The sequence below is a fragment of the Orcinus orca genome, chromosome 11 (assembly GCF_937001465.1).
Source record: "Orcinus orca chromosome 11, mOrcOrc1.1, whole genome shotgun sequence".
In the NCBI taxonomy this organism is placed as follows: Eukaryota; Metazoa; Chordata; class Mammalia; order Artiodactyla; family Delphinidae; genus Orcinus; species Orcinus orca.
In genome coordinates this window covers 92270781-92340827 of record NC_064569.1, presented here as the reverse complement: position 1 = coordinate 92340827, position 70047 = coordinate 92270781, and the positions used below count along the sequence as shown (strand labels likewise).

The window sequence follows — 70047 nt, the reverse complement described above, 5'->3', positions numbered from 1 at the left end:
CGGCTAATGGTCCCTGATGGGCCTGGTGCTAATGGGCACCGGAAGTGTCACACATAGATTTAGTGGGAAGGTAGGTGCTGGCTGTAGTGGGGTCAAGATTTTCTCTGCTCCCCCCTTTCCTGCTCCCACTCTTCTGGCCAGGAGGGAGAGGGCTGAAGGTAGGGTCTCAGGGAGGGAATGTATGCCCAGTTTCGCCACCGACTCTCCAGCTGGGCCTCAGCTTCCCCTTCTGCTCAGGGGGTAATGATCCCCACCCCTCAGGCCTGTTCTGAACACTGAGGGCAGTAACATATGGGAATGAAGCTTGTGGAAATCAGGTCAGATGGAGTGGTCGCTCTGTCCCCCCACGTTCCCCCCCCCAAGAAAATGCTCTCTCTTTGGGGATCCCTGGGTCTTGAGGATGCAGGCAGGTGCCCACAGATTATGCCAGGGCCCCCTTGTCTCCCCCAGAGTAGTCCTAGGTGAGGGACCTGCACAGCCTGGCCTGAGTGGGTGGGTGGGTGGCTCTGGCTCAGCCGTGAAGTGCCTGCTTCTGATTGGAGGGCTGGTTGCTATGGTGACCGATTGATTGCCTGAGCTGCAGAGACTCAAGGGGAATGAGCAATGGGCCTTTCTCCCAAGCTGGATAGCTCAGGCTTGGGCGGAGAGGCCAAGGCAGGGGAGACACCCACGACTCCTCTCAGGACTGAGGGATCCACTGGGAACAGAAGGGCGCCTCAGCTCAGCCCAGGAGCCACTATTGGGCACATACTCTGTGTGTGTGTGTGTGTGTGTGTGTGTGTGTGTGTGCACGTGTGTCCCGAGCTACCAATGTGATGGAAGGAGGGGGAGGGACAGCGTTTATGAAACACCTACTATGTAAAAATGAAGTTGCTGGACAAATATCATATGATATCCCTTATATGTGGAATCTAAAAAAAATGATACAAATGAACTTATTTACAAAATAGAAACAGACTTCGAAAACAAACTTATGGGTACCAAAGGGGAAACGTGGTGGGGGAGGGATAAGTCAGGAGTTTGGAGTTAACATATACACACTACTGTATATAAAATAGATAACCAACAAGGACCTACTATATAGCACAGGGAACTCTACTCAATATTCTGTAATAACCTATATGGGAAAAGAATCTGAAAAAGAATGGATATATGTATATGCATAACTGAATCACTTTGCTGTACACCTGAAACTAACACAACATTGTAAATCAACTACGCTCCAATATAAAATAAAAAATTCAAATTAAAAAATGAAGTTGCTGGGACTTGAACCTGGCCCAGCAGACTCTCAAGCTGTTTGTGAGGACTAAACACATTTATGGGGGCCCAGCGCGCACCTTTGGTCCATCAGAATGTAATCCCAGTAGCATCAAGGGCGAGGGAGAGACAGTCATTGCTGAGGTAGGTCGGGGCTGGAGTGCCTGAGGGCCGGAAGAGTCAGGGCACACGGACTGGGGATGAGTTGAAGTGTTTGGAGTGGGGGAAATAAAGGCGTCCCTTACGGGGGGTGGGGGCACTGACTTAAGCAAAGGCAGGCAGGTGGGATGAGCAGGGCATGTGGCAGGAATCGGTCCCGCCATCTGTGATGCTGACTTGGATACGCTGAGAGGGATGGCAGTGGTCTCTCTGGTTTGTTAGCCCCAGAAGTCTGTGCTGGTCCCACCCTGCCCCCTATCTTAGCCCCTCCCACTCCCCTCCTTCCAGCCTCCTCTCTGGGTCTGGAGATAAGCTGGTCTCCACTGTGCTTCCCCTTTGCCAGGGCCCCGGTGAGTCCTTGCCCTCTCTGGCTACACTGGCCCCACCTGCCAAGGGAGGAGATTGGCACAGGTGGGACTGTCCCCAGGACTCAAGTGTCAGTGGCTTCCTCCTCTCGTCTCCCTGCTCTCACTCCCCTCTTAGATTCCTTTCCTCTCCACCTCTTTCTCAAACTGTTTCTTTCTCTCCCCTGACCTGGGAGGACCCCTAGCTCTCTCACAGTCTCTGTTTCTGACCCCCCGGGGGTGGCATGATTTTGTCCTGACCCCTGTACCAGCCCCATCTCCCCAGTGAACCCAAACCCTGCTCCAGCCCTTATGGTTCCTGCCCCAGCTCTGCCTCATCCCAGCCCCATCCTGTGCTGCCAGCCCCTGGCCTGCCCTGCTCTGCCCTCTCCTATGCAGCCTCTGCCCCATCTTCATCCAGAACTCCTACCGCCCCCCCCCCCCCCCGCTGCCCCTCTCCTACCCCTGCCTCAGTCCTGTCTCTCTCTGCCTCGTCTTCATTCTGAGCCCCTTTTCCAGCCTTGGGTTCCCAGATAGGTTTGCTTAGGTCTTGGCCTCATTGTCATTCTGTCCACGGCAGTGTAAGTTGCTGGCTGCGGGCGCTGTCGGGGGTGAGGGAGAGAGGGGAAGAGAGAGGTCGGGGCTGCAGGCTGCGGGGAGCTCTAGGTCTGCTCCCTGAGCCCTTTCTCTGGGCAAAAAGGCTCTGACCAGGACTGGAAGAGCTGCTGTTTATTGAACACTTACTGTGTGCCAGAATCTTTAGACCACAGCATCTCTAACCTCCCAGCAGCCCTATGAGGCAAGTGTTATTCTCCATTTTACTCCAAGAGGTGAAGTGATGTCCCCATAGTAGATGGCAGGGTTCACCCTGGACCCAGGTCCTCGTGGTCAGAGCCCCTGCTCACTGTCTTTTGCTGTGGGATCTGGGGAATGTGACAGTAGTTGGCTTCCCTACATCAGGTGCCCCTGGATCCCTAAAGCCCTGTGAGGTCTCCAAGGTTGGCCTGGGCTCCCATAGGCACAAATGGGGGTGAGTGAAGAAGATGTACAGGGAGGGGGAAATGCATGGGCAAATGCTTGGAGGTTAGGGCTGTTTAGGGGAGACAGGCCTGGAGGACCCATTTCTGGTCCTGCCCACCCCCCACCAGGTGTGTATGTGATCAGAGCCACTTCATATAAGGCTTGAAGACCAGGCTGGGTGCCTGGCCTTTATATGGGAGAACTGGGGAGCCACTGAAAGTTGTTGAGCAAGGGAGGGACGAGATTCCATATGTATTAATCCCTTCCTTCCTTCATTGATGCATTTATTAAAAATTTTACTAAGAGTCTTCTCTGGGCCATGCCTTTGCTGGGATTGATGATACAGAAATACCAGTCACAATCTTGGTCCTCAAGGGGCTCACGGGCTCACGAGGGGCATGCATATTCATGTATTCATAACATGCATATTCATAATGGCAATGAAATCCCACTGGTGCCAGGATAGCTTTGTATACTGGGGGCAGTGGAGGTGGGTGAGAGATCTTGAAGGTTTTCAGGAGGAGTTGGGGCCTGAACTGAGTCTTGGGGAGGGGTCGAGTAGAAGATGCCGGGCACATTGGATTGGAGGTAAGGAGGACGATTCCAGGCCAGAGGGAAGAGCAGGGGAAACCACCTGCTGGCTGGCGCCAACCTTCTGTGTTCTAGGATGTGCTAGCGGTTTGGATATTTGGTAGGACTGAATAAGGGTGGTAGGTGAGCTCTTTGTGTGCTGCACTGGGGAGCATGGCCTGAACAGAGACAGCAGTGAGGAGCCGGGGGGAGGTGTGACACAGGCCGGTCACCCTGTCTGCAGGGTCAGAGATGGAATGGAGAGAGCTCGACGGGGTCAGGGAGACTTCGCAGGAAATGGCGGAAGTCAGAGCAGAGAGAATGGAAAAAAGAGAAAGACTGCCAAGTATCCCCTCATCCATTCATCTAGACCGTGTTTGCTGAGCACCTACTGTGTGCCAGGGACTGTGCTGGGCGCTGATGGGGAGCCAGCCGGCCTTGGTCGCTGATGGGTAGGGGGCTGGGGGCTCAGTTGATAAGGATGGAATGAGGACAAGCAGGATTAGGCAGTGGGCGGTGGACACTTTGAGTTCAAGGTGCATTCATCCCGGTGGCTGTGTTTCCGGGATAGGAGAGGGAGCAAGTAGCAGGGGCTAGGAGAAAACGAAAAGTATTTCTGAGGGGGGCGGGGAGAAAGGAGCTAACGTCCTGGTGCTTTGCTGCTCTTTTCATTTAATCCTCATTTAATGTTAGTCCCGTTTGTTCAGATGAGGAAACAGGCTCAGAGACTGCATCACTTGTCCCCTTAGTGCAAGGGTGGGCAAACTTTTTCTGGAAAGGATTTAGGTTGTAAATGTCTTTGGCTTTGAGGGCCAAGTCTCTCCGTCAAGATGTTTCAACTGGGCCGTTGTAGTGGAAAGCAGCGATTTCAGTAACCAATATTAAAAGGGTATAGCTGTGTTCTAATAAAACTATACGTATGAACATTGAAATTTGGATTTCGTATAATTTTCACATGTCAGGAAATCTTATTCTTCTTTTGATTTTTTTTTTGATTTTTTTTAAATATAAAAAAATGTAAAAACCATGCTTAGTTCCTGGCAGCTTGGTGGACAGGATTTGGCCGGTGGGCTGCAGTTTGCTTACCCCTGCTTGGCAGGTGGTAGAGCAGGGGTTCGAACTCGGTTCTGCAAGCCCGGTGGACTTCCAGACCAGATCAGCTCCAGGTGCGTGCAAAGCCTCGGCGTCGTCCCTCCTGCGGGCGCTGCTCAGTCTGTCTCCAAGGTCAGCTCCTCTTGGGATGCACATGCGCAGTGCTCTTGAGAGGAGGCCGCGAGCTCTGGATCTGCCAGCCAGCCGGGAAGGGGGTCCCTGCTCAGCCCTCATCAGCTGGGAAGACCCGAAACCTCTCCGGGCCTCAGTTTCCCCCTCTGTTAAGTGGGGCTGAGCAGAGAACCCACTCTCAGGGGCGCTGTGAGAACCTGCCTGGAGACGTGCCTCTGCCCTTATCTGCCTCAGTTTCCCTCCCCTGCTCCTGTCTCTGAGGCTGGTCTGTAATCGAGCCTCGGCCTCTCCCGGCCTCCCCGCCCCACCCCCCACCCCCCGCCAACCCCCTTAATGGTGAGAGCGACGTCCCGGGTGTCTCGCAGTTGCCTCCCGAGCCCATGGTATCTCGAAAGCTTTTAAGAATGAGGCTCCCTCCGGGGTGGCGGGGTTGGTCGGGAGAGGGGCGCCCGCCAGCCGGAGCATCCTTGGCGGGCGGCGGCGGCCGCTCACGGTCTTTTCGGAAGATCTGCGGCTGATTATTATGGAAATCAGGCCCCAGCGGCGCGCCTGGTGGCGGTGACGCGGGAGCGGGGAGGCGCGCGTGGCTCGTCTGCAGGCCGCTCGGCGCGGACTCAGCTGCCCGGGGGAGGTGGGGAGGGGCGCAGCCCCCTCCGCCCTCCCCGCACTACTCTGGCCTCTCTGAGCCCCGGCGCCCGGGCGATGCAGTTCCCGGGCAGGGCTGATGGGCTGAGCTGTCCCTGGAGGGTCTGGGGTCGCGCTTCGAAGCCTGAACGCGCAAGGGCTCTTTGAGGCGTCGAGATTCATTTCTGCGGAGACCTGGGGACTTGGGACCCGCGGTGCTGGGTATTTTCAGTCCAAACAGAGGAAAAGGCTGTGGGGCTCATGCCCCGCCCTGGGAACAGAATTGGGCATAACGACAAGACCCATTAATTGAGTGCTTACTTTGCACCCAGCAGTGTGCTAAGCGCGCTGTGGCTGGTGATCTATTTAAAATTTTCCATTCATGCGGGCATTATCATTCCCATTTTGTAGATGAGAAAATAGAGCCTCAGGCGAATTCATAGGACAAACACTTGAGAGATCTGAAACCGAGGCTGTCTAAGGTCTATGGCCAGTTCTTACACCCTTGGTCATCCTGTCCCCTTGCATTTCCAGTGGCCCCTTCCAACCCTGAACTGCCCAGGGCCTCTCTGGAGGGGGTCTCTGCAGATGGGGAGACAGACAACATGGCTGTGTCTGGGGCAGAGCTGAGGGTGCGGCGTGCTGGGCAGTGCTGAGAGGCCCTGGGTTTCTGCATGTACCCAATACTCTGAGAGAGGGTTTGAGGTGAGCCAGGAGGGCACCCTCTCCCCACTCCCCAACCCCACCCGCAACTGTCAGGGCACAACAAATCCCATCATTTGAAATCCAGTTCCTATATATATATATATATATATATATATATATATATATATATATATATATGTATATATGTATGTATATATATATATTTATGCGGTACGCGGGCCTCTCACTGTTGTGGCCTCTCCCGTTGCGGAGCAACAGGCTCTGGACGCGCAGGCTCTGCGGCCATGGCTCACGGGCGCAGCCGCTCTGCGGCATGTGGGATCTTCCTGGACCGGGGCACGAACCCGCGTCCGCTGCATCGGCAGGTGGACTCTCAACCACTGCGCCACCAGGGAAGCCCTATAGCTATCTTTAACTGAGCTCTTGTGACATGCTTTTAAGAGCTCTCCAAATGTTTGCTGCGCTCATCCTCACAATGGCTCCAATTCACAGATGAGGCAACTGAGGCCGAGAGAGATCAGTTACACAGTTTGCCCAAGGTTACACAGCTGGTGAGTAGTTGAGCAGAATCACCTGTCAAATTACAAAGCAGGGGCATTAAACCACTAGGCCAGTGGTTCTCAAAGTGTGGTCCCAGAGCAGCAGCATCCGTCACCTGGGAACTTGCTAGAAACACAAATTCTTGGGCCCACCTCAGGACTACCGAATCAGAAACTCGGGGGGTGGGGCCCAGCAGTCCGTTTCAACAAGCCCTCCAGGGGATTCTGCTGCTAAGATTGGAGAATGATTGCTCAGGGCTCCGGGTGGGTGTTCAGGAGTGGACCTTGCTTCTGCTGTAGAAGGCAGGTTGTGTCGTTCCAAACTCTTTTGAAATATGAAGGGACGGTGGGTATTCTGAGACTGAAAAATGGCCAGTAATTGCACTTCTGAGAAGCTATATGGACAAGGTTTTATTCATGAAGCTATTAAGACAGTGGATTTATAAACGTGTAAAACTGGAAACAATCTAAGTCTCCAACAATAGGGGATTAGGGAGGAAAACAATGACTCATCTGCTAGATGGACTGCTGGGCAGTCATTGAGAAATGAGTTTGTGAAGAATATATAACATGGTACAGGGAGGGTGAACAACTCATCCTGGTTTGCCCTGGACTTTCTCAGTTATGGCTCTGAGAGTGCATTCCAGGAAAGCCCTTGGTCCTGACAAGTGAGGACAATTGGTCATCCTAATTACAATGGGCATGAGTGCTGCAGTCCAAGTATTTCTATTCTCCCTTCTTGATAAGCAGGTGGTAGAAGGGTAACTCTCTGGCTCCTTGAAGTTAGGTGGCCATGTGTCTTGCTTTGGCCAATGAAAAGTGAGCAGAAGTGATAACATGTCCAAGACAGTACTCCCAGTGGCCTGTGTCAGGATGGTACCTCCGCAGCCTGGGTCCCTGAGTGACTGTGATAAACAGAGGCCCCTGTCCGACACCCCACTGAACATACAGTGTGAGCAAGGCGTAAACTCTTATGTGTGAAGCTGCTGAGATCTGGGGGTTATTTGTTACCACAGCATAAACTAGCCTGTGCAGACTGGTACACATGGGGAAATATCGATTCCATGGTGTTAAGGACACGTTACAAACTTGTCTGTGCAGTAGAAGCGTTGCAGAGATGTAACATATACATGTATAGGTGTGCTGGTAATAATCTGAAATGTTTATGATATCAGGTAGAAGAACTCTTGATCTAAGTTTTTTTTTCTTCTTCTTGATCATTGCATTTTCCAATTTTCTCCAATGAACATGTTTTATTCTTTCTTTTTTTTTTTTTTTGCGGTACGCGGGCCTCTCACTATTGTGGCCTCTCCTATTGCGGAGCACAGGCTCCGGACGCGCAGGCTCAGCGGCCATGGCTCACGGGCCTAGCCGCTCCACGGCATGTGGGATCTTCCCAGACCGGGGCACGAACCCGTGTCCCCTGTATCAGCAGGCAGACTCTCAACCACTGAGCCACCAGGGAAGCCCTATTCTTTCTTTTCTTTTTTTTTTTTTGTGGTACACGGGCCTCTCACTGTTGTGGTCTCTCCCGTTGCGGAGCACAGGCTCTGGACGCGCAGGCTCAGCGGCCATGGCTCACGGGCCTAGCCGCTCCGCGGCATGTGGGATCTTCCCGTACCGGGGCATGAACCCATGTCCCCTGCATCGGCAGGCGGACTCTCAACCACGGCGCCACCAGGGAAGCCCTGTTTTATTCTTTTTTAATAGAGGATATTTTATTCAAAAAATAATTTCTTTGGGTCAAAGCTGGGTCCTTTCTGGGCTCTTTCATTTTATTAAATGAAAATCTTTTGGAGGAAACAGGAAGAGAAGAGAGTTAAGCTTTAGTTTCAAGAGATCAAGGGGATTGTAAAGGTCATGGATTAATCCTCCACTTCTGCTGGAAACTCCCTGCAGGTTCCTGGCTCCTCCCGGCCTCAACAGCTCAACAAAAACAAGTTGATCAGATGCTACTTCCTGGCCATGTAACTCTGGGCAAGTCACAAACTCACTGAGCCTCCACATCCTCATCTGTTAAATGGGAATAATCCTGTCTCCCTCGTGGGCTACTGGGAGGATAGATGAGATGAAGGATGCTCAATAAAGTTGGTACCTTCTGCCTCTGTCTTCGTCGCAGAGCCTCCGTGGTGGGTGACCCCTTAGCACATGTCCTTTGACCTCTGTGAGGCTCGGTTTCTGCATGAAGAAGGGGAAGGATGATTTTATAGGGCAAGGAATTCCTGGATGGAGGTGGAGGTCTCTTTGTGGAAGCAGAGAGATGGGCCTTGGAGTCCAGCAGCAGAATCAAATCGCACACCCTCCCTTGAGCCTGGCAGCCCCAGGCTACGAAGCCAGAAGGACTACCTGCAAACAGCCTCCAGCCCCACCTGTCTCCTGCTGTGACCTCTTTCCCCTTCCCCATCCAGACAGAGTCTAACTGCTCGCTGGCCAGCCTGGTCCCAGCTTCTATTCAACTCCAACTGCTGCTGTTCTAGGCACAGGCCCCCTCTGTACCCAGTGAACAGTTCACCGCTCCCCAGCCGTGCCACGCTGCTGCACAGTCCTTGCCATGTCCCCCCAACTGCCTGGCAGATGTCCCTCCTCACCCCCGACAGCCCCTCTTCCACTGGTCCTCCCAGGTGCCGCAGGCCCCCTTCCCCCACCCCTACTGCAACCCCCAGCCCTTTGCCCCACAAGGAGATCATTCCTCCCTCCTCTGTCTGTCCTGCCTCCGGCCTCTGACTCTGATTCATTCTTGTTTCTCCTGGAGCCCAGTACCAGCCTGGAAGCTGGTACCGGAAGAACATGTTCTCCGGAAATGAGGCCCTGTGGAATCTGGCTTGTCTCCTGGAGGGAAGTTGGTAGATTTCAGGCAGAGGAGGCTGTGCTCACAGCTGTCTGGAAGAAGCCAAATTAGGTAGGAATGACACTGCCAGACAGGGAGAGGGAGGAAGGGCCCTGCCTTGGTGGGCATCTGTCCTCCCTGGTGAATGTGGGACCAGAGAGGGTCAGCCCCTGGTGAATGTGGGACCAGAGAGGGTCAGCCACTTGTCTAAGGTCACGCAGCAATTTGGGGCCAGGCCAGGACTTCGACCCAGATCTGTCTCACTCTGAAGCTTCGCTCTTCAGCCATTCTGGGGGGGTTTGGCGGGGTGGGGGGTGGGCAGGGGATGCTGGCCGGAGTGGCTAGGCCTCTGCTGCCCCTTGAGGACCAGGCTCTCAGGACAGTTGGAGTGGTCCTTCCATTGCCGAAGGATGGCTCCAGGCTGGCAGAGCCCGGGTGGGAGGAGGCCTGTCTTTGATTCTTTGATGCTCACAATTTGTGGACCCCTGGGGAGCGCCTGAGTCATCACTGAGCTGGCAAACATCTTTAGCTCCTTTCATCGTCTCTAATAAATCAATTTCTCCAGGTCTCTCATACCTGCCGCTCGACTCCTGGCTGCCTGCCCCCCATTTCCTGGCCCTGGGCATCCGGGCGCAGGCTCCCAGGGCCAACACTGCGCTTCCAGGCCAGAAGTGCTCCGACTTCCCAGGCACTGGCAGGGGTCCCCCTTGCCCCCTCCTGCTCCACCCCAGGCCATCCGGTGCCAAGCTTATTCTCCCTCGTTCTGTGATGGCCTAGTTCAGCAGCCATGTCACTGGATCCCCAGCCAGAGCTTCATGACAAGGGGCTCGGTGGCCTTGGAGATGCAAGGGACTCCAGCATCGTGCACGCAGCTCAGCCCCTGGCAGGGCCCAGCTCCCCTCAACCTTTCTTCCTCTTGCTTTGGGGGCTTGTTCTGGGGGCTCAAGGGAGTTCCAGAAATACATTGCCTTTCAAGCATCCTTGTTTTGGCTCCTCCTGGCTGGAAGAGCCACGCCTCCATTTATCTTACCTTTCATGGCCACCTCTGCCAAGAAGCCTACCCAGATCTACGACCCCCCAACCCCCCCTGCATCTTTCCTCCTCCAGTGGTCCAGCCTGTTTTGTATCTCCATAAAAGCATGTACCTAGTTTGCCTTGTGATGGATAATAATAGCAGCATGTAACCCTGAGTAGGTACTCGACACTGTTCTAAGTAGTTTGCATATGTTCTATCATTACCATTTTATAGATGGGAAATCCGAGGCTCAGAATGCTTAGGAAACTTTCTTAAGACACAGAGTAGAGTTGGGCCTTGAACCCAGGGCCTCCGGATGGCCTCACTACTGCCCCCTGTGGCCTATTACAGTACGTGGCTTTTGTGGCACCTTCTTACTTGCCACCCACCCCGCCACACACAACAGTCTCAATTCACCCCAGGGCAGGGGCTGCCTGGTACCCATGTCTGAGACTCCCTTGCACAGGGAGGTCCCCGCTAAAGGTTTGTGTCCTAGAACTCACCTGTCAGAACCCTTCAAGGAGGAAGATCACATCTAGAGAGGGTAAGCTACTAGTTCAGGGTCCCGCAGCCAGAAAGCCAGAGCCCAGGGTATCCCGACTCCTAGGCTGAGCAGGGCTGACTGTGCCTGGCATGAGGGGAGAGGGGAGGCCCATGCTTATCTGTGCCCATGGGTGTCTGGGCCTGCTCAAGCCCGCAGGTCCTAGTCGACCAGGTGCATCCGTCTCCAGGCTCTACTCTGGGCTGAGGCCTCACCCCTGAAAGGGGCAGCCGATCCCATCTCCGGTCTGGCTGTGTCGTGGAACCTCTCATCCACGGGTGGTGGGAGCCCCCTGCTGCCCAGAGTGAAGAGTGGCAGAAGGGTGGGAAGGTGGGCAGAGGCCACGGGAGCAGGGGAGTTCCTGGGCCAGCAAGTCAGAGCTGGATCAGATTGTGGTCCTGCCTGCCTCTCTAGCCCCGCCCCGCCCCGCCAGCCCGCCCGCCCTGGCCCGGCACCACCGTTCCCACAGTTCCCTGCACCTCCAGATATTTGCATCTCCTGATGTGGAGCCCCTGAGGGCCTTTTCAGTTGACTTCAGTCTAACCAAGAATTATCGTGCAACTTCCTCTGTGCCAGGCTCCGAGCAGTGACAGTCTGGCGTGTGAGGAATTTGCAGTCAGTGTGTGTGTGGTGGGAAGAAGCAGACGTGAGTGAGCTCTCTCCCACCTGATTGCCAACACTCAAGCACAGCTCCTTTGTGAAGCCCCTTAGATTGCCTCTCCGGCCAGCTCAGCCCAGCCCTCCACCAGCCCCTGTGCTCCACTCTACATAACCGGCAAGTGTTGGCCTGGGCTGTCAGGCCTCCTTTGCACCTGTCTTCCCCGGCTGACTGAGCTCCCTTTGAGGGCAAGGGATTTGCCTTGATCATCTTTGGACCTCTGGTTCTGTGTGTGGAACCCGGCACATAGTAGGTGCTCTATAAGCCTGGGCCAAATGAAAGCACGTTGATCAGTCCAACACCTTAAGGTCTTCAAGGAGGGACTCAACGGTGGCATTTCAGGCAGGGGGCTGGGTTAAGGTGTAGGGGCCACCTTAGTGCCTTACACATCCGAGAGTGCTGTCTAGAGTCCTAGAATTCAAGACCACCAAAATGTAAGCTCCATGTGGACAGGGATTCTGTCTTGTCCACTTAATGAACATTGTGGAAAGTACAAATGAATGAAGATGACCAAGTCCCCCCGTAACACCCCAAGTGATCGTTGGAGCCAATCTGTACTTGCATCCTTCTGCAGACAGGGAGCTTATTACCTATCTCCTGAGCAGCATTCTTTCTCTCTTTAGACAGCGCAGCCTATTGGAAAGTTCTTTTGCTTTCCCCCGGCCTTGGCAGAACCAGTGCACTCCTGCCCATGCTCTGAGGGACCCCTGACACAAATCCAGCCCCTGGAGATCTGCCCAGTGTGGCAGCCCCAGTGCCCAGAGGATGAGGGTCCAGGGTCCTTGGAGTGTCTACTCTTCCCTGTCTGGCCCTCCTGCACTCTGGCTGGGAAAGGGATGGTGAAGGGGCAGGGTGGGCTCAAGGATGGGAGATGTAGTCACAGACAGGACAGAGCCCCTCACGAGTTGAATCATGACCTTTATTCTCTATTCTGAGTGATTCCCAGAACAGTCACTCATGCCCAGAAAATCCCCCATTCCACCCTCTCAATGATGCGGGGGTGGGGGGAAGCTGAGGACCAGAGAGGGGAAGGAAGTGGACTAAGGTCACCCAGCCAGTGTATAACCAGTGGCAGGAGAGAACCTCAGAGCCCATGACGCCTGGCTGCCCCTTCAGGGGCCAAATGAGGCAGCAGAGGTGGCGCTCAGCTCCCAGGCTGACATGGAGTCTGTGGAAGACCTCAAACGTCCTAAAGCTTCTTCTTGCAGATGCCCAACCAGATCCTCGCCAGTGCAATATCATTACGAGGTTCTTGCACACCTCCAGAGATAGGGGTCTCACCACTGCAAGGCAGCTACTCTATCCTGACACCCTGGAGAGTGTGCATGTGTGTGGGAGGTGGAGGGGAGGAGAGGTTGCCTCCCTTCCCCGGGGGGAATCCATCTTGCTCTGGCTTGCCCACGCAGGCTGGGAGCGGGGCAGAGGTAACCCCATATCCTGCTTTCCTGCCAGGGAACTTCCCTCCAGGGACACCCCCAGGGCCTGTGCGATGGGGTGAGAAGTGCTACTGAGAAGAAACCTGTTCGTGGAATCCTCCTCCAGGCTGGAATCTCCCTGGAGAGCTGCCTGCCTGTGGGCTGGGAAGTCAGTTCCACTCTTGATGCTGCTACCCTAGAGGACCTCAGGATGCTGGGACCCTGCTCACCACCACGGGAGCCCTGGGCAGTGGTCCAGCAGGGAAGCTGTAGCTGAGACTCTGCTACAAGCTTCTGTGTCACTCACTGGCATGGCCGCTGCCTCCAGGTAACCACAGGTAACCCTCTTGGTAACCACAGCTCACAAAGCTCTCTACTTGGCTTCTTGATTGTACCGCCAGTTCTGCCTGAGTACATCTGTCTGGGATGCTGTCTGCCATTTTCTTGAGGAGTCCCACCCGCCCCTTCTCTAAGATGGACATCCTTGAGGATGGAGCCCACTCTGCTCTCTGCCTCCCAGCAGCCTTCAGTCCAGAGCCCCCTCCAGCTCTGGTGCAGACATGTCCAGCCAGAAGCTCCTTGGGAGACCCAGTCCAATCCTGTCCTTCTACCGAGAGGAAGCAGTCTCAGAGGAGGGAGGTGGCCAGCTCACGCCCTGCTGGGACCTACCTAGGGCCATTGCTGGCAGGTTGGAGGTTGCAGTGGGGGCGGTGCACAGAGCCAGAAGGGCCAAGACATTTCTCTCCAAACACCGTACTTTTCCAGGAACCAGAGAAGGAGGGTGACTTGGACGAGGGCACACAGCAAGTTGGAGACAGAGCTGGGACTGAGACCGTGGCATCAGGGCTTCTAGTCCAGTGCTCTCGGGTCTCCCAGAGGTCTTGTCGGTGGGTCTGAGATGTGTACGTGTGTCCCTTGGGCAGGGAAGGCCAAGCCCCAGATGAGGATGGGGGAGGGGCTGGCCGAGAAACCCCCTGAGCAGAAGGAGGGGGCATCACCATGGCGGAGGGTAGGAAGCATGCAGGTCCCTCCTGCTCCGAGGGCTGACAGCATTTCAGAGGGCACGGAGACGTCTGACAGGAGAGGAAACTGAGCCCCAGAGAGAGGGCGGGGTGCCGGGTTCTGGGCTGCTTTCCTCACCCCTTACTGCAGTGGACTTGGGGCTGGGACAGGGCCTTTCCTGGGTGTCCAGGGCCAGCGGCCTCATGGTCGGGCTTTGAGCCCTCGGTGGTTCCCACCCACCCTCTTTCTTGAGCCCTTCCTCCCCTCTGCTGTCAGCTTGAAATGAATGGGGTTGAGGGAGGATGTCTGCGGGCCAGGAAAGGGTACCCTGGGGTGGGAGGTAGGTCTCCAGGTACCACAGGTCACGGGGTTCCCAGGAAGCTGGGCACCACCTCCCAGGAAGCTCACTGCTTGTTGGCAATCTTCTTCTTCCGAGCAGAGACCAGGTCATAGAAGGGGACACGGGTGATGCTGGCTCTGGAGTGAGAGTAGGTGAAAAGATTTCAGGGAGTCTCATATCCCAGGGAGGGGTCGGCCTGCCCTGCCTCAGGGGAAAAGCCAGATGACCCCAGCAAGGACCAAGCCAGGGTGTGTCCAGCTTCGCTGCCCTAACCCAGAGTCCCACGGGCGGGGCCGGAGGGGGTGAGGCTGAGGCCTGAGAGCCTTGGGAATTCTGCCCCCAAATGTCTTTGGACCCCTCCCCAGGCTCCCAACAGACTCTCAGAAGGAGGTGACAAGAGCCCAGGTGGAACCAGCAGAACTGCTTGCCGGTCACGGCTCTGCCCCTCACTGGCTGTGTGGCCCTGGGCGAGTCCCTCCCCTCTCTGGGCCTCAGTCCTCATGTGTAAAATGGAGGTGAGCGTGGCTTTGGCCTGACGTGCCCCCTTGTTTTTGCCTGCATTGCTTGTTCCACCTAGAAAGGCCTCCTCTCCCCCTCCATCAGGTCTTTCCAGGGCCACTATGGGTCCTGATGCCAACAGGCGCTGGGCAAAGAGCTTTACGTGCAACATCTCCCGTGATCCTCCACCATCCCTACGAAGGCGGTGCCTCTCTCCCCTGTGTCCTGGACCCGGCACTGTGCCGGCCCAGAGGGGCTGCTCACAGAATATGTGGAAGGGATTTGCATGCCAGAAACAGGAGGCAGATTCTAGAGTTAGCCCTCTTTACAGACAAGGAAACAGGGCTCCAAGAGAAGTAGGCGCTTCTGGAAGGTGACAGGAGACACCTCCCCACCAGTCTGCCCACCCATTACCGAATGGCCTTGATCCACTGGTCCCGCTCCTCGGCGCTGGAGGCTGAGATCCGGTAGGACTCGTGCTTGCCCTCTACCACCTTGCCGTCGCCGTCCGTCTTGCAGGCCTTTATCTTCTGGCCTCGGCAGCTGGGGTTGTAGAGCTCCAGGCAGAACTGCGGGGAAGTGGCCAGGTGAAGGCAGGGCAGGGGTGGGAGGGAAGGGCTGCTACACTGGGCTCTCCGGGAGGCTCAGAGAGGCCTAGACGCTTGGGCAAGACCAGCGCTTGGATGAGCGACAGGACAGACCCGACCCCCGGGCCTTCCTGTGAGAGGCAAAGGGGCAGCAGCTGCAGCTCCTCACGCTGAGAACTTTCTACATGCCTGGCTCGGCCTAAATCCATGATTCTTCTTCAAATCCCCATTTGACAGATGGGGAAACTGAGGCTCAGAAATGAGTGGAGACTTACTGAACGTCCCCGAGCCAGTGTCAGGCTCTGAGAGTCAGCGAGGCCGGGCCCTCTTGATGCCATTGACCTGCCCCCAGGATCCACGGCCCCAGGAGGGAGACTGAGGCAACCCTGAGCCACCCGGGAGGTGTGATGGGCACCCCCTCTCCTCCCACCCTGTTCTGGAAATTCCCGCAGCTGCTCTGGCCTCGGGCCTCCATACCGATACCTACTGGCTTCTTGGGGTCATCCACCTTCTGCACTGAGAGGTTCTCAAGGGGTATGATTCCCCGGGGCTCCTTGTCCTGCAGGGGAACGGGAGACAAGGTCAGGATCTGCAAATGGAGCTTCAAAGCCAAGGGCAGGGAGTGACCTTGGGGGCTCCCTAGACCCAGAGAGGAGTGTGCCCATCTCCCCCGACTCTGTGCAGCCCTGGAGAGGGCAGGGGAGCAGCACGGAAAGAGCCCTGGCTGGGAGTCAGGAGGCCTGACTTTAAGCCCCGGCTCTGCCTTGCACCTTGGCCCAGCCCCTTCCCTTCTTTGTAGCTCAGTTTTCCCCATCTGTAAAATGGGTATGGAGGAGGTCCGAAAGATCTCAAGGGGCCCCAAGCTCTGTCAATGGACCACTTAGTGGGAGTCTGGAAAGGGTTTGGGGGGAGGGGCAGGGCAGGGTAAGGCTCACAGTGGTGAACTCAAAGTAGTAGAGGCAGCTGTCCGTCAGGATGAACCAGCGTCGTTTCCACGTCTTCACGCGGCCGCCTGCGAAAGCCAGTGGTGGAGTCAGTCAGCCCTCCTCTGCCCTGGGCCACCAGCACTTCCCTCCACGGAACAGCAGGGCCTCAGACGCTCTCCTCTGGGCCCCGACCTGAGCAGCAAGCCCCCAGTCCCTTTCCTGCCACACCTTCCCCCTTATCTATCCCTTCCTGACTCAAAACCTGAGTGGCTCTATCACCCCCCCACGGCCCCTGAGTTGCCTGACCCAGGCTCCTCCATGATCAGGCCCTGGGGCAGGCTGGTCATTTCCTGCACTTTCCTGCTGCCCTCACCCCTCCGTTCATGCCTTGGCCCACTCCCTGCTTGGCACTATGCTAAGCCTTTCATCTTTCATTTGCCAGGCAATGTTCTAGAGATTTCAAAAAACTTTCACTTACTAATCCGTATAACCACCTATGAGGAGGGGACTATTATTAACCCCATTTTACAGATGAGGAGACCGAGGTGCAGAGAGGCTGAGTCATCTGCTCGAGGTCTGGCTGCAGAGCTGGGATTCGAACCCCAGTGTCCCAGCCCCAGAGCCCAAGTGCTTGGCTTCCCACACATTTAACTGTCCCAGGGATGGGACATTTTACAGCTGTGGAAACTCAGGCTGAGGATGGGTGGAGGAGCTGGGATCTGTGACTTAGAGCTTCCCTGGGACTGAGGACAGTCAGCTGGGCAAGGAAGGAGGCTGCAGTCTGCAGGGGGGTAAACTGGGAGGTGGGTCTGGAGAGATGGAGGGCTTGGATGGGCACCCCAGGCCAGGATCCCTGCTCCAACACGAGATGTCTATCTTCCCTTGCCCTGGAGGACCACTGTGCCTGGCTGGGCTGCCCCTGCTGGGGCGGCGCCCAGGAGTGTTTGGGGGTGGCAGGAGCATACGGAGCCGCTGCAGCTGTGGCACCCGCCACAGCTCCCCTCTGCAGGCCCGAGGCCCTCCATGTCCCCTAGTCCCATTGAGGGGAGGCTCCCTGAGCCACATCCTGTCACACTCCCTCCCTCTGTCTTTCAAGGACACCCAACCCTCTGCCCACCAAAAGCCGCCACTGGCTGGCTGTGTGGCCCCGGGCAGATGCCCTAACCTCACTGGGTCTGGGCTAACTCAGAATCGCTTCAGGAAGGACCTGCGGTTGAACCATTTATCTATGAATCAGTCAGCTTCCCGTCCCCACTTCCTGCTTATCGTTCCCCTCCTGCACTGTCCCCTTATCCCCAGGACAGACAGATGGACGGATGGCACGGGCAGACTGCTGCTCCAGGGTCAGGAGACCTGGGGCTGACCTGGCTGCACCCCCGAGGCTGCATGTCAGGTGCATGTGTGTGGCAGCCACGTGGCGTGAGTGTGCAGGCACGTCGGTGCACGTCCCCCGCGTGCATGAGCACGTTCTCACCCGTTGCGTGAGTGTGCAGGCACGTCGGTGCACGTCCCCTGCGTGCACGAGCACGTTCTCACCTAGCTTGAGCAGCCAGCCCTCGCGGTCGGGGTTGAAGAAGGTGTGAGTGAGGTCGTTGCCATCGTCCTCGGGGATGGAGAAGGGCTCACTCTTGATGCTGTCGAAGAGGTTCTGCCCCGAGAGAAGGGAGGGAAAGACCCGCTGTGACATTCATCCCAGTCCAGGGCCTGGGTTCCGCCTGTGTGACCTCGGGCAGGTCACTGGCCCTCTGGGCAAACTCTTTCCCCTCCTGTTAGCTCCTCCTTGGTCCCTGGCTTTCTTGGGGAAACCCTCCCCGGTCCCCCCAGGCCCAGTGGTGCTCCCCTGTCCCCAACCCCATGTCATGCCTCCCCCTGTGCTATTGTAGAATGGAGCGGGTGGGGTGAGCCCCGCAGAGAGACCGTGCTGGCTGCCTCACCCACGGTCCCCGCAGCGGCCAGTTGTTTTGCTGTCAGTTTGCTTGCTGAGGTTGACTTCCCCAGGTAGACGGGGAGCTCCTCCAGGAAAGGCCTGGGTGTCATAACCCCAGAGCCTCCCCCAGGGCCTGGCCTAAAGCAGGGTAGCGACTGTTTGTTGACCTAGCAGCTGATGGTTCCCATCTCCCACCTTCCCGCTGGAATCCCAGCCAGTGGCAGGAGAACGCGCGTGGAAGAGCACCTGCTCAGTGTCAGGCCACCTGGGCTGAAATCCCAGCTCGGTCCCTTGATGACTGTGTGACCCCGGGCACACCCCTCAACCTCTCTGAGCTGCTCTGTCTACATCTGAAAAATGGACAATGCTGACCCCCAGTGTTCTAGGGAGAGTAAATGGACTACACTGGGGTCAGAGCCCCTCCCTGCCCCCAAGTCGAGGGGAAGATGATGATGAGGAGAAGCCCCCACCTGCACCCTGACCACCCAGCACCGCTCTCAAGGGTCAGATGAGTGAGTCAGGGTCCATCACCCCCATGTCTGAGAGTGCTGGAGACAGGATGCTTGGCTGGGATGTGTACACGCACACACATGTTCACCAGTGTGCGTGCGTGTGCGTGCGTGCACGTGCACACACACACACGCACACACACACACACACACACACACTCTCTGGGGCACAGCAGCCGGATTCAGTGCCTCTTTGGACAACATCTAAGGGGGAAGGGGTCTCCTCTTCTTTTAGGTGCAGTCGCTAGACTTCCAGGTGTATCGTGGGTTGGGGGACACAGAGGACCTGCTAGGGAGTTGGAGATTGGCTGCCCATGTTGTGACTCAAGGTGGGATGCTGACCTAGGCTCTTAAAGCCCCCTCTCCTAGGCAGAGGCCAGAGACCTGTTCTGGGGGGTAGGAATTTCTCAGAAAGCAGATTTTAGTTCTCTGTGGAGGACTTTCTAGAAGTTGGAGCTGCTGAAATATGGAAGGAGCAACCTTATAGGGTAATGAGTTCCTTGTCACTGGAAGTATGCAAGCCAGGGCTAAGACCTCCCTGTGGGAGAGATATGGATGTTGGCAACAGATCACCCCTGTGTGTTTTGAACCCCCTGCCGTGGGGCACTGCGTTCCATAGACAACCTGCCCAGATTTCCCGAGCATTTGGAAAACACATTCTAAATTGTCTAATTCTGCTGACTAAAACCAGACACAATGCTGGGTCTCTGTCCTTGAGATAATGACATCATTTCCTTCTGTTGCAGTTGTCTGTGCTGCTGTTCAGATGGTTTCCTCGAAATTTTAAATGAAAAATTTCCCAAGTACTGTTCGATTCCCCAAAGTTTTAGAAATGGTGTTTTTTGGTTTTTAAAGGGCTTTTCTGATCCAGGAGCTTAGGGGTGGCGGAGGGGTAAGAGATGGGGGGAGGAGAGTGCCGGCTGGAAGCAGGTCTTCCTGGGTTTGATGGAGTGGGCTCTGCTGGCTGTGGTGGGGTGAGTGGGGAAGAGCAGGGACCACTTTCTCTGTTTGGAATCCCTGCATCCCTAAAGCAGCCGGGAAGCCCCGCTTTACCCATCCTGCCCTGGCCCAGCCTGGCCCTGGGATTCCCCAAGTGGCGGTGGCCGGTTGAACAAGGTCTGTGGCAGCAAGGCCTTGTCAGCAAAGCTGGCAGCACAAATATTCTGAAGGCCCAAGGAGGTGAGCAGGGGGACAGGGAGGACCTCATCCTTCATGACACCCACAGGAAGCCCCATGGCAGCTTTGGCTGGCACCCTACAGCCTACACATTCTGCCCCCACAAGGGAAACAGCTCAGTTCACCCACATTTCCTGTACCTTGTAAACCCCAGGCTGCCCCCGCCCCCACCCCCTGTAATATAACATCCTTGCACCTGGACTTTCTGTCCAGGTTGCTGGGTGGGTGGGGGGGTTGACACTCACTGCCCACCTGCCACGCCCCCAGGCTCCAGGAGACTGTGAATGAATCCCATCTGGCTAATGAGAACATTTCATCCTACTGGTCACAGCGACGGGTTCAGAGAGGGACCTGTGACCCACGCCAGTCAATAAGCCTTAATTCACTAAGCCTTAATTCTGGGACTCTAGTATAAAGCAAGATGGAAGCCTGGAGCTGCCCAGGCCATCTTTGCTGCAACTTGGGGAAAGGCTATTTAAGAGGGAAGCCAACTCGGAAGAGGAGGTTGCTCAGAGATGGAGAGACCAGACTGCGCTCTTCTGACCTCACTGAGCAGCTGGATCTAGCCGAGCCTGAAGCCAACCATCAATCCCCCATCTTTTCCATGATATAAGCTGAGATTCCTCCAGCCAGGAAGAAACTGGAAGCTGGGAAACACGGCCAAGGTCTCCATCCCCTAATCTTGCTTTCTGGTCTCTGCAGAGGGAAGGGCTTTGGAGTCAGACAGACGTGGGTTTGAATCTGGACTCCTCACAGACTGAGACCCTTGGCCAGCTACCTCTGTTGGAGCTCAGTTTCCTTCGCTGTAAACTGGGGATGGTACCTGCTGCCTAAGGTTGTCGAGATGGCTTAATGGGCCCAGTATATGGTCAGTTCTGATGGAGACGCTTGGACAGGAACCCAGGAGGTCCGGCCTCGCCTGCAGCAGAAGATGCCCTGAACTGGGAGACTGTTCTCTTGCCCGGACCTCGGTTTCTCCACCTGTGGCACTGGAGAGTGGACAAGCCCTCCTTCTATCCTCTCTGCTTCTTCCCCATCTCCACCCTGGCTCCCTCTCTGGGCAACCCTGTCAAGGTGAGTGGTGCCAGGTGCTTGAAGTGCTTTGTCTGCTTCTCAGGAGAACAATGTGAGGTCAGTGTCATCAGCCCACTTTGCAGATGGAGAAACTGAGGCTCACACGCAAGGGCACATAACCATAAGGGCAGAGCTGGGATTTGATCTCCCATCTTCTGAGTCTACACCCTGTACCTTTGGGCTGAGTTTCTTAGGCACTCGCCCCATCCCCATCAGGGTGGCCAGGGCAAGACCCGCTCAACATGCCTGAGCCCCAGCTCCCATCATGCACCTCTTTGAAGCCTTTCCCAGCTGCGCACCCTCATGGTCACGGGGTGACCTCTCTTTAGGTGATGTATCTGTGTCAATTTAATTTCATAAATCAGGTCACTTAAAAATGTTATGTGTCCTGGAGAATCCTTTTGCAAAGCTGCAAACTCAATACCTGAAGGTGCTTAAAGCCGAGTCCTTGCTCTACACATGGGGAAGATGAGACCCCAAGAGAAAGCAAGAGGCCCCCCGGTCCTGAGCAGCTTCCTGTGAAAGCCTTGAAGAGCAAGGCTTTGAAGAGCAAGGACCAGGCCAGTGTGGTTCACTTTGTGTCCTGGGAAGCTTCTGGATTAACTAGCCAGTCCAACGACATAGGTGCTGTGCTAAGTACCTTACTAATCCTATAAGCTTACCTACACTAATCCTATAAACCGGGAGCTCAGAGAGGTCAAGCCACTTACCTAAAGTCACACAACTTGAAAATGGGGGAGCCAGGACTTGGATGTGGCTGTGACTCCAACGCTCTGTTCTTTTCCCTGCTCAGTGCCTGCCCCTCTCGGCTGCCAAGGAGGATAATAAACCCTTCCCAGACCTCCCAGGAAGAGCTTGAAGCTAAATTGAGATAATAGACCGGAAAGCCCTATGAGAAGAAAGTTACAAGCTCTATACAAATGCAGTGCATTGTTACTAACAAAAGGCTTGAATTGGGAAAAATACCTCAGGAGGGAAGGAGGCTCTTTGGGGGCTGAAGCAATAAAGTGGCACCTGGGAGATCCCACAGGACTGGTGCTGGCGTGTCCTTAACTCATTACCTGCTGGACAAGGTGCGCCCAGCTTCTGGCCCCAAGTACCGCGATGAGATGCGTTCCCAGTTTTCAAATGCTTTTCACGTTTTAGGCATTTTACTAAGGGCTGGGGGTTTTAAATGATTATTAATCACTCTTAATGGCGACCTAAGCTACACTTTAGAGCTTGTGCTATGTACCTGGCATGGGCTATGCCCTTTACAGTCTTAAAAATTACTACTCACAGCAGCTCCGTGACGCAGGCATCGTTATCCCTGTGCTCCTGGTTGAGGAAATGGTGGCTCCAAGAGGGTGAGTCATTATTTAAGGTCACCCACCGGGCAAACGGGGAGATGGTACTTGACCTGAGCTCTAACCTACTTTCAAGCCCTCATTTTACGTCGTGCCCCCTGCCCACCAAGATAAACTGTCTGGGGACCAAGGAGGAGGGTGAGCTAAGGGCGAGGCTGTTCTCAAACACCGAGGGGCACCAGAATCGCTCCAGACTCAGGCTCTCCCCCCACCGACCAGACTTCTGCTGTCGGAGGTACACAGGGTGCTAAGCTGCCAGGGTGGGGTTCACACCGTCTCCTCCCCTCCTGCCGTGCTCTGACCTGGAGGGAACTGAAGCTCTATTGAGCCCTGGGGCGTCTCTGGTCCTAGAAATGAATCGTCAATTCATTTTTGCAGAGCCAGGCTTTGAATCTCACTCCTGTGTTTCTAAAACAGCTCCTGGCTCCGCTTTGCCCATAGGAAGCAGGCAAACTCCTGAGGCTGTCGTTCGAAGCTATGGTCTCTCTGGCCCAACCTCGGTGCCCATCACGGTCTGTATGTACCCAGCTGGCCACTCTGGATGCCCCTCCCTTTCCCAACCAGGTCAGATGCTGGCCAGTTCCTCTTTCTGGAATGTCCTTTCCCTGCTTCTCCTCTGGGCAAACTCCCACTCAACGTTCGAGGCCCAGTTCAAAAGTCACCTCCTCTGTGGAGTCTTCCAGGATGGCACCCTTCCCCTGCTCCCAGGAGAGTGATAATAGTGTCCTCTGTGTCTCCATAGCTGTGTATCCTACGGTCAGTGCAGCATGAATCACGCAGGGTTATAATTCACATGTGTATCATCCTCCCACCAGACCCTGCATGTGGGTTTACTCATCCCTGGGTGCCCCGTGCCAGGCACAGGGCTCGGTGCAGTGTAGCAGGGGTGGGACTGTTTGAGGAGGGGATGGGAGGCCTGGGTTCTGCTCGACTCCGGAGCTGATGTGTAGCCTGTGGAAGACCTGTTCCTTCCTCTCTGAAAGAGGGAGGGGTTTGAGCAGAGTCTGGGGATTTTCAGCCCTGACCCACTGAGAGTCTAAGAATCTGGGATTCCAAAAAATAGATGTAGGCTGCGTGAGGCACCCTTTCTGGAAGGTGTGAATGATGGGTGCCCAGAGTTCCCCGAAGGCTGAGGTCTGGGAGGACCTCCTGGGTATTCAGTCTTGGACCTCCTTCTTAAGATGGGCCCACTTGGGAAAGCCCTTCTCGGGATCAACCTCTTTTGTGATGGTCCCTCTCAAGACAGTGACCAACCTGGGAGGGCCATCTCAGCAGTGCCCTCTCCTGGAGCGGCCTGTCTGAGAGGAGCCCCTCTTGGGCCATGGACCTAAGGACAGGCTCCTCCTGGATGCCTGGGGACGGGGCTAGGTGGGGCCACACCCCTCTTACCCGCAGCTGCTCCTCAGGCAGGTCACTGCCATCATTGATGCCACGGTTCATGGACACAAAGCGCTCGAAGGGTGGCCTGTCCCGGACGTTGGGGTTGTGGAGACTGGTGTTGAGCATGATGATGGAGAAGGACAGGACGTAGCAGGTGTCTGTGGGGACGGGACAGCGGGCACAGTCTTGGCTCTGGCCACTCCCCCCTCCCCTGCCCCAATCCCTTCTAGGGGCCAAGAATGGGCCATTTCAATGTCCTGAAGGTCCACTCTGTCCTCCCGGCTTGGCATTTGAGGCCTGGCCACGCCTCCCACTCTTATGGGGCTCCCTGCTCCAAACAAGCTTCAGGTGTCAGTCCCGGAGCCCCCGTGTGCCTTCCTACCCTGGTACTTCTGCTCCTGCTGGGGCCCCTGCCAGGCACTCCCTCCTCTTCCCTTTCTACCCACTTAAACCCTCCCGCTCTTTCGCCCCAGTTCCAGCCCTCCCCCCCACCCCAGCCCTCCTCCCCCCCCCCCGAGCCCTCCGCCCCCAGCTCCAGCCCTCCTCCCCCCCAGCCCCCCCCCTCCAGCTCCCCCCCCCCCCCAGCCCTCCCAGCTCTCCCGCCCACTCTGTTCTCTGCCTTCTTGGAACTCAGAGGATGCTTATTGTTGGCAACACGGTTCAGGGCTTCGTCACGTGCCACTTGGTAATCTTATTAGCACTGTGGGGCTCCGGGAGCCGCGCTCCTGTTCCATTATTCAGACTTTCACGTGCTCGGGAGCGAGGCTGGGCTGAGCGTTTGGGAAGGAGGTGATCGCTACTCTATGATGTTTTAAAGCCCTGGGTCCAGAGCCAGGGAACTCCAGCTGTGTCCCCAACTCTCCGGTTGACCTTGGAAAGTACCTGAGTTCCCAGAGCCTCAGCTTCCCCATCTGCAATATTAGGAGGTTTAACTTTGAAGTAGCTTCATGTTCTAGAACATCGATGATTCTCCCTCTGGTGGCAGTGGCACTAATGTTGGTGCTTGCCCTGTGCGAAGCTCTTTACAGCCCTTGACAACACTATGAGTTAGGCACTGTTACCACCATCATTTTACAGATTAGGAAACTGAGACACAGGGAGAGTGAGTTTACATGTCCAAGGTCACAAACTTAAGTAGTGAGACTGTGATTCAAATCTGGTGCTTTAAAATTCCTTCCTTCCTTCCTACAAATATTTATTGTGTACCTCCTAAGTGCTACAGAATGGGGAGTCACTGGTGAAAAAATCTGTATGGTCCCCATCCTTGTGAGATATTTAGACTTGTGGGGCTGACAGATAACAAACAAGCAAATCCCTAATTTCTATATAACTACAAGGTAGGCAAATGCTCTGTAGGACTTGCCCATGGATATACTGCTGAAAAGCTCCCTTCGCTTCTCGGAGTCTGTGTTCTGCAGGGATGAGAACACTGATGACCTTGTAGAGTGGATGTAAGGATTACATGACTTTGCATGGGTAAAGCACTTAGCACATGGGGAGTGCTCAATATGTGGACTTGGTTATTGCTATGGTATCTTCAGACCCAGAGAAGAGGCCAGGACAAGCCTGCCATGATGACTTTTCGCCCACCATGTTGGGGGATGTGGGGGACTGAGCTTTGCTGATATCTTTCTATACCCCTTTGCGCCCTGCATCCTGCTCAGGCTGTTTCATGCTTCTGTGCCTTTGCTCAAACTAGAACTCCTGTCCAAAAGGCCATTTCTCCCCTTGACCTCCTGGAGAACTCCTATTCATCCTTCAAAACCCCATTCAGACCTCAGGACCTCTGGGAAGCCAGCCTGGACATGCTGAGTTCCCCCATCCCTGCCCTCAGATGAGGCACTGATGCCTTAGCACCCTGTGCCATTATTTCCTGCCTTCTCTCCCAAGGATCATGCCCTGAGGCAGCTCTGCCTGACAAGCACCCAGCAGAGGGCCTGGCACAGAGTTGGAACTCAGTGAGGGTTCATGAGGGGATCTGGGCTCCCAGGGTCTGGGTGCTTGGGAGAGACCTGAGGGGGTAGAGAGGCCGAGGTGCCTCGGATGGCAGATTTGTGTCTGGCAGGGTCCCCTCCCACACTGGCACCTGTGGACTGGAAGACACCTGGGTTGCAGAGGCAGTATCGGGTGGCAAAGGTCTCCATCATGCGGTCAATCTTCTGGGCCTCGCCTGGCAGTCGAAAGCTCCACAGGAATTGTCTGGGGGAAGAACAGAACCATGGGCAGTGGAGGTGGGGGAGGCTCTAAGAGGGGGCTTAGGGGGTACCCCATCCCCCCACCCCACAAGCTGCTCTGTGTTTCCCAGGCATAGTCTCTTTATCCTGTAAATGAGAGACTCTGCACCTGTCATCTAAGTTCATGGGGGGTTGGGGGGTGTCAGTGGAATTTGTTATTCTGAGCACCAAGATTGCAGGAGGGATCCAAGAAATGCTTTTTCTTCTAGAATACAGGAGCTGAGCGGGCACACCCCTCTGCCCATCTGAGACCCAGCACCATTTGCGGCCCAGTCCACCTTAGCCCTGTGGATTCCCGGGTCTGAGACCCCTCCCCGCCTGGCCACTGGGCCCTGGGATTTAACTGTGGGACCCTGGGGGAGTGTCTTCCCTTGGCTGGGAAGTAAATGATTTCCACAGCTTCCAGCTAAGTTCGCCAAGGGCAAGGGCAGTGCCTGCTCCTCTCACATCTCCTGGTGAGCTGGGACAGCTAGTAACTGCTCAGTAAAGGCTAGCTGAATGAGTGAAAGAATGAACAGGTGAATAAATGAACGGATGAATGTTGGAGACTCCCAACCTACCCCTCTCCTTTAAAAAGCATGGGAGTTAAAGGGAAGGCCACATTGCTTAGATGGTGGTGGCTTCTTCCTTCTCTGCCTAGCAAACTCCTAATCATCCATCAAAGCCCAGAACAAATGCCCCCACTCAGGAGCTGATTTTCCAGGCATCATCTGCAGCAGCAAGACTTACTAAGCACTGACGGTGGACCAATTCTAAGCATTTTCTCATTTAGTCCTCACCACCCTATGAGGTTGGTACTGTTAGTATCCACATTTTACAGATGAAGAAACTGAGGCACGGAGAGGTTTTTTTTTTTTTTTTTCTTTGCGGTACGCGTGCGTCTCACTGTTGTGGCCTCTCCCATTGCGGAGCACAGGCTCCGGTCACGCAGGCTCAGCGGCCATGGCTCACGGGCCCAACCGCTCCGCAGCATGTGGGATCTTCCCGGACTGGGGCACGAACCTGTGTCCCCTGCATTGGCAGGCGGACTCTCAACCACTGCGCCACCAGGGAAGCCCCGGAGAGGTTTTTGTGTGTGTGTGTGTGTGTGTGTGTGTGTGTGTGTGTGTGACTTTCCCAAGGGGTGAGTAGCAGAGATAGGATATGAACTGAGCAGTCTGGCTCCAGAGCTTGTGCTCCTAACGCATATACTGTAATGCCTCCCATTGTTGTAAAAATGAGTAGCAACAATAATATCCTAATTAGAAAATAATAAGTAATAATAAATGCAGTACACACTAAGCTGCATTAATAAAATAAGTAAAACAAGCACTAATCCAAAGAGCAGTGGGATGGGAATGGCATCATAATAGTAATAATGATTATGATTTAATATTATTATAATAATGCTGTAATATAATAATAGTAGTAGTAGTAACGAGCCAGGTACTGATCCAGGCAGTCCACACCTATTATCTCATCTAACCTCAGCTCTATGTGGGGGATAATGTCATTAATTAAGTTTATTTATTTATTAAAAAATTTTTTGGGGCTGCACCACGCAGCTTGTAGGATTTTAGTTCCCGGGCCCTCAGCAATGAAAGCGCTGAGTCCTAACCACTGGACCGCCAGGGCGTTCCCTCATTTATTCATTCTTTCTCTTGATGCTTTGTTTGTGCTGTTAGCCATGTGGGTGGTGATGCCCCAACCCTTCCTGCCGTGCCACCCTTGGGGGTCAGGCCCCTGCCCCCTGCACCACTCACCTGAGGGCCTGGACAAGGTTGAGGTTGGCGAACTCGTGGCAATCTACGAAGGCCTGGAGGACCTGCAGGTTGATGGGGTCCCTGGCGAGGAGGCAGAAGGGAGGGCGGGACACACTCGGGCATTTGCTGACACCCACCTCCAGGGGGGCGGTTGAGGTGGGGGAGGCCAAGGAGGGGAGAGATGTCCTCCTTCTGAATCCAGCCACCATCTGGTCTGTTCCCATCTGTCTGAGCCCACATCACAGTCCCCCCCGCCCCCGTGTGCACGTCCATGTCCTCCCACACACAGCAGACGCCCCACCCCGCGACGGCTCACCAACACTGTCCTCACCCAGGAGGGGAGCTCTGGTTTCAGAGCGGCCTGCCCTGGGTCAAATCCTTCCTCTGTCACTTCCTTCATGGGTGACCCCACACAAGCCACTTGACCTCCCCAAGCCCCAGTGTCCACATCTGTAAAATCAGAGAAAATGCCCACCCCCTTTCCCTCCCCCTTCCCACATCTGAAATCAGAAAGCGTTGCCCTTCTTGCCACCCGGGTTCCCTGCTTGCTTAGAAGGAGAGTGTCCTCTGGGGAGCCTGGGGGAAGGGTTCCTGGCTTGTTGGCCCAGCTCCACGCCTGTCCCCTATAGTCTATCTGCCACCCAGCAGCCAGGAGGGTCCCCTCAGACCACTCCTCTGCCCAGAACCCTCTCAGGGATCCCCACCTTGTCACCTGCTACTTTCTCCCTTCCTCTCTCTCTTCCAGTCTCACTAGCCTGCTGTTCTTTAAGCAGCTTCTGCCCCAGGGCCTTTGCACACACTGTTCCCTCTGCCTGAAATGCTCTTCCCCCAGAGCTGCACTGCTCACCTCCTTTAAATTTCAGTCAAAGTTCACCTTCTCTGTGAGACCCTTTGTGTCCACAACTATTTAAAGTCCACAGCCTTCAAAGCATGGTTCCCAGAACTTTCTCATCTCCCTTCCCTGCTTTATTTGTATTCCAAAGAACTTATAATTTTCTAACGTATTTTACATATTTTGGGATCTGCCTTCCCCATTAGAATGTACCTCCTTGAGGGTAGGAGCTTTGTGATTTTGTGTTGTCTTTGTTTTTGACCGTGCCGCGTGACTTGTGGGCTCTTAGTTCCCTGACCAGGGTTGAACCCAGGCCCATGGAAGTGAAAGTGCCGAGTCCTAACCACTGGACATCCAGTGGTTTGTTTCTTTTTTAACTGAAGTACAGTTGATTTACAACTGTGTTATTTTCAGGTGCACAGCAAAGTGATTTGGTTATACATATATATGTATATATCTGTATTCTTTTTTTCAATTCTTTTCCATTATAGTTTATTACGGGATATTGAATATAGTTCCCTGTACTACACAGTAAATCCTCGTTGTTTATCTATTATATATGGTAGTGTGCATCTGTTAATCCCATACTCCCAATTTAATCCCCCTGCCCGCCCCCCCAACCAGGAGTTTTGTGTATCTTGTTCACTGGTGTACATCCAGGGCTTGGAACACTGTCTGGTACACGGTAGATACTAAAAATATCTACTTGTTTTCTAAATGAGTGAAGGAAGGAATGAAGGCCGGCAGGCAGCCCTTGGTTCAGGGTCTGGAGGGACGTGATCAGTTAGGCCGCTGAACCCCAGGAGTTATGACTTTCCTAACATGACTCATTCCCTTACTTACCTGCACACACAATCCCTTCACCCACACCTGTGCACACCAGCACACCCTCATTCTCTACCTCCCTAAGGCCCCGCCCTCCTTACCTTTCCCCCAGGTAGGTGCCGATGGCCGTCTTGTTGAGGCCCTCGCCCTTGTACAAGAACTGGGCGATATCCTGGACATCTGGGGTCAGCAGCTTGTGCTCAGTGAGATACTGGATACCCTGGAGGTGGTACACAGAGCCCGTGAGCAGCCCCGCCCAGCAGCTGGCCTGGGAGGAGGGAGGGAGAGAGCCTCTGTGGCCAGAGCCCTGGGCCTGGCATTCTAGCATTGGCACAGCTTGTTCTGGGAAGTTGTGTTCCCTCCTTAATAGAAGTTGCCTGTGTAAGGTGGTGAGTTCCCCATCAGCAGAGATGTGCAAAGAGAGATGGGGTTCCTGCCGTGAACCAGGTTCATGCCAGGTGCTCCCCAGGGTGCCCTTCAGTCTGACACTCTTTGAGGATATGCTTCGATGATTCTATGAATTTATAATTTTAAGATTGAATGATTCAGCCCTTCCTTTTGTCCCCCTTAAAATTCATATTATTTAAACATAGTGTTTCATTTTTTCTTACAAGTAATCTATGTCCATTGTATAAAAATTAGAAAAACACTGCTCAGTCAAAAGGAGAGGAAATTGCTCAGTCCTACCACTCGGAGGTAGACAGTTTCCCTGGTGGTCCTTTCCTCCCTTTTCTGTGTGAAAATGGGAGTGTGCCTCCCCTGATTTTCTGATTTGACAATATCTCAGACATCTCTCCCCACGACCCAGGGAATGGAAGTCTGTCATCTAATTTTAGGAGTTTGAGGGGTTGCTGTCTGGTTTTCCGTGATGATGCCTTCGAGTCCCTATTCCTTTTGGAGAAGAGGCTGCTGGGAGAGGGGGGACAGGTTGTGGAGGGCTCTGAGTGACGGGCAGATGGCCCAGGGGATCCCTCAGGGGCCCCTCCCTGAGGGGCGCTCAGGCAGGATCAGGTAGGAAGTGAGTTAGCGCGCGCGCGCGCGCGCGTGTGTGTGTTTGTGTGTGTGTGTGTGGTCTGTGTGGTCTGTGTGGATGGGGGCAGGGGTTGATTGCTGTGCCACTGGGACACGGGAGGCCTGTGATGGGGAAGAGGCAACCTTCTAAGCGAGAGCAGTAAATTTCCAGGGACCCCGTGTCTTCCCTGACCCCACCTCTGTGTGTCAACTTGTGGCTTCCTCCTGTCCCGGCTCCTACAGGAAAGGAGCCCAGGGCCACCTGGCTGGGCGAAGGGTGGGGACTGGGGGTGCTCTGAGACCAGTGGGGGTGGGGTTAGAGCGTAGCTGAGCCCTGAGCACTCAGGGCTCCACGCCAGCATCTCAGGACTTCCAGCCGAGGGGCTGGAAGACACTTCTGGAGACTGAGTCCCAGAGTTTAAGGGCCCCACTGCCCAAAGTCCAACTCACAGAGTGGGGCACAGACATCACAGACCCCATCGCATCCTCCTGGCTCCCACCTCATGCCCCGGAGCTACTATGCTGTGGGGTGGCGGAGCCCCCAGCCATAACAGGCGTGGGGCAGGATAAGATGCTGAGCCCGGCGGGGCTTCAGTTTCCTCATCTGTAAAGTGGGTAATTGTGTCAGTTGAGGGGGAACAAGAGGACATCGTGGAGGGCCCCAGCATGCAGATCTCCCGGCCCCCTGACTCGGCCCCCGCACTGCCTACCTTCACGGGATCCATGTTGAATTTCTTGCGCCCGATGCCCAGCTCCTTCTCTTTCTGGGCCATGCGGCTGTAGACAGGAAGACATCAGCCTGGACGCCCCCGGACCCCAGGACGCCCCTCCAATCCCCGAGGACGCTTCCCTCAGCTAGAGCCAGTATTCCCTAAGGGCCTCCAAGTGGGGCTGGAATCACTGGGGAGAACGTGAGAAATGCAGGGTTTGGGCCCCTTCCTGAGCTACAAGACCATATTTCCAATGGGCCCAGCTCTGGAGCTGTGGCCTCAGGAGCCAGAGATGCTCCTGGGGGGGATGTAGAGGGGCCCCGTGCTTAGAGGGGGAGCAAGATAACAGGGAGGTTGTGGGTAACAGCACAGACTTTGGAGCCAGGCTTCTGGTGCAAATCCCACTCATCTCTCTGGGACTCGGTTTCCTCATCTGTAGCATGCGGTGACTATCACCTGCCCCCCAAGCATTGTTGAAAGGTTAAAGCATTGAAAATAGCTAGCGTTAGGTGCCGTGTAAATGTTATGTTGTTGTCATTTTTGGGGCTGGAGACACGGGGGCAGTGCACGTGTGTATGTGGGCGTGAGTGCGTGCACGTGTCCGGGCTAGGAAGGTGGAGATCAGAGGCATCAGAGAACTGAAGGCTGGCAGGGGCAGGGTGGGGATCTCCTGGGACACCGTATGGAGGAGTCAGTGCCCTGGGGCCCTAGGGGATTATGTAGGGACCAACCTTCTCATTGTACAAGTGGGGAAACTGAGGCCCAGTTAGGGGAGGACCGACCGCAGGTCACAGAGCCAGGGGCAGTCTTCCTATAGAAGGGGTGGGGTGATGACACCTTATGGGTGGAGTGAGGTGGACCAGCCTCGGCCTTGCCACAGGCCAGGCTCCTGTCCCTGTAAGGCCCCTGGCTTCCTTATCCTCATACTTGGGGCTGAAATTCCCCTCTCCCTGGCCCAACCCAGGATGCTCCTGGCCAGCGATTGGTCAGGGGCTGGGTCAGGGTGGGTTGGGAGAGACTTTGGGTGGAGGAGGTGGGAGAACGGGGCTGCTGCTGAGGAGAGGGGTTGCTGGAAGCAAGGACCAGACCAGACCACGGGATGGAGTGTCAGGGCCGCCCTGTTCCTATTTCACCCCCCTATGCCTCCCCTCTGGGGGTCCGACCCCTGATTTCACCAGGGCCCGGGCTCATTCACTCTCACTCATGGCATGTGACGTCCTCAGGAAGCCACTGTGGCAGCTTCCCAGGGTCCCCTGCCGGGCCCCTCACCTCTCCTCTGCTGTCTCGAAGCAGTCGATTTGAGCAAACACATCTTCGATCTCGTCCTTCAGCTTCTGTGGGGTGGCGGGTGGGGGGAGGTTGGGGAGGTAGAGTCAGGGGGCGGAAACTGGGGCAGAAAGGGCTTCACGACCCCCCCTCCCCCCAAACACAGCCATTCCCACTTCCAGGCGTGATTCCCAAACCTCTGTCCTGAGCTGCCACTAAGGGACCCTCCCCCTGGTGGATCCCTTTCCCGAATATCTCATACCCTCAAAATCCCAAGTCAAACTTCTTGCCTCTGTTTATCCCTAGTTCTCCCGGGGCTCCTCTCGTGGCGTGAGGGAGTCCCCAGTCCCTAGCCTTTCCCCCACTCTATTTCTGGTCTTCCCATCTCTCACCTCTGCAGCTGAAAAGTGTCCTAGCCTTGAGCCAAAGCTTCCCGGCAAGCCCTCCTCCGCCCAGCTGCCATCTTTCTGAAGCACCGCTTGGTGCCGGCCCTTTTTCCACTCAAACTCCATCCATGGCTCCTTACTGCCTGGCCAGGCAGGAGGTACCCACTCTCACCCAGGGATCAGGCCCCAGCTCCTCTCTGGTTTCCCTCCCTCCATCCGTTTACCCTGTCCCGCTCCCTAGACTCTGTGGGCACTACGAGCCAGGAGCTATGGGTCAACAGGGTACAAGACGGCACAGGACCTCTTCTCAGGGACTTTGCAATTCCAGTGAAATTTACAGAAGAGGACACCGAGGCCCAGAGAGGCGAAGGGACATGTCCAGCATCTGACTCCAAGCCTCTGCTTTCCCTGACACCCCCAAGCTTCTTCCATCTTGACCTGGCGGGAGGTGCCCAGTGGCAGAGGAGACTCCCTAACTCAGTGGCAGCAGCAAGAGCCCCCAAAGGCACCCCTGCCTTCCCTCGCCTCCCTGAAGATCTCTGGGATGGGGGTGGTCCTAATAGGGCTTTGTCCTGCGGCCCAGGAGCAGCATGGGGCCTGGAGCCTCGTTCTGAGCCCAGTCAGCTCCTGTCCATGTGAACTTGGCCAAGTCACTGAGTGGCTTCCCCACAAATAAAATGAAGGTTCACTTGTAAGTATTAACTGAGTACCTACTATGCTCTGACTATTGGACTCGGGATATAGTGGTGGGAAACAGACCCAGGCTCTCCTTACATGGAGCTCACCCCACTGGACTTTGGATCATGGGACAAATGAAAGGACCATGCAGAAGATGATCAGAGTAATGGTCTAGAAAGAGCCTGGCACATGGTAAGTACTTGCTGAGGGAGTTATGTTGTGCCTTCGTCTTTCTCTGGAATCTTAGGTGTACACGTGTTGGGATGGGAAGTGGGGTCCCACCAACTACAGCCAGAGTGGACAGGGCGACCCCTAGGAGGCGAGGCATTTGGGCTGAGAATGAACCAGGAGAAGAAGGAGCCATGAGGAGGGATTAGGAGAGTGTCAGGCAGAGGGGACTGTGAGTGCAAAGGTCCGGGGGCAGGACCGAGCATGGTGGCACATTCCAGGAGCAGAAGCAGGGCCTGTTTCAGAAGGTTGCTGAGAATCAGATGAGCTAATGTCTGAGAAACTGGTGAACTGACAAGTGCTGGGCAGATAATGGTATTATCTTGACCAAATGGTCTACATTTTCGGGGGGATGAATCTGAGGTCCGGGTTGGAGATGAGGCCAGACTGAGGCCATACAGGTGGGGCTCTGCTCATAGTAGGTGCTGAACTGATGGTTCCCTTTCTCTCCCCTGCTCTCCTGGCTCTCTCTGAGCCCAGCAGCTGAACCCAGGAGTGGGGACTCCCCTGGGAATTCTGTTCTCCCCACTCCTGGGGGTTGGGGCTGAGGCTACCTGTGGGCTGGAATCTGGCCCCGGTCTTGGCCCAGGCTGGGTCAGGAGGTGTGCGAACATGTATAACTGCTTGCTTGTGGGTATGTGTGGTTTGAGGGTGTGTCAGCACGAACATGTGGGTGGACAAGAGCCTGTGTGTTTGTGAGCGTGAGTGTGAGCACACCTGGATGTCCTCCAGAAGCTGCTTCCGATGCCATTTGATCCGCTGCAGTTCCTCGGCCTCCCCGCTGCTCAGCTCCCCTGGGTCTGGAGAGAGAAGAACTGGTGGTCCCTGGCTCATTCCCCGCCCTCCCCTCCATCACTTGGCTCCAGCCACCCCAGCTAGCTCTCACTTCCCCAGGGCCCTCTTCCTTCTAGAAACCCATGACTTGCTTGCCCTCTTCATCCAGGCCTTGGCTCAGATGTCACCTCCTCCAAGAAGCCTTCCCTGACTGCCCTGTCTAAAGCAGTCCCTCCCCACACTCCCCTCCTACCAGCTTTATGTCTCTTCTGCCCCTCTGGGTGCAGACCCCCTAAGCCATCTTGTTTACTTGCATCTTTTGTGTTCTACTCATTCCACTCAGCCCCATGAGAATAGGCACTTCAACAATTTTGCTCACTGCTGTATCCTCAGCCCCTAGAAAGAGCCTGACACAGAGCAGGAGCTCAGTGCAATACTTGCTGAAGGCATTCATCCTCTGCTGCAACTCTACTTCTTCACTGGATCACGCATCTGTCATTTATTCATTTGTTTGTATGACCGGGAAGTGGTGATCATTTTGCCTCACATCCCATTGGCCAGATGTAGCCACACGGTTACAGCTACCTTCAAGGGAGGCTGGGTAATGAGCCTTTAATAGGGTGGTCCTGATATCCTTACTACGTAAGATGGGGAAACTGAATTTGGGGGGACATTTCACAGTGCCTGCCCCAGACACTCAGGCTCAGAGAAGTGAGGTGACCTGGCCAGGGTCACAAAGACACAAGTTGTTGAGCCAGGTTGGGACTTGGGTTGGGATGACGACAAAGTCTGAGTTCTTTCCCCGTCACCTGGAAATGAATTAAAGGAGACACAGGTGTGCCAATGTTCTGGCAATGTGCTATGACCATTCCCCCACCTGGGTCAGCTGACCTACCTCTACCCCCACCCCCCTTCCTGTCCCATCCATAACACTCTCCTGGTCAAAATCTCCATGGATTCCTTATTCCATAGGGGGAAAAGTCCTCATCCAGCCAGGCTTATTCCCCACCATTCTCAACAAGAGCCTGCCAGTCCAGCCTGCCTGCTCCTCACTGCCCCCAAAATGGTCTAACTCTCAGTCTTACTTCTCCACCTTTGCCTCTACAGCTCCTCCACCCTGTGATGCCTTTTCCTGTCTGCCCATCCACATCCTCTCGACTCTCAAGTCCTAGCTTTGGGAAGTGCCTGGCCACATTTCTTAAAGGTTTTGCAAGGACAGATATGATCTCTTCCAAATAAAAGCAGAGAATATCAAGAGGTCCCTTTCCCTACTTCCCCTCCTGTTGACTGAGCAGTCATCTTGGACTTTGAGATGTTAGCTGGGTATTGAGGTGGCAGAGCACCAAGCTAGAAGGAGGCTGGGCCCTGGGCAGCCATGTGGAGAAGACTTATCACGTTCACCTCCACCAGCTACCCACTTGGACTTTTCAATGAGAGAGAAATAAGTTTTGAGAATGTCTCAGTCACTGCTATTCTGAGTCTTTTTGTTACATCCGCCACACCTGAAACTCAACTTATCCAGTGTCCTTGTCTCTGAAGCATGAACCATAACCTAGACGGCGGTGGTCAGGATTAAAAAAATCTGAATTTTGTCAAACACTCAGTGAGGATCTGACATACGGGAAGGGTACAACACACGTATAATGGGAGCCATGTTGTGTCACCCAGTTCTCCCCCTCAGGACCAAGGCACCCACTCCCTCAGCTGCTGTGCGCGCGCGCGCGCGCGTGTGTGTGTGTGTGTGTGTGTGTGTGTGTGTGTGTAGCCTCCTGATGACTCACAGCTGAGTCCCTCCTCAGGAACTTACCTCAGCCCAAATGGAGCTGCCTCGCCCAAGGATGCGCCCCTCCCAAAGGGCAGTCACTACATGAAACGCCAAGAGCCCTTGCCTGGTTTGTGGACCTGAGCAGGTTTTAGATTCCAGGCCCTACTGACTGAAGGAGAGGCCAGGCCCCCAGAAGGAAGGCTCCTGCAACACTGTGGCAAGTGTAAATGGTAATGATTCCCCTGTCAAGCAGCCAAGATGGGTCTGACCCACCAAGTCATAAAGTCAAGTGAGCCCAACAGCAACCCTTTGTAAGCGGTTCACCCAGGAACAGGTGTGAGCAGAGACAGAAGGCTCCAGGAAGCCCCAGGGACAGGTGACCCAGACCCTCATGTCATCCACTTGTTGTCATTCTGTTGTACCAGGTCCCTCAGCTCATACTATGTCTTTATGGATGGGTCCCTTGTGACCTCATGACAAAGGAGAAAAATGCCTGAACTCGGTTCCAGGATGGGTGAGTCAGTGTTTGTGTACAAGTAAAACTGGACAGCTATTGAACTACAGACCTGCTCAAGGTGTTCAAGAGACAGTGGTGAGAAGTCCTCCCAGTGAGCAGAGCTTTGGGTAGGGTACCTGGTCTATTTCATGTGGAAAGAGAAGCGGCATGAAGTAAGAATATACATGCATTCATGGGCAGTAGACGATGCCTTGACTTCTCGGTCAGAAGGAAGGAAAGAGGAAGTTTGGGAACAGAGAGGTTCCGGGGAAGAGTCAAGTGGGTGGCCCTATGGGAGTGGGCACAGGGTATGAAGATTTTTGTAAAACACCCTAATGTTTCCCAGGAAGCAGCCACCACAGGAGAGGCACTAAATCACCAGGCGGATAGAATGACTCAGCCAGTTGACATCAGCGAGTCTCTGACTGGCTAGCCCAGTGCTCGTACAACGGTACACGAATGAATGTGGCCTCTGTGGAGGCTCTGCGTGGACCCACTCACCCAGGCTCTCCAAGCTACCACCACTGCTGAATATCAGACCTGCCAGCAACAGAGACCCATTGTTTCTTGAGAAGACCAAACAGCCACTTGGTGGCAAACCGATTACATTGGATCCCTTGGTCTGGATATGGTGGCCTTTCCTGCCCACAGAGTCTTGGCCAGCACCACTGTCCAAGGGCTTGATCTGCTGACCCAGAACACTGCAACACATCAGACTAAAGGACGACCCTCTTTACAGTAAAGGAGGTGTGGGAGGAGCATGTGGCCATGGGATGCAACGGTCCTCTTACACATTTCACCACCAGAGGATGCTGGCCTGATGGAACGATGGAGCCGTTATGGAGGTGCTGCTGAGGTGTCAGCTTGGAGATGATGTCCTGCTTGGGTGCGTCCTCCTCCTCCAAGATGAACTCTACACCCTAAATCAATGACCATTAGATGGTGCTCTTTCCCCAAGAGGTAATCTCCTGGGATTCAGGAACAAGGAAGGAATAGGAGCACTACCATCCTTCTAGTGACCCACTTGGGAGTTTTCCTTTCTGTCCCTGTAACTATGAGGTCTAGAGATCCTGGTTTCCTGGGGGGTGAGGGGAGGTGGCACTCACACCAGGGGACAAAGCAAGAGTCTCATCAACCTCTAAATTCACACACACCTATGCCAGCAGCTCCATGTAAATCATGTCATTTAATCTTCACAACTCCTTCAAGTGGATCTTTCTCAGTTTAAGACACTGAGGGTCAGAGAGGTGAAGTGACTTGCCCTGGGTCACATAGCCAAGAAGTGGCAGTGCTGGGATCAAAACATTAGTTTGCCAACACCTAAGCCTCCATCCCAGGAGAGGTGGATTCTGCATGCCTTTGGGGACATGCAGGGACAGAAGGAGTGAGGGGCCACCCTCAGGGAGACAGGAGCAGGGCCATAGCAAAGGAGGCAGCGTTAGAGGCTGGGACCCAGAACTCCTCTGTCAGGAGTGAAGGGAGGCTGAGTTCCATGGTGGAAGAACCCAATCACCTCTAGTTGACTTTGGGGTGAAAGATCAGACTTTTGTGTTTTGTTTGCTTTTCGTTGTTTTCCTGTTGGCTGGGGCTTGTGTCCTGAAGGCCTGTTTCTGGCCCAGGGCACACCTGCTGCTGGAGGCTACATGGATTCCAGACAGGGTGCTTGTTGGAGAGAAGCTGGGTGGGAATTCCGTGTTTCTATTGATAATCCCCAATGTGGATCCCGTGGCTGGGTCCCAGGCCGACTTCTCCCCTCTCCCCGTGGGGTCTCATGAATCTCCCTCTCCCCTCCTGGGCCAAGGAATCACACACATACCCTCAGCTCCAACCCCTTCCCCGAGCTTCAGACCCCTCCATCCCCCTGTGTCCTGACCAACGCTCATTTGTCACTGTGACTGAAACGGAACTCCTAGAATTTCCCATCAACCTGACCTTCTTCCTGAGTTCTCAAGCTCTGGGAATGGCCCCCCAGATACCCCAGCCAGAACCCCAGGAGGCACCTTGACACGCACCCCCTCTCTCATCCTCGTGTCCATCACCAAGCCCTGTCCACCTTCTTTCTGTTTCCATGGCCTCCACCCTCCCCACAACCCTGGACTCCGCTGTCTGGATGACTGAGGGCCTCCCGAAGTCTCCCTGCCTCCACTCTGCCCCTCCCATGGCCTCCCATTGTCCTGGGGATAAAACCCCCAAATCTTACTGGGTCCATCAGACCTGCTGGTGCCCCACCCTCATCTCACATTGGGCCCGCCCCTGCCCCAGGCTTGAGGCCTCCTGGCTGCCCTTCACGTGGTCCAGTGCACTCTCTCCCTCCACGGGCCTTCGCACATGCTGTTCCCCCTTGTCTGGAATGCCCTTCCTTCTCCTCTCTGCCTAGTGGCCCCTACTCATTGTCTCCATCTCCTCTCAGGGGCCCTCCTGTGCTCCGTCTGGGCACCCCCCCTCCGTCACCTCCTTCCCATCCCCGCAGCAGTTCTGGGATCTTGCTTCCTAAACAAGCCAAGCTGTTGGCTAAGGAAAGGCAGGCTGGTTGAGCACCTATTGTACTTCAGGCCCTGGGGGCTCCAGGCTCTTGCCATCCACTATCTGGTTTGATCCTGACCACAGCTCTGGAGGAAGGTATTTCTAAATCTCATTCTATAGATGAGGCACCCAAAGCTCAGAGAGGTTAAGTGACCTGCCCAAGGGGACACAGCTGGAAGGTGACAGAGCTGTGATTTACACGCATCTGGGGCTGCAAGGCCACAACCCTCACATCGATCTTCAGAAGCCAGGTATCTCTGCGCAAATCATCAAAACCCCATCAAGACGCTAAGCTTGGATATTCTGACACAGAAATGTTGATGGTGGCTGAGCACCAAGGAGAATGAAGACAAGGTGCTGGGTGATGCCTACAGTCTGAGCCCCTTTTTCTTTTTGGGTAAGAAATAAAACAAGGCCAAGGGCTTCCCTGGTGGCGCAGTGGGTGGGAATCTGCCTGCCGATGCAGGGGACACGGGTTCGAGCCCTGGTCTGGGAGGATCCCACATGCTGCGGAGCAACTGGGCCCGTGAGCCATGGCCGCTGAGCCTGCGTGTCTGGAGCCTGTGCTCTGCAACGAGAGGCCGTGATAGTGAGAGGCCCACGCACCGCGATGAAGAGTGGACCCCGCTTGCCGCAACTAGAGAAAGCCCTCGCACAGAAACGAAGACCCAACACAGCCAAAAACAACAACAACAACAACAAACAAACAAACAAAAAACAAGGCCAACATGGTAGAGCTGGGGAAAGTGCTTTTTCCTTTGTCCTGGGAGAGTGGGTTGGAGTGAGGGTAGAGAGGGGTTATGTGCCTGTTTTTTCATGCAGCTCTTCGTGGTTTGACAGGAGCATTCCTGAACCCTCTCAGTCCACTGTCCCCTTCTGTCAGGTCCTGACCCCAACAGGTGGCAGCTGGCCGAGTACATCTGAACCCTGAAACAGTGCTGACAGCCCCGAGCCTGTGGCACTCACCCCGTGGTGCATGGGGGGGGGTGTCTTCCAACCCTTCACCTATTTGTTTAAAAGTGGGGATTTCTCTCCATTTCAGAGCTGACGACACTGAGGTGCAGGGAGGGTGACAAGGACACAGCCTGAGGGGGGTCACGACTGACTCCAAGCCTAGTGATGATGGAGTTTCAGGCACTGGTGCAGCTCATGGGAGATGGATTTTAATGATAATAATAGTGACACTAATGATAAAAAACACAAAGGTATTACAATGATGGTAACCACCGCCACCACCATGAGCTCTGTTTACTCCTCACTGCGCTGTGCTTCCCACACCTCGTGAAGGCCGCCCTTGGACACCGACCCATACGCCCCGTGGCTGGGCTGCCCTCCGCACCCCGTGCCCAGGCCAGCTGAGTGTGCCCAGGTGCCGTCCCGGCCATCTCCCCGGCTCCTCTCTACTTCCCCTTTGTCCTTCCTCTTTCCCATCATATTTTTAGAAATCTGCTTGCAGCCTGGCTTCCAGGACAGCTGGTCCCGCTTCCCCTTTCCAGGGCAGGAGGAGGGTGCGATCCTGGGGCCCTAAAGGCGGAGGCTTCTCAGAGTCTGGGTGCGAGGGGGTCTGAGATGGGGGGCGGCTAGCAGAGCTGCACCCCGCCCCAGCCCCAGAGGGCCTGCAGGCGCATCAATCGTGTGGCTTCCTCCCCCAACCCATCTGCCTCTATTTTTAATCTGCAGTCTTGCTGCACCAGCCCCGCGGCTGTCTTTGGTCACATTGGGGCTTTGTTGCCTGGACCTCTCAGCTTTTCAGCAGACCTAGGGGGAGGGGACCTGCTTCTGGGTGTCAGACACCCACAGCTGGAGGAGGGCAGGCAGCCCCTTTGCCACCATCCTGTCCATTGTATGAGCAGGGAAACTGAAACCCACAGAAGGAAGAGGCCCATCATGACCACTGGCAGGTTGGTGCACAGCTGAGATCTGAGCCAGGTCGGGCTGACTCCAAATCCTTGTTCTTTCCCCACTTCCCCGGGGTGAGGCCAGGATGATGGTGTCCACTTAGAGGTGACAAATCGGAGCTCAGAGAGGGCAAGTCACCGGGCTGTGAAGGAGCTCCGAGTAAGACCCAGTCTGGGTAGCAGAGAAATGACCTTCCCTCCCTCCACTTCCTCCAGGAAGTCTTCCCAAATCTTCCTTGCCCCGGGTGGAGAGAGTCGCTCTCTCCCAGGCTGCAGGTCTGTGCCCATTTGCACATCTGCCCTGGGTCACTCTCCTATAGGGTTTTCTCCCCCTCCCCCCATTCCCGAGCCAGCAGCTCCCTCAGGACTGGGCTTGTGGCTGGGTCATTGCTGTCTCTAGCATTGCACAGCCCAGGACCTGCACACCACAGGACTACTTATTGAATGAATGAATGAATGAATGAGTAGATGAACTGATCAGTGCAATCCTCACATCTCCCAAGAGACTGCCTGCAGTGACTCCATTCAATCCCTGTCGTCCAGGACCAGCCTGAAGCAAAGCAGTGACTCACCTCTTGGCCTCCCTGGGAGGCCTCGCCCCTCCCCTCCCTGACAGCCCAGGCTCAGCTGGGGCTCTCGCTCTTCTCAGATCTTGTCCTTATTCTGCCACTAATTGGCCGCCCGACTTTGGGCAATTCCGTCCTCTCCTCCAGTTCACCTCTGTGAGCCTCAGTTTCCTCTTTGCATTATGGGTGCAACCACCCTAAGGACTTCTGTACACGAAGACCCCAAGAATAACGGTGGAAAGACAGGCAGTGTGGGGGGGATTACTTCACTGTTTCTTGTCACCCCCGTATCTGCTGAGTGACCTTGAGCCAGGCACTGTTCCTCCTGGGTCTCCGCTTGCGTCCCTACTTGCCCCTAAGATGTGTTCACCGAGCCGTACAGTCCGCGAGCCACCCGCCCCCAAAAGCCCCCAGGAGAAGCATGGGGTTCGGGGAGAGAGCACTGGACAGGGAGCTTGGAGGTGGGGAGTCATCCTGCCTCAGCAAGACTGTCCCTCTCCTGGCCTCCTTTGTTCCAGCTGAAAATGGGGGCTGTTGAAATGGGTCAGTGGTTCTCTGTGTTCCCCAGAACACTTGGGGCGAGGGGAGGCCCAGTGAGTGGGCTCAGACTGTTTTGTTTTAGGTTTTGTTTGAAGAAAGGGGTCTGTGGCTAACAGGGTTCACGTCATCTGGACCTGGGGAACTGGACAGCTCCTGGCAACCCTTGTCTTCTGGAGTTCCAGGCCATGTTGGAACATTCTGAGATGCAGGGCGCAGAGACTTGGCCACTCTCCTCTCGGCCTCACAGAAATACAGCACAACACAGTCCTGTCCTCTTCCTGTACCAACTGACAGCCTCCTCTCCTGCTTACCAGGTAGGGTCTCAGCCATGGTCCCCTGCTGGCTGCTCCCCTGGCAAAAGTGGTGCCCTTAGCCTCCCCAAAGGCCACTGTCACCCACCAGAGGCCAAACGGGCTGCAGGGCCCTTGTGCCACCCAGACAGTTATCATTCTCACAGACATCATCATCTTCAACGCAAACAACCTTTCTCAGTCCCACCTCAGGGCCTTTGCACTGGCTGTTCCTTTGCCTGGAATATTCTTTCCCCAGAAACCCACATGGATCACTCCCTTCCCTCCTACAAGTCTCTGCTCAAATGGTGTCTCCTCTTGAGGACTTCCAGCCACCCATCTTCCTTATCTCACTTTACTGCTCTTCATTCTGCTCGTCACCACCTGACATAGTACATTCATATATTTACTGTCTGTCTCCCCCCTCTAGAGCGTAAGCTCATGAGGGCAGGGGCCATGCCTGCTTTGTTCGCGGGACTCCCAGCATATGCTACACAGCTTGGCACCTAGCCTGAGCTCATAAATATCTGTTGCCTGCTTCTGCAAGTCCCGTCTGTGTTATATCTATTTACACACCGAGTCCTGCGAGGCAGGCACCGTTATCCCCATTCTACAGAACAGGAAACTGACAGGTCGGCCCAGGTGCTTACCTGGGTGGCACAAGTCCATTCTGAAGCCCCCGGGGAAAGGTGGCCTGTGCTCCTGTGGCCCACTGACCCAGCTGCTGCTCAGGCAGGGATGCGTCATCTCAGCTACAACAGGCCCCTTCCCGTTTGCCCCGCCCAGCACAGTGTGGGGAGGAAGTCCTGTCCTGCTGGGGTCTGGTGCGTAGTCTCTTGATGTCGCAGCACTTCCTAAAAACCAGCAGAGTTTTGGGTAGTGGGGACTCTGCATTTTGGGTGTGGGCAAGGGAGGGACAGAGGCAAAAGAGACAGAGAGGGATAAAAAGAGAAAGATGGTGACCCAGAGAAAAAAACACAAACACACAGATACACACACACACACACACACCCCCCAGAGGAAGATGATTACTGGAGGACAGAACCTCCCTGCATATAAGCTGAAGGATCATTCAACTTGGACTGTCCAAGCTGAGCCCAATCAATTCCACCCCACAAGCTCTCCTTCATCAACTCTCCCTTGAGCAAAGAAAAATTAATTGAGTGCTAGGAAGGGCTTTGCTTCCCCTCAATGAAATGCCTGGCTTTTTCCTGCCTAGTGGTCAGTCGGGCATTATGTTCAGTTTCCCTTTTCCCCCAGGCTGCTAGGAAGCTCAGTCAAATCTGAAGCTCTTTTACAGCTGTTCTGTTGTAGCATACAGACTTTAAGGCCAGACTCAGCAGTGTGATTCAGCTCTGCCACTCAGGACCTGTGTGAACTTGGGTGAGTCACTTATCTGCCATGAGTCTCAGTTTGCTTAACTACGAAAGGGGAATAATAATCCTCACCCCAGGGTTATGGAAAAGATGGAGGGAGATAATGTGTGTCAGATGCTTGGCTATTCAATAAACACTGTCTTCTTTACCCTTTCGGTTTAAATTTTCTTTGGGGGTTAAAATTCATAATTTTATTGCTTGTGCCTTTTTTTGGCAGGCTGATTCCATTCTTTATGGAAAAAGGTGCGGTGTAAAGAAAGATCTATAAAGTAAATGCTCATTCCTTGTAACTTTGTGGCACATGTCGGTTTATTCATCTGTTTCCCCACCAGTCTCGAGGCCCCAAGAGGACAAGGTCACCTCTGTGTCCCATGTCTGGTAAATGCTGGGAACCTAGGGGGTGTTCAAGCGTGCAATGAATGAATGGATGAATGAATGAATGAATGAATGAAGGGCACACAGGGGAGATGATGTGGTTGATGCAAAAGTTGGCTACAATTTCCACCACTTCCTGTCTCCACACCCCTTTGCACTGTGATGCTGCCACTCTTCCTATCAAGAGGTGGTGTCTATTTCTCTTCCCCTTGAATCTGGACTGGGCTGTTGTCTTTCTTTGACCACTAGAATGTGACAGAAGTAAGTGTTACATGACTTTCCAGGCGAGGCCTTAAGAAAACTTGTGACCCAGCTGCCCCGGGTGGCCTGCTGAGGATGGAGACACATGGAGAAGAGAAAACTGAGGCTCCTTTCGGGGACACGCTTGACCAAGTTGGAAATTGAGTGAGGAGCCGGCTGAGGACCAGCAGCTGGGCCTACTCACTGCTGGTCTAGAGCTCTCCGGCTCTTCAAACCTGCCCCCATGCCAGCACCCACTGTCTGCCAGTTCTTGCCTAGCTCAAGGTTATTTCCTAGGAAACTTGCTGACATTATCTTCATGGTAAACTAGAATTTTCTCAACACATCAGGGCCTCAGGCACCAAAAAACCATTTCCTGGGTCACTTCAAAAAGAGAAATGGAGAGAAAGGTGTCATTCCCTGTGCAGAAAAGTGTTAACAGTGGGTGTGAGACCATTATTCTTTAAAAGAACTGCTTGCACTATTTACAATAGTCAAGACAGGGAAGCAACCTAAGTGTCCATCGACAGATGAATGGATAAAGAAGATGTGATACACACACACACACACACACACACGCACATGCACACACAATAGAATAGTACTCAGCCATAAAAAAAGAAATGAAATAACACGGATGGATCTAGAGATTATCATACTAAGTGAAGTCAGACAAAGAAAGTATCATATGATATCACTTATAGGTGGAACCAAAAACAAAAATGATGCAAATGAACTCATATACAAAACAGAAGCAGACTCACCAACATAGAAAACAAACACAGGCTACCAAAGGGGAAAGTGTGGAGGGGGAGGGATAAATTAGGAGTTTGGGATTAGCAGATACATACTACTGTATGTAAAAGAGATAAACAACAAGGTCCTACAGTACAGCACAGGAACTATGTTCAATATCTTGTAATAACCTATAATGGAAAAGAATCTGAAATCTGAAAAAGTATATAGCTATATCTATATCTGAATCACTTTGCTGTACACCAGAAGGTAACACACACTGTGAAACAATAATACTTCAATTAAAAAAACCCCCATATACACATATATATAAAAGGCCAACTTGCATTTTGGTCCCCGGCTGGCATCTGGGAACTTGGATTTCAGGAGGGTTCCTGCTGTTCCCTGGTAAGAGTGACCCACACTGTTTGTGCGAACAACGTGGTTTGTACTGAACACCCATTTCCTCCCAGGGCTCCGGGATTTGGGTGTGTGCTAGGCAGAGGGTGCCTACGCGAGCAGCTCCCAGTGAAAACCCGGGGAGCGGGATCTCTACTGAGCTTCCCTGGTTGACAACACCTCTCATGTGTTTTCACAAGTGTTTGCTGGAGGAATGAAGCGTCTCCTTTGGGACTCCACTGGGAGAGGATGCTTGAAAGCTCATGCCTGGTTGCCTCTGGACGTCACTCCACGTGCTTTCACTGAGTTTGCTTTGTATCCTTTTGCTGTAACAGAGCACAGCTGCAGGTAAGACTCTATGCCGAGTTCTGTGAGTCTTCCCGGTGAATCACTGAAACTGGGGATGGCTTTGGGGACCACTGACACATGTTCTAATGCTACAGCCAGGCCCAGTAGGTGTCCCTTGCCCAGGGCCACAGTTTGGCATCTGGGACTTCCCTTTTTGTCTGAAGGACTGGTTGAACGGTTCAGTATTATTACTATCTCTTTCTCTAAGACTCAACTCAAATACCACCTCCTCTGTGAAGCCTTCGGTGATTACACCTTCCTTCGCTCTTCCCCTACAGCCCCGATCATGTCTAACAGCTTGTATGCAGGTAGCCTGGGAGGGAGGGTACTCTCACTGTGGGTGGCAAAGGGTTTGGTAGAGTCAGCAGTAGGGGAGCTATGGAGACCTGGATGCAAATGCTGACTCAGCATCTGCCAGTTTTGTGGACTTCTAACCGCTGAGCCTTGTTTTTTGTCATCTGCAAAATGGGGACAGGTAAGATTAAGTTTGCTTGGGCTTCCTTGGTGGCGCAGTGGTTAAGAATCCACCTGCCAATGCAGGAGACACAGGGTCGAGCCCTGGTCCAGGAAGATCCCACATGCCGCGGAGCAACTAAGCCCGTGTGCCACAACTACTGAGCCTGTGCTCTAGAGCCCGCGAGCCACAACTACTGAGCCCACGGAAACAGAGCAGCTGGTATTTGCAGCATCTAGGTGGGTGGTGGACGGCCCCGGCCAGGGAGGTGGCTGCTGGTGGGAACCAAGGAGTTAACCCATGGGGCCCTGGAGAGAGATGCCACCACAGGGAAGGAAGGGGAGGAGTCGGAGAGACAGGAGGAAACCCAGGAGTGGTCAGAGACCCCAAGATGAGGGCTTTAAAAAAAAAAATTATTTATTTTTATTTATTTTAATTTTGGCTGTGCTGGGTCTTCATTGCTGCGCGGGCTTTTCTCTAGTTGCAGCGAGTGGGGGCTACTCTTCGTTGCGGTGCGCAGTCTTCTCATCGTGGTGGCTTCTCTTGTTGCGGAGCACGGGCTCTTGGCGCGTGGGCTCAGCAGTTGTGGCGCTCGGGCTTAGTTGTTCCGCGGCACGTGGGATCTTCCTGGATCAGGGCACGAACCCGTGTCCCCTGCATTGGCAGGCAGATTCTTAACCACTGCGCCACCAGGGAAGCCCAAGAGATGATGGCCTTTTAAGAGTTGGTCGTCAGTGTCCCTGGCAGGGTCAGGGGGCGGGGGGAGGTTCACTGCGTTATAGCCGGGTGACTGGGGTGGGAGGTGGCCAGACAGGGGCCACAGGCCGGGGAGCTGAGGGAGGGGAGGCAGTGAACGGGGGTGTCGAGAAGGGAGTGAGAGGTGGGGGTTCGCTGATGGGCAGAGGAGGGCGTTTTTAAGAAGGGAGTGGCAGCCACCAGAGACCCAGGGCGTTTGTGACTGGAGAGGGTCCTGGGCAGGAGGAGAGGAAGCCCAGAGTGGAGGGGCAGCCCAAGGTGGGAGGGCCAGAGGAGTCCGCCCGCCCGAGGGCGCCTCGGCTTCCCGCTCTACAGACCAGGAAATGGGCTCAGAGGACGCTGCTGCCGGTGGCCCTGTTGCCGCCAGCAGGCTGGGATTTGGCCTGGAGTTTGGTTCTGACTTCTGGGTTATTGTGGTTGACATCGAGTCATCTTCCTGGGACATCAGTTCTACTTATTTTGGAGCCGCTCCTCTATAGTTTTTGTCAACCCTTCAAAAGATGGAAATCTGATACTTCGTATGTAAACTTGGGACAGGTTCCGTCTATCGTGGAGTCTCATTTTTTGCTCAAAAGTATAACTACAGAGCTTTAGCAAAGTGTTCTGTTTACACATGTCCTCATGGGTCCCCCCAGTCCCCTTTTCTGCCATTTTGGTCTCGTCTCTTTGGCTGTCGTGTCCACGTTCGTGGGCCCCGTGGCATGGGGGAGGCCAGGGCTACCCAGCTGCACCTTCTGGGTTTGAGTCCTGGCCTGTGGGGTTGCCACACCATCTAGAATCACCCCCACCCCCGGGTAGAGCTGGGACTCCCCGGGACCTCCTGCTTTGAAAACCAACTGGTCAGAATCGTTTCTGTGAGCTCAGAGGGCAGGGCTGGGTGTTTTTTGTTTGTTTGTTTTATTTTCTTTTATTGGCCGCACCATGCAGCATGCAGGATCTTAGTTTCCTGACCAGGGATCGAACCTGCACCCCCTGCAGTGGAAGCGCAGATTCTTTTTTTTTTTAAACATCTTGGAGTATAATTACTTTACAGTGGTGTGTTAGTTTCTGCTTTATAACAAAGTGAATCAGCTATACATATACATATATCCCCATATCGCCTCCCTCTTGCGTCTCCCTCCCACCCTCCCTATCCCATCCCTCTAGGTGGTCACAAATCACCGAGCTGATCTCCCTGTGCTATGCGGCTGCTTCCCACTAGCTATCTATTTTACGTTTGGTAGTATCTATATGTCCATGCCACTCTCTCACTTCGTCCCAGCTTCCCCTTCCCCTTCCCTGTGTCCTCAAGTCCATTCTCTACGTCTAGGTCTTATTCCTGTCCTGCCCCTAGGTTCTTAAGAACCTTTTATTTTTTATTTTTATTTTTATTTTTTATTTATTTATTTATTTTTTTTGCGGTACGCGGGCCTCTCACTGCTGTGGCCTCTCCCGTTGCGGAGCACAGGCTCCGGACGCGCTCCGCGGCATGTGGGATCCTCCCAGACCAGGGCACGAACCCGTGTCCCCTGCATCGGCAGGCGGACTCTCAACCACTGCGCCACCAGGGAAGCCCTTTTTTTAGATTCCATATATATGTGTTCACGTATGGTATTTGTTTTTCTCTTTCTGACTTACTTCACTCTGTATGACAGACTCTAGGTCCATCCACCTCACTACAAATAACTCAATTTCGTTTCTTTTTATGGCTGAGTAATATTCCATTGTATATATGTGCCACATCTTCTTTATCCATTCATCCGATGATGGACACTTAGGTTGGGAAGTGCAGATTCTTAACCACTGGACCGCCAGGAAAGTCCTTGGCTAGGTGTTTTAAACTGTTACCTGGGATTTGGTTTTATTCAGGTACGGTGAGGCCAACAGAACAGATGACTGTCTGAAAAGACTGTTTGTTATGCGCACAGGTTCCCAAGAGGAGGGGGCATGGCAGGCCACGCAAGGCCACACAGAGAAGTAACAGGGCCAGTCAAGGGGGCGGGAGAGTGAGAGGAAAGCATGGACAAAAGCCTTTATTGTGGTTTTCCAGGGAAGAAATGGGTGAGGCAAGGTAAGCATGGAGCAGGGTTAGGATTGGCTAGTTGGAATAATTTTGGCAGGCTCTGGGCAATCGGGGTGGTTCCTAGTTGTCTAGGAAAGACTATTACGTCCTGGAATGTAAAGCCAGACAGAGGAAGCAGATGGGGATACGGACCCAGGATTGGTTGGTTTGCATCTGAAATTCATGCTGGCAGGTCCCTTCATTTACTAGCTCTAGAAATTAGCTAACCCTGGTGCAGTGGAAGTCGCTTCCCAGCAGAGAGGCCCCAGATGCCAGAGCCTCGAGAAGGCAGAAAATAAGGAAATATGGTTAGTAGATAAGTTAATACACGGGGTTGGTTTGGTTCCCTGCTGCTTCCGAGGGACTTAGACTGGGCACACAGTAGGTGTGCAGTGCACGCTTCTTGAAGGAATGAACGGGACACTGTCACTGGTGGGGCTCAGGCTGTTTAGGAAGGGTTGATGTGTGTTTCAGCTGGAAACTGGCCTCTTCCTGGCGTCAGCCTGTAGCTCAGCGGGTCCTGGCTTTGAACCTCAGTGCCTCCCCCTGTGAGCTGTGGCAGTATCCTCTGGGACTCAGCGTTCTCATCTGTAAAATGGGGATACTGCGGAGCGTCGCGCTGGCTTGTGAAGGTTGGAGGGCGTGGCTGTACAGTGGAACGGGCCTCAGTGGACGCAGCCACTGGCCCTTGTCCGTCTCCCCATGGCTCGTCTAATTTCCAGCGTGCTCCGGGGCCCCAGTGGACAGTAGGCCCTGTTTTCCTGAGATTTAGGAAAGATTGTCTTTGGCAGGGGACCCCTGGATAGGTCCCCCTGGGAGCCTATTAACGTACAAACTGTCAGGCCACTGACTCCTGGGTCCATCCTCTGATGGAGGGGCCTGAAATCATTATTTTAAATATACGCTTGCAACCCCGGCAAGGGAGATGCTGTCCTTCTCTCTGTAATGATGTCAGGATACACTCCGGGTTTGAGCTCTGGGGTCAGCCTTGAGCAAAGAAGTTATTACAGGAAATAAGGAGACCACTTCCGCATTTGCTGTTGAAGGCATGACGTCACTCAGCGCTCCTCACATCAAGAGCACACAGAGCTTTCTTCTAGCAGGGTGTTAGGAAAATGCAACTCACCGGAGCACTGGCCTGTTTCCCCTTTTTCCAGTAAGGAGAACTGAGTAACTTGCCCTGTTCTCTTTTCACTCCAGCTGCCCAGAAACTCGAGCACATCTGCAGCTCAGTGGCAGCATCATGTGGCCCGTTGGCCTTCTTTTCTCCTGGACCTTATTGTATGCTTTCATATGCCTAGTTTTTTGTATATATGGGTGATAGTCTGGGAGCTACAAATTCTCATCATAAAAGAAAGGAAAGAAGGAAGGAAGATAGCATAAAAGTCTCGGGCAAAACCCAAGTATAGTGGTCAGAGGAGACCAGACTTAAAGTTTTGGCCACCGTTCTGCTGTGTGCCCTTGGGCCACTCACTCACTCGCTGATTCCTTCTCACCTCCTAACCACTTCCCAGACTCCTCCGCAGGCTCCCCTTTCTCTATGTGTCCTGAAATGTCTGTTCAACACATTTACGAAGTGCCGATTGTTCTGCTACGTAACAAGCCGCTCCCGAACTTCCTGGTGGATCTAAATGACACTTATTCCGCGCATGAATCTGCAGTGTAGGCAGGGCTCAGTGGGGACAGCTGGTCTCGGCTCTACTTCGTGTCAACTGGGGCAGCCCAAGAATGGGCCTGGGATACCTGAAGCCTCACTGTCTTGCATGGTTGGCGGTGGGTCTGTGGGCTTGAACATCTAGAACTGCTTGGCATCTCTCTCTTGCTCTCTGTGGGCTCTCCACGTGGCCCCGCCAGCATGGCAGTTCCAGGTAGCCAGTAACCTTGGGAGCCATGAGAGCGCCAGGTGGAAACAGTCGCCTTTTATGACCTGGCCTTGGAAGTCTCTCAGTGTCACTTCCACCATAGTCACGGGGTCACATTATAAGATGATGCGGATGGGAGATGTTGGTGCCGCCATCTTTGGAAAGTACCACTTGCCACTCTTCCTCACGCCAAGCAATGCGCCGGTCCCTGGGGACACGGACACAGTGGTGTGTGGGATGCTGGGCTTCCTTCGGGGCCTCTCCCAGCACCTCTTTCTTTATCATTCAAGGTCCGAGAGTGCGCACCGACACTCCTGCCCCGTGCTCTGTTCTGACTCGTCCCCTACATTTCCAGTTTCCCACCTGACAACTCCATTTGGGTGTTTCCTCCGCTCAGTGGGTCCCAAACTGGCCCCTTGTATGTTTTCCAGCTCAGCAAACAGCAGCACTGCTCCCCCGCCCTGCCCCCAGTCACCCAGGTGGGACCATAGGAATCGATTTAGACCCCTGTCTTCCCTCCTCCCTGCCTGCATAATCAATGTTCCCTAGAGTCTGGTGTTCTAAATGACTCTCGGAGCCATGGACTCCTCAGGCAGCCTCACTGCCACCTCCCTATTCAGGCCACCATCACATCATCTTTCCTCTTGTGACAGCTTGAGTCGGTCTTTTGGCCTCAAGCCTTGCCCCACCCCCACCCCGAATCTTTGCCCTCATAGTACCCAGACTGATTTTTCTAAGACACGTCTGGTCACGTCACTCTTCTGCCTAAAAACCTTCAGTGGCTCCCTATTGCCTTCAGGATGGCGTTGGGACTCCATAGCATGACCCACAAGACCCTCTGGAGTCTGGCTGTTGCTTGCTGCTCTGCCCTCTTCTCCCATCCACTCTATGCTACAGCTCTGTAGGCCATCTTTCTTTACCTTGATCAGACCGTGTACTCTCATGCATGCCCCAGGACCTTTGTACATGCCACTCCTGCCACCAGATGTGCTCTTTCTCCTTGCCTTCTCTGGCCAATTCCTACTCAAGCTTCAGGTTTTGGCTTAATCTGTGTTCTCTGGGCAGTTTTCCCTGACCCACATGCTCACGGCTCTCAGCACACCCTACCAGAATCCTAGGACCCATCACTATAATTACTTGCTCGATATTTGTTTTCATCGCTGGATTATAAACTCTAGGAGGGATGGGGCTGGTTCTATCTGGTTAGCCTGTGGCACATGGTGATGCTAAGTAAGTATTTGTTGTATGAATAAATGGCCGGGGTGAGTGTCAGGGTTTGACCAAATCAGCTCTAAGGGCCTTTTGATCCCTGACCTTCTACATCCTACAACTGTAAAGTTCCATCTAACCAGAAGGCAGGTGGCCAGCCGGCACCTCTTCTCCACCTGCAGACCACAGTTTTGGAGGTGGTAACACTCCCAACAGGGCCCTGGGATGAAATGAGAGCCACTTCTAGTGTCACTCTGAGGTTGGTCATCGCCGTAAGAGCATGGTAACTCTGTTAACCAGAACCTTCAGTTAGCAGGAAGCCAGGTCCCTGGGCCAGGCTGGGCTGTGCGAGTCATGTCCAGGCATGGTGACATAGACCAGCTTGTGATGGCAATGAGCTTGCAGTCCTGGAATTCCAGAATGTTCTGCTGGAAGGCCCCTTAGCGTGTCTGAGATCTCTCTCCTTGTGGTTATGGAAGAGAGAACCATGGAGGTAGGGAGGTGCTTCCAAGCGCCCTAAGTCCTGGTTTTTATTCTTTTCCTCCTATCCCCTTGGCTGCCCTTCATCCTCTGCCCTTCTGCCCACACAGGCTGTTGATGTGCTGGGAGGAGGCCCCACCTGGTTTCTGTGACCCCAGGCCCACAGGGTCCTGAGATGACCCTGGGACCGATGGAACACATGACCTGGCCAAAGTCAGCACGGAGCGGGGAGGGACAAAGGCTCCTGACTCCCACCTGCTAGAACTTTCTCTCTGGGCCCGGCTGAGTCTGCGGGCCAGGACACAGGGCCTCACAAGTGGGGATCATGCTGGTGGGGTCAGGGCATGGGATGGTGCTGGGCAGTCCCGGGCTTCCCCTGCTTCCTCCGTCTCTTCCGGCTGTGTGACGGGAGCTAAGGGACTCAGCCACGTGAGCCTCGTCTCCAACTCTGCCAAATGGGCCTGTTTGCCCATTTATTCCCAAGACCGCCCAGAGTGCCCTCTGTGAGGCATGGGGCCTCTGGGCTCCCGGTGAGTGGCTGGCGCAGGTCGAGGAGCCCTGCAGACATGGCCAGGTCCCCACCAGGTGCCGCCCACTTTCCCTTTCTGGGCCTCTTTTTCCTTCTCTGTAAAAACGGGGATAATGACAGCACCCCCCACGAGGGAAGGTGTGAGGGATTTCATGAAAGAATCCACTTCAAGCAGCCAGCACCCAGCGCGGCCTTGGGAGATCCAGGAGGCTCTGACCCCCTTCCCTTGTCCCCTTCCGCTGGTTCCTCGGAGACCAAAAATCAGCCCACGGGCGCCACCCTGTGGTGGCAGGGGGAACGCCACTCAGAGGAGCCGTCAAGACCTGTGTTTGGGTCTATGGGCGGTGACTGTAGTGGGGGGGGGCAGGGCTGGGCGCTGGGAAGAGCGTGGCAGCCCCCTCTCTCTGCCTTCTCTTTCATTCTCCATCACTTCCTTCCCCGACTCTCCAATGCCGGCCTCAGGGTGGCGATGGGGGTGGTGGTGAAGTGATGGGCTGGGGGTGATGGGTCGGGGGTGGGAGGGGAGGTGCTGGGGTGGTAGGTAAGGCCTGGATCAGGGGGAGGTCGTATAAACGCTGGGGCAGATTTGATCTTTATTTAAATTTAAAAATATTAACATTCTTTTTGATATTTTGTTCATTATAGTTTTTTTTGCATTGATTTTGATTTCTGAAGATATCACCTAAAGGATTATTTATCTTGATTAGTGACTTTAGCTTCCCTTTAGATTCTGCACCCGAAGTGAGTGCCTCACGTGCCTCACCCTATCCCAGCTCTCTTTGAGGGCTAGGTGGGAAGTGGCTGGGCTTCAGCTGGGAAAACCTCACGTGGAAGCCTCCTGATTCTGTCCAGTGACTGGTCCACCCCGCCCCCCGCAGCCTCCTTCCATCATCCACTATCTGTTCTTCCCTCCATCCCGCTACCATCTGTCCATCTATCCATCTTCCATAGTGGTTAAGAACTTGCATTCTGCATTTAGATGACCTGAGTTTGCATCCTGGCTGCCCATCCTGGGTGAGCTATAATGTCCATTCAACACCCACACTTCCCATTTGATACAGTTTTACATTTAAAATTACTCATATAATACTTGAATACATTGTTAAAAAATCCGTTGGCCTCTGATCTTCACAAACATTCAGTGAAATAGATATGATTATCCCCATTTTACAGGTGAAAAACTGAGGCCCAGAGGGTGAACTGTCTTGTCCAGGGTCCCAGGGTCTGTGAATGGTAGGGATGTGAGATCCCACGAGTCTGAGTCACAAGGCCACGTTCATCTTTTCACATCACTGCCTCTCCTCAGGACAAAGTGAGGCAGAAGAAGGAAGGGCATCAAGTGGTGGGAACAGCATGTGCGGACTGAGGATGTGAGGCTGAGCAGGTGACCTCTAGGTGCATCCATGGGCCAGAGCTCATGCTGTTAAGCGAGTGAATCTGTGCGTGTGGCTTTAGTGGGGAGCGGGGAGATGAGCCTCAAAAGAAAAATGGGGGCCAGGCTCTGAGAGGCTTTGCATGCCAGAACACGGTGTACATTTCTTATCTTACCTGACTGGTAATAAGGAAGTTAAGAAAGGAGCCACCCTTGGTAGGAAATCTCTCTTGTGTCAGACACCGCAGAGGGTGTTCAAGTCTTTTGTCTCGAGCGCTCCTCACCACATCCCTTTGAGATGGCCATTGTGATCCTGTTTTGTAGATGAGTGAGGCTGAGCCTAAGAGAGTTTCTGTAACCCCACCCCCCGGGTCACACAGCCAGATGTGGGGCGCTGGGAGCCAATCCTACTACTGATTTGCAGTTTGGAAAGGTTGCTCTGATGATTATGTGAAAAAAGGACTCACTAAGACAGATTAAAAGCAGACAAAGGGGCTAAGACCATTCAGTGGGGAAAAGAATATTTTCAACAAAAGGGGCTGGGAAAACTATAGAGCCACATGCAAAAGAATGAAGTTGGGGGCTTCCCTGGTGGCGCAGTGGTTGCGAATCTGCCTGCCAATGCAGGGGACACGGGTTCGAGACCTGGTCTGGGAAGATCCCACACGCCGCCGAGCAACTGGGCCCGTGAGCCACAATTACTAAGCCTGCGCGTCTGGAGCCTGTGCTCCGCAACAAGAGAGGCCGCGATAGTGAGAGGCCCGCGCACCGCGATGAAGAGTGGCCCCCGCTTGCCACACCTAGAGAAAGCCCTCGCACGGAAACGAAGACCCAACACAGCCACAAATAAATAGAGCAAACTGTCAACAAGTAAAAATAAACACTATTAAAAAATAAATAAAAATTAAAAAAAAAAAAAAAAGAATGAAGTTGGTCCCTTACTTAACACCACATACAAAAATTAACTCAGAATGGATCAAGGACCTAAATGTAAGGCCTAAAACAAGAAAATTCTTCGAAGAAAACATAGGACAAAATCTTCATGGCACTGGATTTAACAATGATTTCTTGGACAAGCCACCAAAGGCACAGGTAACAAAAGAAAAAAATACACAAATTGGAGTTCATGAAAATTAGCAAGTTTTGGGCATTAAAGAAAAAACACTATCAACGGAGTAAAAAGGCAACCCACAGACTGGGAGAAAATATTTGCAAATCGTATATCTGATAAGGGATTAATATCCGGAATATACAGATAACTCCTAAAACTTGACAACAGAAAAACATACAACCCGACTCAAAAATGGGCAAATGACTTGAATAAACATTTTTCCAAAGAAGATAAACAAATGGCCAATAAGCACATGAAAAGATGCTCAACACCACTGATCATTAGAGAAATGCAAAACTACAATGAGATACCATTTCACATCCATTAGGATGACTATTATTTTAAAAAGCATACAAACAGAAAATTACAAGTGTTGGCAAGGATGTGAAGAAGTTGGAACCCTTGTGCGCCGTTGGTGGGAAAGTAAAATGGTACAACTGCTGTGGAAAACCATATGGCGGTTCCTCAAAAAATTAAAAACAGAATTACTGTATGACACAGAGATTCCACTTCTGGGTATAGACCCCAAAGAATTGAAAATAGAGTCTCAAAGAGACATTTGTGTACCCACGTTACAGCAGCATTATTCACAATAGCTAAAATATGGAAGCAACCCAAGTACCCATTAATGGCTGAATGGATAAACAAAATGTGGTCTATGTGCAGTGGAATATGATTCAGCCTTAAAAAAAAGAAGGAAATTCTGCAATATGCTACAACATGGATGAATCTTGAGGACGTGATGCTAAGTGAAAAAAGTCCCCCCCCCCCAAAATACTATATGATTCCACTTATATGAGGTACTTCGAGTAGTCAAAATCAGAGACAAAAAGTAGAACTGTGGTTGCTAGGGGTTGGGGGGAGGGGGATGGGGAGTCATTGTTTAATGGGGACAGAGTTTCAGTTTTATAAGATGAAAAGAGCTATGAGTGGTGGCGCTGGCTGCACGTCATGAATGTATTTAATACCACGGAACTGTACGCTTCAAAATGGCCAAGAGTGGATTTTATGTTATGTGTATTTGTGGTATGTACTTACATATTACAAATGTATGTGTATGTTATATGTGTCTGTACATGACATAGTGTAGTCGATTGATACATTTGGAGCTCCGTAGCAAGATCTGCTTTGGAGACACACATCTGGGTGTCATCACCATGTAGATGTCCACAAGGTTACGGGACTGCGTGAGTTCATGGTGGCTTTGGACTGAGAAAAGGATTGAGCTCAGATCCCTGTGGAGCACAGTGTTACAAGGTCCAAGCTGGAAGAAGGGCCCAGAGATGAGGATGAGGTTAGACAGGTAGAAGAACTGGAGGAGGGAGGTCAGGGAAGGTGAGGTCAGGATCTAGAGACATCTGCCGTTTGTGTTTACCAGGCATCTGCTCTACCTTATCCAGAGAGGGTCTTTGCTTTCTTTTGGGACTAGCATTCTTCCACTTTCAGTCCAGGGGATTTATAACGCTGACCTCATCCCTAGCTCTAGGAAGGGTGTGGAGACGGCATGACCTAGGTCCAGCTAATAATATTCCATCCCCTGACTGTGGTGATTGGTTCAACAGTGGTCCCGTGACCAAAGCAGGGCCAATGAGATTCAATCCTGGGAATTTTGCTGGAACAATGAGGAAAACAAAACTTTCAGGTGTTTTCTAGCTGTGAAGATGATGCAAATCTGGAGCTGCCTGTGCCACCAGAAGGAGCCTGAGAATTAAGCCAAAGCAGAAGACAGTGAGTGGAGAGATGGAGAGCAAGAGAGAGTGAGGCTGGATGACATCATATGACCTTCTGGATCCGGCAAAGCTTGAAGCCCAGACAACTAATTCCCTTTATGGTTATGGCAAACATTAAAAATTGGCAACCATTAAAAATTCATTAAAATCATTAAAAACATTAAAAATTCCCAATCCATCTCCTCTTTTCCTTCCTCTACTACAAAGTCTGAAAAGCTAAATCATTATTTTCCAGCTTCCCTTACTGCCAAGGGTGGCCATGTGACCCTTTCTGACCAATGAGGAAGTCCCTGGGGAGGGTGCCCCTGCCTTAATAAGAGGAAATTCTCATTAGGAGAATGAGTTTGGGCCCCCTCACCCTTTCCTTTCCTTGCCACTCGGAATGTGATTGTGAGGCTGGGAGGTGCGGCCACCCTCTTGCAGCTACACAGCAACAAGCACAAGGTGTAGGACAAGTGCTAAGGATGATGGGACCAAAACACAGGATGAGCCCAGGCTCCTGACAGCATCGCGGGGCTGCTGCTCCAGACCTGGGCTGCCTCCTCCTGACGTTTTGCTGAATGAGGCTATAAGGCCCTGCCTGTTCTAACCCCTGCTGCGGGGTTTCTGTTACCTGTGCTGGAGTGGAGTCTGTTGACACGCAGAGCCGGGGGCAAAGGAGGGCAAGCCAATGCAAGGCAAGTGTTTAAAAAGTACTTAAGGGAATTCCCTGGCGGTCCATGGGTTAGGACTCTGTGCTTTCACTGCCCAGGGCTCGGGTTTGATCCCTGGTCGGGGAACTAAGATCCCACAAGCTGCGCCGCGCGGCCAAAAAAAAAAAAAAAGTACTTAAAAGGGGAGGGAGTGGGCCACAGCCCCATGATGCAGAGAGGCTGGGAGAATGGGGCCTCTGATGGAGCCACTGGAGGGCTGGCTTGCATTCTGTTTCACCCTCCCTGCACCGTGCTTCCCTGTGACACGCAGCCTGGAAAGTTTCCTGCTCGTAGCCTTGGAGCAGTTCTGCTGTGTTCTGGGAGTCGTTCCTGGAGACCCTCCCACGCAGAGAGTACCGCCTGTGATTTTTAAGCACCCAATTCCCCACCTTAAATCCCTTTCTGCTGAAGATACCTAGAGTGTTTTTTAGTTCCTGCACCAAAACATGACTGATCCAGGATCCAGAAGTGGCCTTTGGGTTTAGGAACCTGGAAGGTCCAGGTGACCTTTGAGAGCGTGGTTTCAGTGGAGGGGTGGCGAGGGGCGATCAGTTTTGGAGCCCTGTGGGTGCCTTTGGAGAGCATGGCCTAATCCATAGAAGTGGGCCGGTCTCCAGAAGGACAGTACTGTGGAAGAACCCAAGTATGTCGATTTAGCTCCCAAATGTGTCCTTGGCTCACTGGGGTCTCTGGTCCCCCAGCCCTTCTTGGCCCAGTCCCTGGACCCCTCATCATTGTGTATTAACGTCTGGGTCTGGTCTCGCTCCAGCTATGCCACAGAGGAAACCAGATTGCAGTGGGTGAGGGGCTTCCTAAGAGGTAAGGCGAGGAGACGGCTTGGATGGGTGGGTGGCAGCTGAGGGGGACATGGAAACAAAGCCTCAGGACTATTTCCTTGTAAGATGTAGGATGTGGGAATGAGTGAATGTGGGAAAGCAGTTGGAGAAGCTGGAGAAAGAGCAGAGCAGCGTCCTAGAGGAGACGAGAGGGATAGACTATGAAAAGGGGAAGTGGGCCCCGTGGCCACAGCCTCCCCGATACTGACGAGTGTTTGTGGCTTGCACAGCACTGGCCTCGTGCTCACGGCTCTCCAGCAAGTGGAGGAGGTGGGTGTGATCACACAGCTGGTTCCAGGCCCGTGAGAGGGTGAGGGGGGAAGCTGGAGGAGGACTCATCTCTGGCCGGCTTTGAGTGGGATGGAAGCTGAGGTCACCTCCTGAAGGAGAGTGTTTGTGGTTCCTGAATAAGTGGTGGTCAGAGGGCCAGGGGCGTGTGTGAAAGAGCGCCTCCTAGGGCTCGGCAAGGGGATGGCTGAGAGCTCAGGGCCTTGCTGAGGCTGAAGGTGGAGTCTGCCCCGAGGGACTGTCTCCATCCACTGGGTGCAGCCCGTGGGGGGGCTGGGTGGGTCTGGAGGTCTAGGTCCCTGGATGGGGCCCAGCCAGTGTGTGGTTGGAAAGACAAAGAAGGAAGAAATTAAGGGTGCTTTGGGTAACTTGGGCAGGAAGAATGATCTGAGAATGGGCTGCTGGCTGGGATGCGGAGGGAGGGAGGGGAAGGCGGGCCTGGGCAGGAGGCTAACGTGAGTGCCCCGAAGCTGGGTGAGGGCAGGGCCAGGAAAGCCCAGAAGGGGGACAGATATGCCCCCTAGATATTTCATACTCAGTGACAGGTGTGTGGTAGGAAAGAGTTTCCTTGCCTCCTGCCCCCCTCCCTGTTCCTCGGGTCATGCAGCTCAAGGCAGAGAAGGAGGCAGCCCGTGGAGGCTGCAGGGCTCCGGCTCGGTCCTGCCTGTTGGAGCAGTGCCCCTTCCCTGGAGGACCGCCTGCTTTTAAATACCATCTGCATCCGGACAACTCCACGCTTATGTCTCTAGTCTGGATTCTTTCCTTGCTCCAGACACATCAACCAGCCCCACACATGACATCCCAATGTCCAACAGGCTTCTCAACCAAAATTTGCAGAATGGAAGCCTCAATTCCTGATCGTGCAAACCCCTTCCTCCCACAGTCACCCCCTCTTGGTTAAATGGTACTTCCACCTGCCGAGTGGCTAAGAATGAAACTGGCACCCTCCTTGACTCCATCAGCAAATCCTGTAGCCTCCACAGAGTATATCCTGGGTCCAGCCAGTTTGCACATTCTCCACCACCACCTCGGTGGGCCAAGCCTCCATCCCCTCTTGCTTGGACACCTCAGTGACGACCGGCTCTCCAACTTCTGCCCTTGTCCCACTACGGTCTATTCCTCACATGGCCACCAGAGGGCGCCATCTAGATGCAGATCCCGCGGTTTCGCTGCTCACAGATTGAATGCACAGCGGTTCCTGGCGCCTCAAGGCCTGCGGGCCACTCTGCCTGGTGCGTTTCACTCAAGCCCCATTGGCCTTCTTGCTGCCCCTGAGAACACTCCGAGCTCCTCCTCACCTTTGCCCTTGGCAGCTCCCTCCTGCAGTACTCTTCCCCGATCTTTGAGAGCTCAGCCAGGTTTCTAATCAAGTCTGCCTCTTCCCGTCTGTGTCATTCTCTTCTCCCCGGCCCCTTTTATTATTTTTTCACAGCACTTTCATCACTGCTATTATCTTTATATTTATTATCTTGTTTACAGTCTGTGTCCCCGCCGCCTGTGAGCTCTCCCGGGCAGGGACTTGTTTTGTCCACTGCATGTCCCAGGGCCCAGCACCCAGGATGGGTTATTAAATATGTGTTGAGTAGCGCATGTCAGCCTGGTGGCACTGGACACCTGCGGGCAGGGAGCATCCTCCCCACCCCCCAGGCCAGGCCCTGTTGAAGGTGTCTTCCCCTCCCCTTTCCTGTTTAGTGTCAGAGCCTCTGGCCCACCCAGGACACCCATGGGAACGGGCAGAGCTGGAGGACAGGAGATAGGCAAGAGCAGAGGGCTTAAATGGCCTGGGGGTCCATGTGGGAGGGAAGGGATTTTGAGAGTCAAAAGGAGACGGGAGCACGCATTGGATGGAGTGGAGAAGCTGCTGCGAGACTCCTGGCCTCTGTCCTCGGGAGCAAAGGCCTGTCTGTGCTTTGGCTTGTGCTGTGCAGCTCGTGTGGGTGCCTGAAGGCCGACAGGCAGGGTGGCTGGGTGTCTCTGCTCCTATCTGTCCATGGTAAGTGTACGGGGCTGTGCTGACGGGGGGGAGGTGAGTGGTGGGAGCTTGGGGTCCAGGGGGGACACTCACTGTGGAGTCTTGGGGAGAAATAGGATCTGGCCAGGCAGGAAGAGGAGCACAGGTTTTGGGCAGAAAGAATGGCGGGTGTAAGACCACACTGAATGGGTAGTGGAAGACCTCAGCGGATCTGGCCTGGCAGTGATAGAGGAGGAAGGTGCGTGGGGACCAGCATGGAGGCTCTCCTGCCCTAAACAGATGGGAGTGAGCCTTTGCCAGGGAAGACAGGGTCCCATCGAGATGTTGGAAGACTCCCCCCAGCACTGACACTGACATATCTGAACACTCCTGGGGAGAAATGCTGAGTTCTGAGCCAAGCTGCGAGGTGGACGGTGAGAGAGGGAGGTGGATTCAGGAACTGTTCAGGAGGGAGGACCCCAGGCCCTGATGCTGGGGCTGAGAGGAGGGAAAGCCCAGGGCTGCTGCCCGGTCCAAGGCTAACTAAACCACGGGTGAACATAGCACGAGATGAAGGCCGCTTTCAGTCAGTGGGGAGAAAATACACTCTTGGGGTAGATGACGTTGGTCAAGGGGTAGCCATCTGGAAAAACGTAAGGTAGGATCCGTACCTCACATGGCGCAGCAGGATAATCAAGCTTAAAAACCTAGATAAGGGCTTCCCTGGTGGCGCAGTGGTTAAGAATCTGCCTGCCAGTGCAGGGGACGCGGGTTCGAGCCCTGGTCCGGGAGGATCCCACGTGCTGCGGAGCAACTAAGCCCGTGTGCCACAACTACTGAGCCTGCATGCCACAACTACTGAAGCCTGCATGCCTAGAGCCTGTGCTCTGCAACAAGAGAAGCCACTGCAATGAGAAGCCTGTGCACCACAATGAAGAGTAACCCCTGCTCACCACAACTACAGAAAACCTGCACACAGCAACGAAGACCCAATGCAGCCAAAAAAAAAAAAAAAAAAAAAGCTAGACAAAGGCAGCAAGAAGAAGTTTCTAGGAATGCAATTTTAGGGTAGCAAAGGCCTTTCTAAGAATTACAAAGAACCTAGAAGCCAGACAAGAAAAGACTGGATGGACTGAATGACAAGAATATGAAGAAGTCTGCGTGGCTCAGGCCACTATTAGTAACATAGTGACAATCTGGGGAAACATGGTTGTAACTCATGTGACAAAGAGCTAATTTCCCTAAAATGGAAATCAATGAAAAAGACCAACCCGGAATAAGAAAATGGGCAAAGGGTATGAAAACACAGTTCACAGAAAAGGGAAATGCAAATGGCTTTCAACGCTCTGAAAAAATGCTCACTCGGATTAAAAGAAATGCAAATTAAGACGCCATTGCTATATCCTTTTTGGCTCCTTGGAATATCAAACATAAGAAAGTCACCTAAAAGACTGTTGATGAGAACGTGGGGAAACAAGCTTTCATTCGTTGCTGGTGGGAGGATGGATGGGCACAGCCCCCCGAGGAGGGGATTTGACACAAATGACACACTCTATCACCCAGCAGCCTCCAGACACTGGCACCTGGCAAAACGGTGTGCGCACATTGTTATACACGGCAGCACAGTCCGAGGAGGAGCAGGTTGGGGGAAACCCCAGCCATCCTTCAGTAGGAACTAATCAGATCACTTCCAGCATGCCGAAACAATGGAATCCTGTTCAGCTGCAAACATGAATGAGGAAGCCCTTTATAAGCAAACACGGCACAAACTTGAAGGTAAATAGCAAATGGAAACCAGCAATGTACGGGAAACCAGGCATTGTGTGCTTCCTTCTGGGGTGAGATAAAGGAAATAAAGAACACTTTTTTGGGCTTCCCTGGTGGCGTAGTGGTTGAGAATCTGCCTACTAATGCAGGGGACATGGGTTCGAGACCTGGTCTGGGAAGATCCCACATGCCGCGAAGCAACTAGGCCCGTGAGCCACAGCTACTGAGCCTGCGCGTCTGGAGCCTGTGCTCCGCTACAAGAGAGGCTGCGACAGTGAGAGGCCCGCGCACCGCGATGAAGAGTGGCCCCCGCTTGCCACAACTAGAGAAAGCTCTCGCACAGAAACGAAGACCCAACACAGCCAAAAATAAATAAATAAATAAATTAATTAATTTAATTAATTTTAAATTAATTTAAATTTAAATTAATTTAATTTTAAATTAAATTAATTTAATTTTAAATTTAAATTAATTTAATTAATTTTAAACCCTTAATTTAAAAAAAAGAAAAAAATGTATTTCACACCAAGGTCAAATTTTAAAAAAAAAATGCTTTTTTTCTGCTGGGATGTCTCTGGAAGGACACATAAGAAAATGGCAACAGAGGTGACCTCCTGGGAGGGGACTGGGTGGCTGGGCTGGAAGACAGGCTTACTCATGATTTGTCATGGTCGGTTCTTGTGTGCCTTTTGGAACATGTGACTGTATTACTCATTCAAAGGTAATATGAAAATAATGAAAACCTTTAAAAACTTAAAAACAATGCTGTCTAGGCCCCCGTTTAGGGGACTGGGATGGTTGTGTTGCACTGGGATGGGAGATGGGGAAGACTGTTGAGTTGGAGGGACCAGTGGGGCATCTGGGGTGGGGGTGGGGTATTTCCGGCAGGCAGTGGAGCGAGACCCAGGAGCCATACTTTGGGGACGGCGATGGAACCCATGGCGTGGGGCCCCAGGGGTGTAAGCGAAAGGCCAAGACAGCGTCCTGATGAGCAGGGGTGTGAGGAAGAGGAGGGTGCACCAGCATGGGCACCAGGAGAAGCGGCTCTCCCTAATCCATCAGTCGGAGGGTGGCCTGGGGGGAATGCAGGGAGGGCTCCCGGGCTCTGAGGGCTGGGAAGCAATAGCAGCCTGGCTGTGCTTGGTCTCTGGGTGTGTCTGGGACACAGAAACTGATCCAGGGGCAGAAGGAGAGCCCCTGATGAAGAAAGGGGTCCTCACTCCTGATCTAGGGCTTCATGGAGCATCTCCTGGGAGAAAATCCCCTCCCTGTGCCCTGGACTTGCCCTCATGGAGCCTTCTGGGCCTGAACTTGACTCCTCCAGCAGGAAGGAGGGAGGTGACCAAACTGAAGAGTAGCGTGAGGCGGTTGGCAGAGGGAGCTGCTTTGGGGCCCAGGGGTGGGGAAAGCATCTGTTTGAACCAGCCCCTGAAGAATTTGACCCCTGAAATTCTGGGAGGACCGTGCCAGGCTGGGGACCAGACTCCAGTCACTGGGGACTGTCCGGAGCTGGCCACTCCTCTTCTTCTTTTTATTTTTTAAATTTAGTTTTTGGTCACGCCCCGCGGCATGCGGGATCTTAGTTCCCCAACCAGTGATTGAACTTGTGCCCCCTGCAGTGGAAGCGCAGAGTCCTAGTCACTGGACCGCCAGGGAAGTCCCCGGCCACCCCTCTTCTGACACCTCCCTGTTGCGATGCTGAGCCTGGGGCTGACCAAGGCTGAGTGAGCCTCCACCCAGACCAGTTCCCAGTGCTGCCTCCAGGAGGCCTGCCAGAGACACCCAGGCCACCCCCACCCCATGGTTTTTCTTTCTTGTTTAATTTAAAATTTAATTTAAAAATTCTTATTTCTATAACAATTTACTGAGCGCCAGATCTGCGTCAGAATACAGTAAAGACTTAGAACATGTCGGCTGCTATTTTAATAAAAGGTTAAAATTTTTATGAAGGTTTAATAATTTTAAAGTTGTAAGCATTTGATGATATAGCCTAAAGATTTATAAAGCAAAAAAAAAAAAAAAATATATATATATATTTTTTGCGGTACGTGGACCTCTCACTGCTGTGGCCTCTCCCGTTGCGGAGCACAGGCTCCGGACGCGCAGGCTCAGCGGCCATGGCTCACGGGCCCAGCCGCTCCGCGGCACGTGGGATCTTCCCGGACAGCGGCACGAACCCGTGTCCCCTGCATCGGCAGGTGGACTCTCAACCACTGCGCCATCAGGGAAGCCCGAAGCATTCTTTTAAAAATCAGAAATAAGCAAAGACGCCTGCCATCAATGATTCTATTCAACCTAAGGAATTATGTTACAAAAATTGGGAAGGAAGAAATAAAACTGTCATTTTCCACAGATAAGACTGTCTACAAAGACGGTCTTAGACTTGTTAGTAGCTCTCTATTAGGTAAACTCTAGATAAATTATAAGAATTTCCATCCAAGTTGCCGTATACATAAATTCAATCTGAAACGTTTGACATTCTCCTAGATATAAGCAACAAACAGAAAATGCAATTTTAAAAAGTTTTAGTTACGATGACACTGAAAGTAATAAGGTATCAATGAATAAATCTAATGAAAAAAAGTGCATGACCTTTCTGGGGGAAATTATAAAACTTTATTGAAAGCTGTAAAGAAGAAATATGACATGTTCATGGGTAGGAAGATTGAATGTTACAAAGATGTCAATTCTCCCCCAAATTCCTCTATACATTGAATAAAATTCTAATCAAAATCCTGACATAGTTTATCTTGGAACTTGACAAGCTGATTCTAAAATTTCTATGAAAGAGCAAATGGTCAGTGACAATTATAACAATCTTGAAAAAGTTCAAGAGAGGAGAATTTGCCCTGCTGGATATAAAGACCTGACATAGAATTTCCGTAATTAAAGCAGTGTGATGCTGACTCCAGGGTGGACAAATAGACCAAGAACGGACTCACACACATACAGACATACTTGCCATGAGACAGCCTGGCTGCAGCTCACTGGGGACAAGGCAGGCAGCTCTCCTCAATAAATGGTGCTGGAACTGGTCATGGAGGTGACGAAATGAAATCCTTAATCTCACGAAAATTGAAGAAATCCTATCTTACCACACACTAAAATCCATCCCAAGTGTGTAAGGACCTGAATATGGGAAACGAAAGTTTAGAAGTTTTAGAAGAAAATGCGGTAGAACGTCTTTATGAAATTGGGAGTAGGGAAGGACTTTGTAAGCGAGACTCACTCCACAAGCACAAGTCTCTAGGGAAGAAATTTCAATTAGACCACATCCAAGTAAAAATCTGTGCATTAAAAGTCACAGTTGATTAAAAGACATCCCAAAGACTGGAAAAAAAAAGATTTGTAATGCATATAGCAAATTTAGGTTTGAAAATCAGAATACACAGGGACTTCCCTGGTGGCACAGTGGTTAAGAATCTGCCTGCCAATGCAGGGGACATGGGTTTGATCCCTGGTCCGGGAAGATCCCACAGGCTGCAGAACTACAAAGCCCGTGCACCACAACTACTGAGCCTGCACTCTAGAGACTGCGAGCCACAATTACTGAGCCCGCATGCCACAACTACTGGAGCCCGCGTGCCTAGAGCCCGTGCTCTGCAACAAGAGAAGCCACTGCAATGAGAAGCCCACACACCGCAACAAAGAGTAGCCCCTGCTCGCTGCAACTAGAGAAAGCCTGCGCGCAGCAGCGAAGACCCAATGCAGCCAAAAATAAATAAAGAGAAGCAATGGGATAATACATTAAAGAAAAAAAAAGAAAATCAGAATATACAAAGAACTTCTCCAAATAAGTATCAGAAAGTAGAGAAACGGACAAGAGATACGAAAAGATAATTTATGGAACAGGAAACACCAGCGTCCAATAAACACATGCAAAGATGCACAACATCACCAGAAACAATTTAAATTAAAACTGCAGTGAGATGCCAATTCACACCCATAGGTTGGCAAAAAGTATAAAGTCTTACAAGGCCAAATGTGGCCGAAGGTGTGTACCATGAGGACCCCTGAAAAATGTCTTCTCACTGTGTATTAGGGTGAAAGATGTAGGTGCCCTACAGCTCTGCTGTCCCGCTTCTGGAGAAACCTTACCCACCAGCTCCAGGAGTCCACAAATACCCACAGCAGGACTGGCTGTAAAGCAAACACTGCAAGCCTCATGCATATGCATTAACAGGAGATCGGATAAGTGCATTTTGATATAATCATATCAGGTAGTGTTACACACAAGCAGAGATAACTGAACTGGGGCTATAGGTTAAACATTTACCAGCACACCGCTGGGTGGAGGTTGTACTTCGGGAACCCTAAGGCCTGTGGTGGGGAGGTGACTGATCTGAGCAGCCCCTGGGTAAGTCCTAGGACCTCTGTGGGCACAATCGAGGGGGTGGATTGGGCTGAAAATGAGGAAGGGTTTTCTAACAGGCCCGGCTGCCCAAGGGTGAAAAAGGCTCTCTCCTAAGGGAATGACTTCCCCATCACTGGAGGTATGTGAACAGGGCTGCTTAGTGGGCAGTGAACCAAGCAATGGATACCAGAAGTGCAGAGGCGGGGTTGGATGAAGATGGTCTTTATGACCCCTCTACGCACGCCCAGGGGCCCCGTGCTTCTGTGATTCAGTGAGTTTGCAAAGTGTGGTTAAAAGAGGACTGACTGAATGAATAACCAAAGTGTGACACATCCCTGGATGGAACGCTGCTCACTCATGAAAGGGGATGGACCACGGCTCATGCAACAGCACACGGATGGATCTCAGAAACATACGGCGTGAAAGAAACCTTGTGCCAGAGGCCGAATACCGTGATTCCATTTATGCGAAATGCTAGAAAATGCAAAGGAATCTGTAATGACAGAAAGCAGCTCAGAGCTTCCATGTGAGGGTGCAGGGGGTGGGGACACGGACTGCGCAGGGGTGCGAGGAAACCTTCCACGGAAATGAGAATGTTCTCTGATGTTTGGCATCTTGACTGGTGGAGATTTCATGGGTGGATGTATCTCTGAAAATGAATGGAATTGTACACTTTAAATGGATTCATTTATTATACGCAAACTATGTCTCAATATAGATACTTAAAAACAAAAAAGAAAAAGAAAAGGTGAAGAGGCCTGGACAGGAGGCTGGGGCTGCTGCATCTTGGCCTTGGTCTCATGCACAAGAGTCTCAGTTTCCCCATCTGTAAAATGAGAGTATTGGACAAGGAGACCTACGTTCACTTCCAGTGTAGTGGTTACAAGTGTGCCGCGTCATCTGGGGCAGATTCATGAACTTCTCTGGGCCCCGGTTTTCTCATCTGTAAAGCGGGGGAACAATAGAGCCACCACCAGCCTGGGCTTAGAGCAGTGGTCGCTGTGCTGGAAGCACGCAGAGACTGCCACTGCCCTTCTAGCCTCGCAGACACCTGGTGGCTGTGGTCCAGGCTGCCTCACTCCCTATCTTGTTCCCCTGCCAACCCTGGCCTATCCTCACAGCCCCAGAGCCACCGGCAGATCGGGGCCATCTCAAGGTCCCTGAGTCACTCTCATTACAGGTCACAAGTTCTTCAGGGGCAACTTCTTGTCTTCCTTGTTTTGTATCCACAGCAGTACCAAGCCCGGAGCCAGGTATTCAAGTGGTGTATAATGGGTGCACGTGGAATGAAGGAGGGAGTTGAGTGGACCTAATTTCGGAAGAATTTTGCTTGGGTTGTCCTGGAGAAGCGGCTTTCTCAGGATGGAGGGCAGGTGCAATTGTAGTGCTGTCATGGCCATGTATGGTTGAGAAGGTTGTTTACTGCACAAGGAAGCTCCACCCCCAGGGACAAACGGGGGATAAAACCCAGTACATATAGCTCTTTCCGAGTCACGTGACCATACTCATTGGCTGTGTCTTCCCAAAGAGGTGCATTATTCTTTTTTCTTTTCTTTTCTTCTTCTTTGTTTGTTTGTTTTTTTTTTTTTGCGGTATGCGGGCCCCTCACTGTTGTGGCCTCTCCCGTTGCGGAGCACAGGCTCCGGACGTACAGGCTCAGCGGCCATGGCTCACGGGCCCAGCCGCTTCGCGGCACATGGGATCTTCCCAGACCGGGGCATGAACCTGCGTCCCCTGCATCGGCAGGCGGACTCTCAACCACTGCGCCACCAGGGAAGCCCTCTTTTCTTCTTTTTTAAATAAACATTTTATTTTGGAATAATTTTAGACGTACAGAAAAATTGCAAGGAAAGTAAGAGAATTCACCATATCCTTCACCCAGTTTCCCCTTACGTTCACAGCATTTACATAACCACAGTGCATTTGTCCAAACTAAGACATTAACCTTGGTACAATAGTATTATCTAATTTCAGATTTGTCTTGTATTTTACTACTTTTTCCATTAATTTATTTTTCTTGTTCCAGGATCCAATCCGGGATCCCACATTGCACTTAGTACGTTGTTCTTTTTAGATTAACACAGAGGTTTTCCTATGGGATCGGGATTGCAGCGGTTGGGAAAAGAATGTGGATTTGGGGGAGCAGTCAGGACAAAGTCCTTAGGTGGCCTGTGAGGTGCCCAGGCTGGGTCATGGGGGGACGCTTGGCCTTCCTGACCCCGGCTGGGCGCCGTGAAGTGCTTTCCACTGTCTCGGCTCAGCCCATGCAAAGCACAGAGCGAAGACGTCGAAGTCGGTTGGCAGGTTTTACTCATTGGCTGGCCAAGTTTCTGGAGCCGGTCCTTGGGGAGGTAGCATTTCCCTTTCGGCAGAAGCTGTCTTTGGGAACCCTGTAACTTGTGTGGAAGGTCTGGGAAGGTTCAGATCCAGGTGCTGGAGTGATGGGGGTGGGGTGGGGGGGAGGTGGGGGGCATAGAGTGGGAGTGGCGCTGGCTGCCCAGCACTGGGTGCTCCAAATTCTCTGGCTGGTTTCCCGGTTTGACCTGAGTGACCCACCTGGGGTGGGTGACGAGTGGCTTTGCCCATCCCCTCCTGCCCCTTGTCCCTGCAGCCGGAGGGGTGCTGGGCACGGGGAGCGGTGGCAGAGAAGAGTGAACGTGAAGCCCGCTGCGGAGATCCACTGCTGCTCCGATCCCGAGGCCCCTCGAGGCTGAGGGGCGCACTCGCCCTCCCCACCCACGGCAGATCTCA

General features: G+C 53.2%; 1 protein-coding gene across 6 annotated transcripts; it reads right to left on the bottom strand.

The window, feature by feature from the left end:
* Window positions 1-12347: 12347 nt before the first annotated feature.
* Window positions 12348-43225, bottom strand: CYTH4 (cytohesin 4). 6 transcript variants are annotated; one of them, XM_004279447.4, is made up of 13 exons: window positions 43042-43225; window positions 34257-34339; window positions 32251-32315; window positions 30982-31048; window positions 29362-29480; window positions 27604-27684; window positions 25714-25826; window positions 23637-23785; window positions 17752-17863; window positions 16225-16301; window positions 15777-15848; window positions 15117-15271; window positions 12348-14341 (listed from the first exon to the last, which is right to left on the bottom strand). In XM_004279447.4, exons 1-13 carry the CDS (start codon window positions 43136-43138, stop codon window positions 14269-14271), a joined length of 1263 nt encoding a protein of 420 aa, XP_004279495.1. In that variant the 5' UTR covers window positions 43139-43225; the 3' UTR covers window positions 12348-14268. The 6 variants fall into 6 exon arrangements, with proteins under 6 accessions (XP_004279495.1, XP_033260888.1, XP_033260887.1 ...); XM_033404997.2 differs by lacking the exon at window positions 30982-31048 and adding an exon at window positions 35035-35122 and having other exon boundaries at window positions 15773-15848; window positions 43042-43075; XM_033404996.2 differs by lacking the exon at window positions 30982-31048 and adding an exon at window positions 35035-35122 and having other exon boundaries at window positions 43042-43075.
* Between the last annotated feature and the right edge of the window lie 26822 nt (window positions 43226-70047).

Coding starts and splice junctions, on each gene's coding strand:
- CYTH4 (XM_004279447.4), bottom strand. CDS start 43,138: ATGACGCATCCCTGCCTGAGCAGCAGCTGGGTCAGTGGGCCACAGGAG. Junction 25,827..27,603: donor AACCTTGTCCAGGCCCTCAG/GTGAGTGGTGCA, acceptor TTCTTCCCCCAG/ACAATTCCTGTGGAGCTTTC. Junction 14,342..15,116: donor CAGTGGATCAAGGCCATTCG/GTAATGGGTGGG, acceptor CTCTCACTCCAG/AGCCAGCATCACCCGTGTCC.